The 72089-nt window shown below is 38.1% G+C and overlaps 2 pseudogenes across 3 annotated transcripts; one reads left to right on the forward strand and one right to left on the reverse strand.

Moving 5' to 3' along the window:
- The first annotated feature begins 30246 nt into the window (after positions 1–30246).
- LOC147616467 (EID1-like F-box protein 2 pseudogene) lies at positions 30247–32125 on the forward strand (annotated as a pseudogene). Its single transcript, XR_015262498.1, has one exon. The product of XR_015262498.1 is annotated as an EID1-like F-box protein 2 pseudogene (transcript).
- A 25021-nt stretch (positions 32126–57146) lies between these two features.
- LOC147616468 (UDP-glucuronate 4-epimerase 1 pseudogene) lies at positions 57147–60441 on the reverse strand (annotated as a pseudogene). 2 transcript variants are annotated; one of them, XR_015262500.1, is made up of 3 exons: positions 60285–60421; positions 60011–60034; positions 57147–59118 (listed from the first exon to the last, which is right to left on the reverse strand). The product of XR_015262500.1 is annotated as a UDP-glucuronate 4-epimerase 1 pseudogene, transcript variant X2 (transcript). The 2 variants fall into 2 exon arrangements; XR_015262499.1 differs by lacking the exon at positions 60011–60034 and having other exon boundaries at positions 60285–60441.
- Between the last annotated feature and the right edge of the window lie 11648 nt (positions 60442–72089).

Raw genomic sequence — 72089 nt, forward strand, 5'->3', positions numbered from 1 at the left:
ATCACCATGGACATTATAGTCTATTTCATAGCGATCAATCAAGCCCAGGTTTTCTTGAATAATCATGAGCGTAATATTTTCATCTAATTTATCTGAATCTAATCGTATAGTAATTTGGAAAACACCGTTCCAATTAACCGCAGAAACCGCCAGACCAACTTGGAACATGGAAATAACGATGTTCAAACTCAGCAACCAAATTCACCCTTTCCTCAAAGCAAAGAGTGCTTCTCATGTGCTCAAAAACAATGCTAATCACCTCTTCCATCTGTCAATCATACATACAATTATATAAGTAAGTAGAAGCATGAATACTATATACGTCGAGGTGTGTCAAATATACTAATGCGAATACATTGTGTGTGTAAATGGATGTTTGGACCTATACATTTGGGTGCTTAACATTTGTGTGTGTACATGTGTGTTTTACTCACACACACACAAATACATAAATATATATATGATTATTTATATATATATATAAGATATAAATATATCTATATATACACATGTGTGTGTGTACACATCGGCACATCATGTTTGGGTGTGTGTTTGTGTGTTTATGTGTGAGTACATGCACACACACCTACACACACACACACACAAACACATAGTTAATGCATGAAAAAGAATAGCTCATTTAAGATTATTAAAAAAAATTTGCACCATATGTGTCGGTGTGTGTGTAGGTGTGTGTGTGTGTGTGTGTGTGTGTGTGTGTGAGGGTGTTTGTGCCATGTGTGTGTAGGTGAGGGTGTTTGTGCCATGTGTGTGTAGGTGTGCGTTTGGGTGTTTATGCCATGTGTGTGTAGGTGTGTGTCTGTGTGTGTGTAGGTGTGTGTTTGGGTGTTTGTGCCATGTGTGTGTAGGTGTGTGTCTGTGTGTGTGTGTAGGTGTGTGTTTGTGTGTGTGTGTGTGTGTGTGTGTGTGTAGATGAGGGTGTTTGTGCCATGTGTGTGTAGGTCTTGAGTTCAAATCTTGTCGGATAGATCAATTTGGTCTCTTGGGATAGTTTCCTACGACGTTAAAAAGTTTTCTCTCTTCTCTTCTTCTTCTCATTTTATTTTTCATTAAAAACAACACATGGGTATATGTAAATAAATACACACACACACTCTCTCTCTCTCTCTCTCTCTCTCTCTCTCTCTCTCTCTCTCTCTCTCGCGCACACACACACAAACACACACACACATAGTTAATGCATGCCAAATAAAATAGCACATTTAATTAATATTATTAAAACATTTAAAAAGTTTCTCTCACGTGAAAAAAACACACAAATACTCTCTCTCTCTCTCTCTCTCTCTCTCTCTCTCTCTCTCTCTCTCTCACCACACACAAACTATTTCAAAAAGCCTCAAAAAATCTTTGCACGTAGGTGTGTGTGTGTGTGCGTAGGTGAGTGTGTAGGTGTGTGTGTGTGTGTGTAGGTGAGTGTGTAGGTGTGTGTGTGTGTGTAGGTGAGTGTGTGCACGTGTGTGTGACAAATTCTACTCTCTCTCTCTCATTTCATTTTTCATTAAAAACAACACATGGGTATATGTAAATAAATACACTCTCTCTCTCTCTCTCTCTCTCTCTCTCTCTCTCTCTCGCACACACACACATACACGCACACACAGTTAATGCATGCCAAATAAAATAGCACATTTAATATTATTAAAACATTTAAAAAGTCTCTCTCACGTGAAAAAAAAAACACACAAACACACTCTCTCTCTCTCTCTCTCACCACACACACACACACTATTTCAAAAAGCCTCAAAAAACCTTTGCGCATAGGGGGGGTGTGTGTAGGTGAGTGTGTAGGTGTGTGTGCATAGATGTGTGTGTGTGTGTGTGTGTGTGTAGGTGAGTGTGTGCACGTGTGTGTGACAAATTCTACTCTCTCTCTCTCTCATTTCATTTTTCATTAAAAACAACACATGGGTATATGTAAATAAATACTCTCTCTCTCTCTCTCTCACGCACACACACACAAACACACACACATAGTTAATGCATGCCAAATAAATAGCACATTTAATATTATTAAAACATTTAAAAAGTCTCTCTCACGTGAAAAAAAACACACAAACTCTCTCTCTCTCTCTCTCTCTCTCTCTCTCTCTCTCTCTCTCTCACACACACACACACACACACACACACACACACCACACACACACACTATTTCAAAAAGCCTCAAAAAGCCTTTGCGCGGGCGTAGGTGTGTGTGTGTGTGTGTATGTGTGTGTGTGTGTGTGTGTAGGTGTGTGTGCGTAGGTGTGTGTATGTGTATGTGAGTGTGTGCATGTGTGTGATAAATTCTACTCTCTCCCTCATTTCATATTTCATTAAAAACAACACATGGGTATATGTAAATAAATACACACACCCACACTCTCTCTCTCTCTCTCTCTCTCTCTCTCTCTCTCTCTCTCTCTCTCTCTCACACACACACACACACACACACTATTTCAAAAAGCCTTAAACACACACACACACACACACACACATACAAACAAATACACACACTATGTCAAAAAAACCCACACACCCCCCACAAAATACACTCTATTCACTAACTCAAAAACCCTCAAACACACACACACACACACATACACACACTTTTAAAATTTAAAAAGACTAAAAATTTTAACATTTTTAATATACTAAAAAATTTAACACTCAAATGTGGGCACACGTCACCTTGGGATAGGCAAGACCTTTGCATGCACTTGGAAGAGAGAGAGATAGGCGTTGGAAACGCAGGTGGCGGCCCACACTGCAAATCACAGCTCTTTGTCTACTCGCCAAGGAGATAGGCACGACCGAGGAGATAGGCATGACCTTTGCATACGCTTGGAAACACAGGTGGCAGCCCACGTTGCAAACCACAACAGAAAGAGAGATATGCTCGTCGAGGAGAGGTTGTGAAGTCTACATGCCAAAGAAAATGCCATCTGTGACACAATGAGAGAGAGAGGGAGGGAGGGAGGGAGGGAGGGAGAGGGAGGGAGGGAGAGAGATGCTCACCAGGGCACACAATTCATTGTGGGCACTCTCCGAGGAGAGGAGGAGAGGTCGTCAAGTCTGCCTACTGCGAGATCAAAAAATGCCATCCACGACACAGTGAGAGAGAGAGAGAGAGAGAGAGAGAGAGAGAGAGAGAGAGAGAGAGAGAGAGAGAGAGAGAGAGAGATGCTCACCAAGGCACACAGCGCAAGCCACTCTGAAGGTAGAAAAAAAATGTGAAGAGCTCGCCGAGGAGATAGGTAGGATAGATTTGCATGCACTTGGAGGGGAGCGGACGGCATTGAATGCTGGCCGCCGAAACAACGACACCTGCAACCTCCTCTGCAATCGGTCGCCCAGCATCGAGAATAGGGGCGGCGTGGACTAGTGGCAGTCTGGCAGAGGCGGCATGGGCATGGACATGCACCCAAGAAGTTGACACGTAGACGGCTGGCCACCCCCTTTTTTTTGTGACACGTGTCGTGAGAGAAAGAAGTCAGGTTAAATATAGTAGAGATGCAAGCTTGGGTAGCCACGTGGTCTTCTCTATACAAGTGGTTGACCCATCCCTGACGAGCAAGAGTTCTTATTTGTCGGTCACAAATCAGTGTAGTTGAGAGAGGTGTTGCTCTAGAGTCCCAAGATCACGAGTTCAAGCCCTCATTGTTGCGAAAGTGATGGTATGCATGGTGTGTTTTTTTTCTTACTTTCTAATTCCAAACAATTGGAAAAAAAAGAATCACTCATCTTTTGAAGGGTAAGTAGGGATAAGCCGTATATTTGAAGCCCATGATGGACCCCATGGTACCTAATTTGCCAACCTATATATAAACACACCATGCTTGCCATATATATACTCCTAAAGCACTTAATCTTATTAAATAAAGCACCAAACTTAGCGTAAATAAACAGCCAACATTTCAACACAAAATAATGTTGACAATCTAAACACACCTGAACAAAGCTTTAAAACAATCTTCGAACAACTAGATTATCTCTCCTTGGAAGCCTATACTCCGCGCCTCCATCTGGCAAAAAATTATAAGCTCCCATATTTTGATAAACATCCATAATACTTTCACTCTCTCTCTCTCTCTCTCTCTCTCTCTCTCTCACACACACACACACACACACACACACACACACACACACATGATACTCACACACACACTCTCTCTCTCTCTCTCTCTCTCTCTCTCTCTCACACACACACACACACGATACTTTCACTCTCTCTCTCACACACACACATACACATGATACTTTCACTCTCTCTCTCTCTCTCACTCTCTCACACACACATAATATGGCGTTAAAAAAACATTTTAATAAACTTCACTCTCTCTCTCTCTCTCTCTCTCTCTCTCTCTCTTTCTCTCTCTCTCTCTCTCTCTCTCTCTCTCTCTCTCTCACACACACACACACACATAATACTTCCAAACACTCTCTCTCTCTCTCTCTCTCTCTCTCTCTCTCTCTCTCTCTCTCTCTCTCACCTTGAATCCGAAGCACCTCACGACGATGCGAACAACCCTCAAGCCCTGCACACCTGCCAAAACCACTGCCAGTTATTGTTAGAGAGATAGAGAGAGCCTTCCTCTGATACCCCCCTTGCATCTTGGTAGGTGTAAGTGTATGGAGGAGGCTCACCAGAGCATGGAGGCACACGACTAATATTGGGCACAACAGACATAGGAGAGCGACACAGACACGACTAATATTGGGCACAACAGACATAGGAGAGCACACAGACACGGAGAACAATTTTAAAGATCGATTTGAAGAAAAGCAGTCTGCCAAGGTTAAAACAGTTGCCCAAATCTGTGAATGACTTCTTCTTCACCATCTCCCAGCACGCCACCATCATCAGCAGATGTAATGAAGTTATAAAGATGGGCGCTCTGCGAGGGCGAGAAGGGTGTCTTCTTGGAGGTCCGTGTAAGCTAAGCATACCATGGAGTCTGTCAAGGGCGGCAAGGGCGCGCGTGGCAAGGTGGCCAAGAAGAAGGGCATCTCCTAGTCTTCCAAGGCTGGCCTCCAATTTCCTATGAGAAGACTAGCTCACATCCTCAAGAAGGGCCACTACGCCAAGCGCACCCGAATAGGCGCTCCCATCTACCTGGCAACAGTGCTCGAGGGTAACACTGCTCGGGATAATAAGAAGAACCACATCATCCCCCGCCATATTCAGATGGCGATTCGGAATGACTCAAAAGCAACAGCATATGAAAGGAAAAACCAGACATAGTGTTAGAGGGGAGATTTACCAGCATGGAGGCTCCCAGCAGAGCAGCAGAAGTGAAGGAGAGACTATAAAGCGTAGACATGAAGGAGAGAAGACATGAAGGAGACTGTAGCGCTTCTAAGGCATTTCTTTGAATTCAAAGGAGCAGGGAGGAGGAGGGCGGCTTTGCATCATTCCATACTTGAGAGTGGGCGATGACTGCATATTCTGCATGTACTGCATTCAACACTGGAATATTCGTGATTCGTGAAGATGGCGCTGGCCCCTAGGGCCACCAGCGTTGCCTACATGCAAAAGGGCACTGCAACTGCATGCAACAAGGCGCTGGGGCCGACTGCATTCAACGTTGCAAAAATCGTGATCGTGAAGATGGCGCTGGGGCCAGTCAGCCACTACATGCAACAGGGCGCTACAGATTCATGCAACACTGCAGAGGGCATGGGGGCAAAGGTGCCTAAATTTTTGCCATGTGGCAAGTAGGCGCTTCTCCCTTTATATATAGATAGATGCTTGCTCTTGTAAAGGTAACTCGTACCACTGAATGAAGCATCAAATGCTCGTCAATCATTACTATATTACATATTGTGACTCACTCGGTTCTTTGCATCCTATGTTTTTTTTATTTTTTGACGAGCGGACTTGATCTAAGACGCGAATAGAGAAATGCTTTTGCATCCTATGCTCTCTCTCTCTCTCTCTCTCTCTCTCTCTCTCTCTCTCTCTCTCTCTCTCTCTCTCTCTCTCTCTCTCTCTCTCTCTCTCTCTCTCTCGCTCTCTCTCTCTCTCTCTCTCTCTCTCTCTCTCTCTCTCTCTCTCTCCCCCCCACACACACACACACATGCGCGCGCGCACACACACACACACAGAGCTATGGAAGAGTTCAACTTCATAACAGTTCTAACAAGTTGCAAGGGAATGCGCTTTTTTATACTATTTATAGCATATTTGTTCCAAAAGAAGTCCAACAAAAATAGTCCTATGGGCCAATCATCATCTCACACATGCTCTGGCATCAAGGCTGAAATTTGAGGGCTGACCCCAACCTTCAATTAGAAGTTGGCCTAAAATTTGGCCTTAGCTAGCCTTCAAATTCACATAAATATACATATATATATATATATATATATTATATATATAATTTATTAAAAAATTAGATTAATGGCCTTCTACGTGGAGCCCAATTTTAAGAGAGACCTTCTCTAAAAGGCTTAGAAGTTTTTTTTAACCCTATGAAGGCCTCAAATTTCAGCACTGCCTGGCATATGCATGTATTTGGGTCATGCCTCGTTAATTGGCACACCTACCCTACTAAAAATTGCATGTCGTGCAACTTTATCAAATCAAAATATGTCCATGTCTTTTCTATTAAGAAGATTTTCTCACATGGGTCCTAAAACCCAATGCTTCATGTAAGCTTTCCATCAACCATAAACTACACTAAATAAAGGGGATCTCGAAACCTTTTTATAAAAAACATTTTAAGCGTGTCCCAAAATAGAGCTCAAAATAAAAGATTATAAGTTTGCATTGCTAATAAAGGCCTATGGATCCCTAGCTAGATCTTGCAAGAGGGCCCTAGCTTTTGTTGATCAAGAAGGGGGTGGGTTTGAGGGAAAATAGTATATCTACTTAATCTTTGAGTTTTCATCCTTTAGACTCTATTGTTGATTTGAAAAAACGATCATGTAAAACTTTCTACACATATGTATAGAAATGCTTGGATATATATAAGAGAATGGACTTTGCTATAAAAAGACATTTGGTTACTTCTTAGATTGCACATTCTCTTAACCTTTTCTTTAGATCTACTTAATGGCTTTAATTTTTCATTTGATAGAATTATATTTGGTGAGAAATTTTTCATGAGTGTTGCTTTTAAGGAATTTGTTGAAGCAGATTCCAATAGTAGTTTTCAATGAGACCATTTTACACATCTCCCTCATTCTTTCCTCTCCCCCCTCTCTTACCTTGTCTTTCACTCTCTCTATTAATTAGTGAAGGGGAGGAAAGTTTTATGTTTATGGTGAGGTTGTTGTGTTAGTGCAACTTAGGTGGAAGGTGCTAGAGTGCACCTAAGGGACAAAATGGTGATTGACCTAACTAAAGGTGATAGAAAGAGAGAGAGGGAGAGAGAAAACATGGGAGCACTTTGTAATAAGCAAGCATACATATATTGCAAATTCTTCTCAAAGAGAACTACATTGCTTGCTTTCAGAGGAAAGGCTTATTTCATAAAAACCCATGCACTATTCAGATAATCATTTCCAAGGACAAACTTAGGGGAAAACTTTAGCCTGAAGGCTAATTTAAAAGGGTCTTCCAAAAGTCTTGGGCTATTTTAGACCAAAATAGGTAGCATTTTTTAGGTAAATTTTGAAGGGAAAATGCCAATTTTACACTAAAAGTGTGTGTATATCTTTAAAAAATTCAAACATTTACCCAAGTTTCCTATAAATCATACTTTCCATTAGAGTTCCATTATAAAAAGTTTTGCCAACCCATCTCTACTTTTGACCATATAATATGCTCCTTGTTTTTTACCCTATGAATCAAAGTCATTTCCAAAGCATACTTGAGGCTAGCAACAAGATACACCACCTCAATGTGCAAATCATACTCCTTTTTTCTTGATTATAATGTTGCAAGCCTTTTAGAGGCCAATGGTGGTAGAGGACTTAGCCTCAAACATGTCAACATATATGGTGTCGCAACCTTTGCATTCTTGATAGACTTGTAGAAGTAATGCACCTCCCTTGTTGTCATTAATACCTCAAGTATATTATTTGATTTTGGGACTTTCCTTTCTCATTTGTTGAAGGGAGACAATGGCCTTTGTAAGGAAGTTTTGGAAGGCTTTGAGAGAAAGGTAGGTACAGTGAGGTGAAGGGAGTAGAGGTATGTAGCCACTTAACTCAAGTGAAGGGAGTAGAGGGAGTAGAGGTATGTAGCCACTTAACTCAAGTGAATGTGTGACTTCTCTAAGCCTACAAAAGGATATGGGGTTCACAATTCTTACACTAAACCAAAACCTTTGTACCTTCTTTGTTCAATCCCTTTACTCTGTTCACTTCCCACCCCTCCCTTACTTAATAAAGACTAGAGTTGCATGCACCTACTTACTCAATGAAGATTGGAGCTACATGCACCTATTACTCCACTTTGATGGGGCTCTCGTGCACTCTAGATCACTCATATAAAGCTGCACTTGGCATGTACTTGCATGAACCATTAACATTTATTACCTTAACTTGCTAAAACTAGTATCCTTAGTGTATGTACTAAAACTTTCACCTTTCCCTTCATTGTACAATAATTTTTTTGGGATCCTTACAAAAGCACATTGAAAAACGCTATAGTATAATTTCATAAACCATTGCAAACATACATGTACTTTATTCAACACCTCTTTGAAGTGTCTATATATACTTTTGGAAAAAAGGACTAAAGGAGTCTTTTGGATGCTCACTATTCAAACATAGCTTTTGGCATAATGAAAAAAATCATACAAAAAAGTGAACTCTCTAGGGCCCCACAATTATAAGGTCAAAAGAATGTTGGCACTACGAACGTAGTGGAGCTTCACCATGACCTACATGCTAGAGAAAAGGATAAGTATGATGATGTGTAGGCCCTCAAATTGGTTAATTTATAACATTTTTCATTTTGGCTCAATCCTTAAATTTAAATGAAGACAAAGTATATATGCTTGCAAGATAGATATTGTTTTCACTTTGACTCTCACTCCAATAAATTAGATCATGTGTCGATGGTTTGGATTTCACATACACCTTGAACTTACCAATGTGTAACTCCCCTCCATGTGGTTCCACTTTGAACACTACATGTATTCTCTCCACCATGGTGCCCTCCTTTACAACCATTGCCACCATTGATAGTGCTCTTTTAATTTTCTTTGCTACCTCTTTGGTACAAGTTGTGTCAAATCTGTGTCAAATCCCATTGCATTTAAATGAGCTTGAAATTGATGAGCTATTGGAAATGCCTCCACCTTGTTCCTTGGTTTCATCCACCCCCATGCCTCTTTGTGTCTTGTCGAGAGTGTTTTCTTCTCTAAGTTCACCTTGATCTCCACTTTATAGCGACCATGGTGTGAAGCTACTCTTTCCTCCTATGTTACGTTCATCTCCCAAGCACCATGGGCCATAGGTTGGTAGGGGGTATCTTGGGTTTTAGGTCTATGTAGCCAATATAAACATGGTGAAGGAGTATGGTTTGGACAAAACCACATCCATTGACACATAAAGGGAGCTATATAGCCCACACATTGTGGTATATAGCTATTGTTAATGTCACATCTACATCACCATATGGGCAACCTGCTATATAACACACAAAAGCAAAAAAAAAAGTCATCATTTATTCCACTATTGCATCACTTATGTGGACAACAAAAATAAGTTTTGGTCCAATAAATATAACGTGATAAGGTTATGTGGATCAGTTCTTTGTATAGCCCAAAAGCAACGATTCAAGTCAAATTCAACAATAATGCCTTCTTGTGAATCTCTCCTTGCTATTGTTGCATGCTTTACCTTTCTCGCTGATTTACTGACATTGTCACATATTGAGACCTATGGCTATCATTTTCCAAGACCACACGACAATTGGACATGGCTGGCCTTTTTCTATCAACACTTTTTGTCTCCCGAAAACTGTTTTCCATCTATGGGCTTTCTAGACCGGCCTCCTCCATTGTTGAATGAGTCAAGTCATCCAATCTCCTGCTTGATGTGGTGTCCCCTTTGTTGACAAGAAATCTATCTTGTATGGCTTTGAAGTCCGGACCAGCTCCAAAATGTTTGCTAGCAAGGTAAGCATTATAGTTTACACTTTGAAGTACTGCCATGGACAAGTCTGCACTCATTGCCTCAAAGAGAGTAATATGTTTCTTGTATCCCGATATAGCTCGCATGCTAGAGTGCTTTGTTTTTGCTAGACTTGTATTAGGAACAAATGGACTGTCATTGTCCTATTTCAAGAACCAAACACCCCAAGGCATGATATCTCACCACCATTACTCTACCCAACACCTTGTTCTCTTCATGATACAGAGCTTGTATAAATTTATTTATATGCTTAATCATTCTCTTCTCCCAATGAAAAGCAAAAGATCGTTCCTTTTCAGGCATTGGCTTCCCTTTATTGTAGACCTTCCTAACTGCAAGAGCCAATTAGCACTAGCCTCATCCGCCATGTAACCACAGAACTCTGGCAACCCATGACCATTTTGCATAACATAATTAAGCATTATCCAAAACTCCATCTGTGCATAGTTTAACTTCACGTCGCTATGGTCAAAAGCTCTCTAATGAAAGGGTCATACCCAACTCTCCTTTTGGCCTCATCTTGTTCACCAAATCTAAACCATTGCCGAGTCCCAAAAGAGACATCTTAAACACATGAGGTTGATGCTTATCCTCCAGCTGCATAGGGAAAAGTATACCATGAGCAAATGGGTATTTCAATTTATTCTTTAGATCTAAATTGCATCTATACCTTTTGCACCATATTGTGGACATATCCATGCCTCCTCCATACATCTCTGGATTCTTCTTCTATCAGACAAGGGCATGAACTTTACATCTCCAAGTCTCCAATGTCAGTCACAGTTCTCTAATTCTTTAAGTAGCATGTCCATCACCATCTCTTGGGCCACCGACACCTCAACCTATTTAAGTGTTGCAAATAGTGTAGCTCTAGCATGAGACATTATCTTATCCTCCACCATTCTTTTGACCTCAGATGTTCCCTCTATTAATAGGGTGATCATGTCTCCCCAAATGGATGGCACATCTAGTATTAGAGTCGTGTTCTCATGGAATGCAATAATACATAACTACTGGGCATGGAGTCACACACTCTAGTATTTGTTTACAATGCATGCACAAAAGAGTTCCCATTTTAAAACCAATTACTCCTACAGGTGGTTGATTGCAATGCATGCACAAAAGAGTTCCCATTTTAAAACCAATTACTCCTATAGGTGGTTGATTCCTTAGTTTTTCAATCCATTTCTTCTCATTGACCAAGGATACACTACCAAAGTAAAGGCATTTAAGATTATAACATCTTTATTGTCCACCACAACTAGCAAGACGTACTATTCCTGGAAAGTAATCTCAGGAGCAAGTTACATAGTCTACCCATACATGGCCATCATTCTTGTGTGCTCCATTCCCGCCATTGTGGATTCTCCTTATACAAGGAGGAAGTTCGAGAGCAACATAACCATCATCTGCCTCACATGCGGCTCAACAACCTTTATTATGTGTTGAGCATTTGCTAGAGCTATGTGCAGACTACTGTGCAAGGCAAGGCTTTTAATAATGTTAATGACACTACACAAATTTCTCTTGCTATCTTCAATCTATTCTCTCACAACAAATGGACATGCACTGCTCCCTTCCTCAAAGCAAGCCTTGTAGAATGTGTTCATTGTGAGAATCCATTATGAAACCATAGTCCCCACTAGAGAGAATCTACACTTCAACATTCACTCACTTACACCCTAATGTTAGTGGATGAAAGACAATTCTCTATCCTTCTAAGCCAAAGTGGTAAAGAATATCTTACTTGGCAACCTTACAGTACCTTGAATCATGTGTGACTACCAGTTTTGTCCCCTTCACTGGCCCAAGCATGGTGAGACCCATAGTCATTTTGCCTGGAAATAGAGGAAAGAGTAGAAGAAAGAAAGGCACCCACATTAAAATGGGAGGAACACAATGCTTAAACAAGGTGAAGAATCAAAGAGTATTCCAATGTGTAACTCGGAAATCCCAAATTATTTAATTTTATTATTTTTAAAATAAATTAATAACGCATTGAATGTGGACCGATTTCATCATTATGCCACACATGAAATTCTAATTATGCCACACATTGAATGTGGACCGATTTCATCATTATGCCACACATGAAATTCTAATTAATGATTGGAAGAGGAATATTGTCATCTAGGAATAACCATTAATGGCTATATCTTTTAGAGCCTATCATATATGACAATTTGAAAACTACCATAATAAATAATGTCTCTTACTCCATGATGAGTTGTCAATATTCTTTTTCTCATATTATAAGCATAGTCATTTTCATCTAGTTTATCAACAAAACACACCAAAAGAATAATTTTAAAGGACATTCTTTAAAGTATTTACAGTACCTAAGAACATTCTTTAAAATCATTTATAGTACATTGAATTCTTAGGCCATTTAAATAATTACTATGAATAAAGGACACAAAGAAATCAAATATTTTTAAATAATCAGGCCATCTTAATAAATGTCTAGATCACTAGTGAATCTAGAATATTTGAAAAAGAATTTTTTTCCTCTGAGTATATATTCTAATAGATTTGAGAAATGCTTTGCATAATTTATGTCCCAACAATGAAATGTTTAAAAACATAGCATTCACTCATAGTCTAAAAGTATATCACTCTTTCTCTCCACCTCTTCTTCCTCGCACACTCTTCACCTCTTCTTCTTCACCTACTCCTTCTTAGAGAGAGATCAAAGTGTCACCGTCGACCCTCCTCCTGGTACACCGCTCCCATCACATGGACCCTCCTTCCCAGATCTACGGCATGGCTCCACCGAAAAACCCCAGGTATGTCACTTTGGCACAGGCTGCCCTTTTTTTTGGAGAAAAATCCACAAACTAAAGACAACACGGGCTACTAAACATTTTTTTAATGTATATGTAGTTCTGTGTTTTTTGTGTATGTGTGGTTTTACATTTTTTTTGGTATGTGTGGTTGTACGTTTTTTTTTGTTTATGTGCATATATGCATTTTTTTGTATGTGCAGTTCTATATTTTTTTCCTTTTTTATATGCGTTATGCATATGATTTTTTTTAATATGTAGAGCAATCCGCATTGACATACATGCATACACACACACACAAAAAAGAAAAAAAGCAAAAAAAACACAGAACTACACATACAAAAAAATATCATCGATGCGAGCTGCTTTGCATATTTTTTTTCTTTTTATATTGTTTATGCATGAAGGTGTGTGTATGTGTATGTTTGTATATGGTTTATACATGAAGATGTGTGTGTGTTTGATTATGTGTGTTTACATGTATGTGTGTTTGATTATATGTGTGTGTGTGTGTATTTATGTATGTGTGTGTGTGTGTGTGTGTGTGTGTGTGTGTGTGTGCATACGATATGTTTTTGGAAAAAATGTGCAGAGCAGTTGTGGGCTACTCTGTATATATTTTTTCTTTTTATATGGTTTATGTATGGTGTGTGTGTGTGTGTGTGTGTGTGTGTGTTTGCATGTGTGTGTGTGTTTGATTATGTGTGTGTGTGTGTGTGTATTTATGTGTGTGTGTGTGTGTGTGTGTGTGTGTGTGTGTGTGTGTGTGCATGTATGCATATATTTTTAAAAAATATATACTAAGTAGCCTACATATGTGGGGGCTACTCTGCATTTTTCTTTTTCTTTTTTATTTAGTGTTTGAATGAGGGTGTGTGTGTGTGTGTGTGTGTGTGTGTTTTTATATAATTTATGCATGAAGGTGTGTTTGTATATAGTTTATGCCATGAAGGTGTGTGTGTGTGTGTGTGTGTGTGTGTGTGTGTGTGTGTTTCCATGTATGTGTGTTTGATTATGTATGTGTGTGTATTTATGTATGTGTGTGTATGCATGTATGCATATTTATCTTCAAAACTACCTTTAGAACCCAAACTGGTCATTATGAATTTTTAGTTATGCCATTCTATTTGACTAATACTCTGGCTACTTTTAATAGAATGATGAATAGAATATTCTTAAAATATCAAAATTTTGTTATAGTATTTTTTGATGATATCTTAGTTTTTAGCAAGAACACGAATAACATTTAGAAAAAGTGTTCTCACTTCTTCAAGAGAATTAGCTCTATGTCAATTCTGAAAAGAGTAAATTCTTTCAAGATGAAATTAAATATCTAGGACACATTTTTTATGTTGATGGTATTCAAGTAGACCCCAAAAAAGATCGAAAGCATTCCTGATTGCCCTAGACCACGTGAAATTCATGAACTCTTATCTTTTCTTGGATTATGTAGCTACTATAGGAAGTTCGTTAGAAATTTTGCATATATTGCATATCCTTTTACTGAACTTCTTAAGAAAGCTAGACATTTTGATTAGACTACTAGGCAGAATCATTCCTTCTCTGAACTTAAGAAAGCATTTACCCATGCACCAGTTCTTACACTACCAAATTTTCAGCGACCATTATTTGTTGTAGTTACTCATGCAAGTGGATAAGGCTTTGGTACTATTCTTATGCAAGATGGACATCTCATTACTTATGAAAGTCATAAGCTTAAACCAATAGAAAGAAACTATGCTACATATGACAAAGAGTTACCTGTTGTTGTTCATGCTTTAAGACTTTGGAAACATTATTTAATAGGATCTAAATTCTTTATCAAGACAGACCAGCAAAGCATTCATCATTTATTGACCTAGCCATTGACATCTAATCAAAATATCAAATAGGCTTCATTTATCCAAAGTTTTCAACCCATGATTCAATATCAACCAAGCAAAGAAAATGTTATATCATATGCTTTAAGTAGACGTCCTAATGTTCACAACATTTTTGTCATTCAAAGTGAACCATTGAGAGTCCTATGAGAGAATCCTATCATATGGATCCAAATTTTATTAAAGTTTGGACTAAACTTAGAGATAATAATTGGAACCCTATTGGTGATTATTCATGCCATGATGGTTATCTTTTCTTCCAAAAAAGTTTGTGTATTACACAACCTTTCAAACAATTCATATTGGAGGAAATGCATCAACCACCATGTATGGGTCATCGAGGTGTTTCATCTACTATACAATTAGTCTCTAGAGAATTCTTTTGGCCTTATCTTAAACTAGATGTAGCAAAATTTATGGCTGAATGTTCTATTTATCAGAAAATTAAATGCTACAAAGATAATACCCAAGTACTTCTTACTCCTCTACCAATCCATAATGATACTTGGGAACAAATATCTATGGACTTCATTACAAGTTTGCCTACTACATCGAGTCGTAATGATATGATTTGGACTATAGTTGACCGTTTGAGTTAGCAAGCATATTTCTTACCTTGTAAGAAAACTTTGACTTCTTAGCAAGCCACAATTATGTTTATCAAACAAATCTTTGTATATCATGGATTGCCAAAAGTCATTGTTTCTAACAGAGACTCAAGATAATGTAGTAACTTTTGGATCAGCCTTTTCTCCAACTTAGGCACTAAGGTAGAATTTTCAACAACTTTCCATCCAAAAATGAATGGACAAACTGAGGTTACTAATATTCTATCTTGGATCTAATCAGAGCCTATGTTTCCCACCACAACAGCTTAATTCATGGGATAAATACATTTATCTTCTCTAGTTTGCTTACAATAATACTTCTCATTCAGCTACTGCTTGAGCACCTTCAGAAATTATATATAGAAAACCTTTGCCTATTTCAGCAACTAGACTTTCCCACAAAATCAAAGCTTCTAATAAATTCACTATCAATTTTACTAGCATTTTGAATGAAGTAAAACATTCTATTGCTCATGCCCAAGAACAATATGTTAAGAAAGCAAACCATAAATGTAAAGCGATATCTTTTGAAATTGGAGACTATGTACTTTTGAGAATAGAAAAATGTCGACTTAAGAGTGTTGAAAAATTTCTAACTGTTAAGCTTGCCCCAAGATTTTATGGACCTTTTAAGGTGATTCACAAAATTAACAATGTTGCGTATAAACTTGAATTATCTTCTCATTTTGGCAGATTCATAACTCATTTCATGTGAGTTTGTTAAAACCTTTCAAGGGATCACTTCCCACTCATCCTGCGTATAAAGAACCACCTCTTATTGACGATGAGGAAGAAGTTTTTCTTCCAAACACTATCATTGATCATCAAATTACGGAAATCAATACAGAAAATATTTAATGACTTTTCAAAATCATCATCGTGAAGATACAAGATGGATACCTAAGAAATATTTTCGTGCTCTCCCTGAGATCCTACATTCTTTTCAACAAACTCGCAATTGGGGACAATTGCAAACTCAAGCAAGAAGGAATGTTATGGGAATATATTTTAAGCCCTCTTAAAAATATTATTATACCCTCTTAGATAATTCAGGGATGCTTGGATTATCTTTGCGTCAAGCCAAATCATGTTAATATCATGGATGATGCTATTATACGTATTGATACGTTTGGTGGATATTGATGTATGTTTGGGGCCGCCAATGTTTGTTTCAGTTAGTTTGAATGGAAGGGTGATTCCTGGAAACCTTACTTATGCCTGGCAAACATGTGTGTGGTTATGGTTTGTATGCTTATCTAATATTTGTTCACCAATTTATTGTCGGTTATTTTATAAGTGAAGAGGATTCCAAAGATTGAGGAGAAATTGCACATATTTATTACTTGGCACACCATTTTTGTAAACAAGCTTTGTGTATACATGTGTTATCTTGTGTGCACATTTTGATTTATTTGGAAAGCCTTAGTTTATCAAGCATAGACTTGAACTTTAATATTTTTTAAGGCATGATTTGCTTTAAACCCTAGCTATAATTTATGGGCACTCTATTTTGAGCAAAAGAGAGTCTCATGCAAGAAAAACACCTTTTTGTATTTTTGGAGGCTATGGCCTAATTTGGAATAAAGTATCTCATAAATACTCATGTGTGGGGAGAGACCACACAAATGAGGGGGTATGATTGCACCCAATCTTAGAGTTGTGCTTTGTGAGCTAAGTACTTACGCCTGGCAAACATGTGTGTGGTTATGGTTTGTATGCTTATCTAATATTTGTTCACCAATTTATTGTCGGTTATTTTATAGTTGAAGAGGATTCCAAAGATTGAGGAGAAATTGCACATATTTATTACTTGGCACACCATTTTTGTAAACAAGCTTTGTGTATACATGTGTTATCTTGTGTGCACATTTTGATTTATTTGGAAAGCCTTAGTTTATCAAGCATAGACTTTTTTAAGGCATGATTTGCTTTAAACCCTAGCTGTAATTTATGGGCACTCTATTTTGAGCAAAAGAGAGTCTCATGCAAGAAAAACACCTTTTTGTATTTTTGGAGGCTATGGCCTAATTTGGAATAAAGTATCTCATAAATACTCATGTGTGGGGAGAGGCCACACAAATGAGGGGGGATGATTGCACCCAATCTTGGAGTTGTGCTTTGTGAGCTAAGTATTATTTGTTTTTCACTCAAATATTGAATATGTTGAACATGTGGTATTTAATGAGTTATTTGGTTTAATCATATTCTTGCAAGTTTCTTTTAATTCTATTTTCTTAGAAATTTAGATCTGTGACAACTTTGAGGAAATCAAAATCGAGGCCCATAGGTATCTATTTCCTAATATAGAGAGGCACTTTGAATCAAAGGCATGAGGGGTGGACTTGAAATCCATAAAGAAATGTGATTTGTGCAAATGGGAGCTCAGAGGATAGTTTATAGGTATGTATAAGAACCATGCACTATGATGAAAGTTTTGGTGTGAGTAGACTCATTGACAAACATGTGTGAGAACTCTTGTTTGCGTGTAGATTTATGATACTTATGAAGGGGTAAGGTCACTTGGCTTTAAAATATTTATAATTAGAGAAGCATATCAATGATCAAACCGTTGGATTTTAGCACTTTATAGTGAAATTATGTTCCACATTTTATCGGCATGAACTTTTGAACATTTCACACATACAAGGAGGTGTTAACACAAAATAATTCACATGTATATTACGCTTAAAAATATATTTAAATAAGATTTATTCAAAATATCTCAATGGAGTCACAGTCTCATAGTAGAAAATTTGAATGAAAATACTAAGCATGCAATATAATATAAGCCAATAATCCATCAAGAATTACCATGATTCTTGCTATAAGAAAAGAGAAACAAATTTATTTTAGGTGATGTCATCATCAATGGTTCAAACACTTCTAATTTTGTAAGTGATCATTGTCTACCATATTGAAAAATGAGATGTCTACTCAATAAACTTAAAATTCACATGTGAGAATTGGTTATTGTGTTTGAATTCGATATGTTAAACTCATCAAAGTGCATTATTTTAAATCCCAATTACAAGCATAAACTCAGAAGACCTTTGTCAAATTGGAAAAGTTTTATAGCATAAACCATTTACTGCATCTCATGTTTAACCCATCTATTATTCATTCCTAACATACGTTATCTATTATTTATTCTTAACATACATTATTAAAGCTAGATGTATCACCTTATGGATTTTGATTTTCTTTTATGATTATTTCATTAAACATTTCTATCACTTCATCATAGAGTGCATTTTTTTTAAATCCCAATTACAAGCATGAACTTAGACATCTCATGTTTAACCCATATATTATTCATTCTTAACATACATACCTTGTTCTTAGCATAGATGTATCACCTTATGTATTTTGATTTGCTTTTCCTTTCATGATTGTTTCATTAAACCTTTCTATCACTTCATCATAAAGTGCATTTTTAAAAATCCTTATTACAAGCATAAACTTAGAAGACCTTTGGAAAAGTTTTATAGCATGAGTTATTTAGTACACCTCATGTTTTTTTTAAATCCTAATTACAAGCATGAACTTAGAAGACCTTTGGAAACGTTTTATAGCATGAGTAATTTACTACACCTCATGTTGACCCATCTATTATTTATTCTTAACATACATTATTAAAGCTAGATGTATCACCTTATGGATTTTGCTTTTCTTTCATGATTGTTCCATTAAACCTTTCTATCACTTATAAAATAGATTGGCATCTAAATTGTGTCAACACAACACCTTTAATAAATGCACCCACTAAAACTATAGTAAATGTTTTTGAGTAATTTTATGGAAAAGAGTGTTGAATGAAGGTAACATATTTTGGATGGTATGATATCTAGATAAAGAATCATTTTAAAAAGGTTATTGTGGGTAAGTTATAAGACTTGCACTTTATGCGCTTGGACGTAAACCGTAAAACTGATTTTGTGTAACTCACATTGAGGCTTCAGAAAATTATTTTCAGAATAAACCTTGTAAGGCACTTAAGAAACATAAATAAGGAACTATTTGTACTATATGAGAATTACTGTTTAGATTTAAACAATAGTTTGATTGAAATAAGGGGCATTGAATTTCCCATAGTGATTTACTATTTGGGAAAAATTAGTAATTTAAGAGATAAAGGAATTTAATTTCCTAAACATAGTAAACTATTATTTCGAGAAAAATATAAATACCTAGCCATCTTTTTCAATTATAATTTTGACACATTCACTTAGCATTTACTTATTAGCTCTTTCATCGTTTTTAAGGATAAAGGTCATTGGATAATGGCATAGAGCATGACATGTAAAAATAAAATTTGAGTTATTGTGTGAGTAATTTATGTTATTAGAAGGGATTCTAAAATCATGTATAATTGAACCTTTTTATGGACCACAAATCGTATGATGAGACCTCTTTATGTCCCATTTTATTCCTCTTGCTCAACCCACGAGAAAAATTACAAGGTCCCTTTCATTATATGTGTGAGGGATATCAATACCTTTGAAGGAAGATGAGCAATTTTAGAAGTGCAAGAGTGCTTCTTTTAGACCTAACAATGTTCATGAAAAAATAATCATGCTCTTAGTAAAATAAAGAAAAGTATTTTTCATTTTATGTGAGACCTAAAATTAACATAGATTAAGCTCAAGAAAAAAAAGGAAAGGAAGTGTACAAGCATGACTTTTGAAAATTAAATGAACTATTTGGGAATCACAATGGCAATTGGGAAGAGTGATTTGAAAATTAAATCTATTAATTGGGAAACACAATGGATGATTAGAACTAACGTTCTATGGAGGACTTAAAAGTTTGTATGGTTTTAAAATTTCATAAATCTATTAAATGAACTATTTGGGAAGCAGATTGGTAATTGGGAAGAGTGATTTGAAAATTAAATCTATTAATTGGGAAACTTAATGGATAATTAGAGCTAATGTTATATGGAGGACTTAAAAGTTTTTATGGTTTTAAATTTTCATAAATCTATTAAGGCAGTAAGAAAAGTTTGTAAAAGGTTTAAATTTTCATAAATCTATTAAGGAAATAAGAAAATTCACTTTTTTGTTATCAAATTGTAATAAGGAAAATTATTTTATTTTGTTATAAAAAAGTAGCTAGGAGTACCCTTACAATGCATAAATGGCAAGACCGTGGACTCCTCCATTTTGATTATCTCACTACCATTGCAACATCATGAGAACTTTCTTTTGTCAAATTTCCATTGACACACGACTAGTGAAACCAGATAGAAACATCACCTTGAAGACAAAGATGTCATAGCTACCATCATCAAAATGAAATATTGTCACTATCACTCATAGGATACACCACTATAGGAGGATCCTTAGTCACTCCCCTCTTCCTTTTTTAAAGACACCACCACCCCTATACTTCCTGACCGAACCTTTCCTCTTCTACAATATGGTAACGTTTACCATTGTCCTCACCACCACGCCTCTACTTCCTAACCTAACCTTTCCTATTCTAAAATATGGGTGCCTAACTTTGACTCGCTGTCCTCACCCACTTTTATCTTCTAATTAGCCAACCTAAAAACACCTCCTCTCTCCTTTTGATTCATACGACCAATACATAGGTTAGCATGCATACAGACATGCATGTATGTGTGTACTCATATACACATGCATATTATTTACTTGACTAGGCTTAAGATTTCTAAGAATTCATCAATACATCTTATATAATAGTTATCTTATTATTATATACTTGATGGGGTTTGACCTAGCATTTGTCATAATTTTTTTTAATGATATATGTTGATAAAATAGACGCAAGCTTTTGTGGCACGTAGAGTTCAGTCTTTTAAGAGATGCATTGATAAGTACTACCAAATTAGCATTCACTTTGCTTGATTATAATAAAATGTGAACAAAATACATTGTATAAAAATTAGTTTTAAGCATACATCATTTAATTTTATGCCTTTCTTTTGGATGTACTATTGCTTTGGGTGCTATCAAAAAACTTTGATTAAATATAATGTGTATTTGTCGAGAGGCATTATAGAAGCCATTGATACTTGTCTATAAGAGAGAAAACACCATCACTTATTGAGAGAATATATGAAAGATCAATTTCTTGTGTAAGTGGAACAAATAATGATGCAAAAATTGTCAAAAATAATGCTTCAAGCTATAAGAGTGGTAATTATTAAACAAAAATATCTAAACCTTACATGGTACCACATGTAGCTCAACATTCAACTTGTTGCTTAAACACATTGGAAAAATGCCTTTTATTCAACAAACTTTAATGGATGCAAACTTCATCATCAAATTTATACACTACAAGTGAATGAAATGTGTAGCCACATAATTTAGAGAGAGAAGGGAGTGAGAGACATTTGTGGTAATAAAGTGATAATGCACATAGGTGAATCATGACCCAACCACGATTTAGTTGTATGTATAACCACAAAAATGAGATTGGATGCCATCACACATTGCACGTCTATACAAACACTCCCTTAACTCCGAGTACACCACATGAAGTCCCACCTTATTCCTTTCATGCAATGATTAATCTCTAATCAATCGCTAATGTCCTCTTTTCTTTCATGCAACGATTAATCTCTAATCAATCGCTAATGTCCTCTTTCCTTTGATTTAATCACTCTCATTCCTCTGTGGCCTCTTCCTTCCCCCCCAAGAAAGCACTCTTCCCTCTTCAATCTTTATCTTTCGTATCTAATCTCCCCTCACTCCCTCTTCTCTCTTCTTCTCTCCTATCTAATATCCCCTCACTAAATTAAGCAAAAAATCAAGGTAATATCCCCCCACTTAATCAAGAAAGCAATGAAGCTCCACCATGTAAACATGGCAAGAAAGGTCCATCAAACAAGCATAAGAGCAAGCAAGAAAGCATAAGAGCAAGGTAAGTGTATTTTTCAACCTAAATGGGTTTCTAGTATTAGGAGCAATCCTAGTATTATTAGGGGTTTTTTAAACAAAAATTAACAAGAAAATCTATTAGATGGCCCCACCTATTGGATGTTTGTAATTCTCCTCTTAATCCTACTCTTCTAGCTCACCTTCCCCTTACTTTTCCCTTATGCTCACATATGTTTTGTACATTTTGCTACATTTCTTATTCCTTCGGCTCTTAGCTAAAAGAGGTAGGCCCTTTTTCCCTCCTAATCATTTATGCAAGTACTTTTATTGGTGCAATCCAGATATTTTTCTATCCAAATCTCTAATTTTCATACTCTATTTATCTATGCTCTATGTATACATAAATAGAGCATACATAAATCTATTCATACCCTATCTATGCTCTATGCATGCTCTATGTATGCTCATTTATCTATGTATGCATAAATAGAGCATAAATAGCTCTTTTTTTTCCATATTTGTGCTCTAATGAGCATGTATAGCTCTATGCATGCTCGAATATACAAAGAGATGGATAGCTCTATGTATGCTCTAATGAGCAAACATAGCGCTATGCATAGCTCTATGTATTCTCTAATGACAAAACATAGAGGTATGCATGGTCTATGTATGCTCTGACGACAAAACATAGAGGTATGCATGCTCCATCTATGCACATAGAGCATACATGGCTCTATGTCTGCATACATAGAGTATGCATAGCTTTATGCATGCTCCATTTATGTATACATAGAGCATACATGGCTCTATCCATAAATACTTTGCCCACTTTTGTTAGCTTACTTAACAAAAGTGGGTGGAGTAGTGGAGTTCCGTACATACAAGTGTCAAGCAGTTCATCCCATCATTGGATAGATGGGTAGATAGAAAAAAGGTATCTTATGCACTATATATTTTAGACTCTATTCATAGCATTATACATAGACTCTATACATAGAGTCCACCAATAAGACTGCATAAGAGAGCATAAGTCTATAAAAAAGAGTATGCATAAAGTAGTCCACCAGTAAGATTATGCATAAGAGAGCATAAGTCTAGAAATAAGAGTATTCATAGGCTCTATGCATGGACTCTATGCATAAAGTAGTCCACCAGTAAGATTCTGCATAAGAGAGCATAAGTCTATGAATAAGAGTATGCATAGGCTCTATACATAGACTCTTATGCAATAAACTATGTAATATTGTAATGCGGTTACATTGTATTTGTATATACTAATATGGGGCCAAAGTCCATGGGATATGAATGATGGGCGTCGACATAGGGCTAAGGGTCAAGGCCACAAGGGTGAACATCAATAATGTAGTGTCTAATGGGGCTCATGTATAAAAGACAACTATGAGCCTAATGAGGTATTAATAACTTTACTATATTACTCATCTTCTTGCCGCTTGATGCAAACTTTAAAGGTGCCCTTATCTCACATGAGATTTCACATATGTGTACTCCATGATGTTAATGAGTGTAGTTTTCTTCTCTTGATAGATTCCTCCCTTGTATTGGTGTTAGAGCTTGGCCTTGGATGATCCAATTCGATCAACTTTTCTTAAATTCCTTTCTTTCTTCATCCAAACTTTAAATATGCATCTTTAAGGTGAAGTGGAGGAACTGTACCTCATCTTATTAAAAGTATCCTGAAAGGAATATGGAAAGCCCCAAAATGGTAGCGCAAATACATGGCTCTAATATATTCTCTCTCTCTCTCTCTCTCTCTCTCTCTCTCTCTCCAGCATGCTAGGCATGCAAGAAAGTAACATAGAAGAATCTTTAAGTCGCCATGTTGTTCCTTTTGTCTCACGATTTGATGAGCCAGAGTGTTGTAAGAGCGACAGAGGAGAGTACCAAAGGACCATGGCGATGTAGATGATCTGGTAGAGCCTTAAAGGACTCTAGAATAGTGAGAATTAGATATGCAGTGAGCGACAGAGTACCAACAAAGGACCATGACGATGTCGATCCGGTAAGGCCTCGAATGGCCAAATCTCTTTTAGTGTTGGTGCCTTTGTAATATTAGGGAATCAAGAAAATTATATCGAAGACATCTTCTACTACGCACACAATTTTCCTATGTAGTGATGTTTTTTTCAAGACTGTTTGTTGAGAGTCATGATAATACCTTTGAGCAACGCATTTCAACCACACAAATGGCATCAATGTTTGAGTAATCAAGGTGTTCTCCTTGTTAATCATCATTTTGTCAAGCATAGAACCAAGCACAATGCACGCATTCGAATCATGGTAAAGGTAAGTGGAATCTCTATTTAAAGAACCAAGTGATGACATGCTTTATGTGTTGATTTGCTTCATTGTTTGCAATCAATGAGATGAAGCCTTGGTAAGGGCATATTGTGTGTGGACAATTTGATGCTTTTGATGCCTTGGAGTTATGTGGAGCCATGAAACCATGCTTTTGGAGATGGAGTGAGCATGAGTACATGATAAAATTATGGGCATAATAATGAGTTCATGCATTCTAGTTTAAGTGGACGTTCACCTCAACTCACTTTATTACAATCTATTTCCATTTGTAGAATCAAGATTGTGGTGGAGGAGTACCCTTGGCTAGAGGAGAAGAGGAGCCAAGGGAGAGTGTTTGCTTGAATCTGTCTATGCATGAGTGCCTTGGAAAAGGGAATAGATGGAGGATTAACAACTGAAGTGAAGATGTTTGACTCAAACAAAAACGTGCAAACTAAATTGAAAGTGATCATATAGGTTGAAAGCATACTCCAGAATCTTCAAGTCAAGCTATCAAGTGTAAAAATCAAAGTCCGAATTCTTGACCAACTTGGTAATCTCCTACCACATGTGAATCTTTGACATCAGTGTACACACTTAAAATTTTCAATATTTAGGGTGTTGGTTGGATAGAGCTTCTCAACAGGCCAAAGAACACAAGAATGGGACATTGTTGAAAGGGTCAAGTACATAGTTAACTTTTTTTTATGAAGGTCAAAATAAATAGTACCTTTAATTGAAGCAAACTTACTATAGGCTTGTTAGTACTCCTCAAGAGCTTCACATTGAGCTATAGATCACTCCATTTGGATCACTTGTTGAGGATCTACGACCGTTTTTTCTATTTTCAGTTTGTGAAACATAATAGTCAAATAAAAGAATGGTTACCCTTGGACTAAAGTGAAGCAGCTTACATATTGGGAAAGTAGAGATCATAAGGTTTCCATCAAGCTAGAGAAATCCTAAATTTGACATTAATTTGGTGTTCAACCAACCAGAATAGGTTTTCATCTATACTAAGGGGAAGACCTAATAGGTTTTTGGAAGGGTTACAAGAAGACGCCAATGTAGAGCTTAACAATATGGATGCAATTAATGAAGAGAATGTTTCTCAAGTGTAATAGGGTGTCGGTAGTCATAATAATATGGATCAAATGCATGACATGGATGAGAATGTGGATACTCACATGGGGATGACTAGTACAAATCCTCCAATAAGCATGGGGATAACTAGTACAAGGGATTATTAGTACAAATCCTCCAATGAGCATGGTCATAACTAGTACAAATCCTCCACTGAGCATGGAGATGAAATCAATGATAATCACAGATTCAATGCGATCCCACATTGATTAAAGGACCAAAGGCCGACCATGGACGACAACAGCTCCTTATCGAATGATGATGCATTCTATGATGGAGGGCATGATGGATAGTTTTAATAATAAACAAGAAAATTTGATTGAAGGAATGATGAGCGTGAAATGTCTTCCCTTAGAAATGAGCTCAAAGGTGAAGGCATGCATCATGATGCCGAATCATGCAACTCATGGTGTAAATCTAATGCATAGTACACAAGGAGTGGGTTCTTCTTCTAGGGTGTATGAAGAAATGACACCACTATTAAGGCAACACATGGGCATTTCAATTGGCAATGCAAATGAGGGTGGTCGTGCTATAATAAGGAGAATCATCCGCCACCATCACGAACCATGGGAGGAAATCAGTACCAAATGCCTTCTTCATACAAAATCAAGATAAAAGGAAACATGTGAATTATGATTTCACATGCATGGATGACACTTGGAATGATAAAAGACCTTCTACTACCAAATGCCAAGATAAAGGGAAACATGTGACTTATGATTTCACATGCATGGATGGTATTTGGAATGATAGAAGACCTTCTACCAAATGCCAAGACAAAGGGACACATGTGAATTATGATTTCACATGCATGGATTGCACTTGGAATGATAGAAGACCTTCTACAAGGATGTATTTGGATAACACTAATGTAGAGAGGGATGAATTCAAAGGGGCCAAAGACAAAGTAGTTCTCACCAAATTCAAAGGAGAGAGAAATTCTAATGAGGAGTTTCAAGAATGGGTCAACAAAAGGAGAGAGAAATTCTAATGAGAGCAATTCTAATGAGGAGAGAGAAATTCTAATGAGTAGTTCAAAGGAGAGAGAAATTCTAATGATATCAATTCTAATGAGGAGAGAGCAATAATGAGGAGTTTGAAGAATGGGTCAACAAAATGGACATGTATTTTCAGCTCAATCCAAGGAGTGAAAGGTTCAAAGTATTTTTTGCCACTCTTCACCCTAAGGGACATGCCCTTCACTCGTTGATGGAGACACATTTCTTCTCTTGATTATGAGGTTACTACTTGGATAGATTTTAAAGAAGATATGTGGGAGACACTTACATCAGAATTGTACACACAACAATAAGGTCAATGGTATTTGGAATGATTTGGAACAAATGGGAACTAGTGTTAAGGAGTACTCACACCATTTTCTTAAGCTTGCTCTGCATGTAGTAAGGGGTGAGTGAAAAGTACCAAATGATCAAGTACATCAAAGTCTTGAAGCCTAGTATTGATGCAGATGTGAATGCTGAAAGACCTCTTTCTCTTAAGGAGGCTAACTAAAATTTATGCAGAGAAATATGCTCACATAATTGGCAATATAAAGGAAAGAGTGATTCGACTCCTACCTCTCATGTGAAGGCTCCATATGGTTCAACAATGGGACCTACTATTCTAAGATACCCTACGGATGCAAAACCAAATTTTAGATTCGAGTATGCTTCTTCTAAGGGTCCAAGTGGGGATGGAAAGCCTTCAAGTGGTTTTACTAAGAGTAATGTGATTAAGGAGGATCATATTAATGAGCTCAAGTGCAAAGGCGTGTGTTTCAAATGTGGGGAGAAATGAAGCAAGGATCACTATGAAGCATATAAGGGCAAAGAAGTTATCTTTGAGCATGATTCTCATGGAACAAGATGATTAAGGGCTTGAGGATGATGCTAAAAAATTTGTGGATTTCAATGAGCATGAGATCATGATCATGAGCTAGGGAGTTTCCTTTTGATTGAGATGAAATTCTTGATGGGGATTATGATGATGGATTACAAGTGTCGTGTTTGTTACGAATCCTCCATCAAGGCGTAATGTTGCCTTGTGTTCACTCTCTTGTAATGGATATGAAATAATGTGGATGTCATGCTCTGTAATGAATACACATGCAAAGTTGATTTACTAGTGTTGGACATGGGGCCAATAGATAATGTGTTGGGTTGCAATCGGATGTCCACACTTGGGACTTTCAACATGAATTTACAACAAGGTTTCATGAGATTTATGCATGAAGAAAGGTGTGTTACATTGAAGGGATCTTGGTTGTCTAAGAGAGCTCATGAAAACAGTGTGTGTCTATACATTATACCTTTGCAAAGATGAAGTTATACATGATGATAAAGAAGTAATGGATGAGGGTGTGGCTAAACTCTTAGATGAGTATAAAGATGTGTTCCAAATGCCCAAGAGTTTACCACCAAAGATTCTGGAAAAAGATGAAGTTGCAAAGGCAAACCAAAGAACTCTTACATATAGGATGGATTGAACCAAGTCAATCACCATTCGCTTCACCCATAATCTTGTTGAAAAGAAACATGGAACATTTCGTATGTGCATTGACTATTGTGATCTCAACAAGATCACCATCAAGAATAGATTTCCAATACCTCGCGTGAATGATCTTCTTGATGAACCTAAGGATTCCAAGTACATGATTTGAGGTGGAGGTACCATCAAATTAGAATGAAGGAAGGTGATGAGTAAAAAACAACTTTTAGAATAGGAAGAGGGCTGTTTCATTTCATGGTGATGCCATTTTGGGTTATGCAATGTGCTTGCTACTTTCCAAGCATTGATGAACAAAGTACTATAGCCCTTCCTCTACAAATTGTATTAGTTTTCTTTGATGATATCCTTATCTATAGCAAGAATAAGGATGAGCATTTGATGCATGTCAGAGAAGCGCTTGAGGTGTTGAGAACCTTATGCAAAGGAGAGAAAATGTACTTTTATGACTCAAGAAGTGGAGTATCTCGATCACGTTGTGAGCAAAGAGGGCATCAAAGTGGATCCCAAGAAGGTCGAATGTGTGAAGAAGTGACCTATACCTATTAATGTGACTCAACTAGATTTTTGGGCTTATCTTCTTTTTATAGAAAATTCATTGAGAGGTATGAAAAATTTATAGTCCCTCTTACTAACAAGCTTAAAAAGGAAGCCTTCTTTTTGGGATGTAATAGCAAACTTCAAGGGGTTCAAAAGGATGCTCACTTTAGCCCCTATATTGGTTTTTTCGAACTTCTCTAAGCCATTCACAATGAGGGCTGATGTATAGGACAAAAAAATTGGATAGTTTTATATCAAGGTCATGGTGTAAGATCATGGTGTGGTTGCTTATGAGAGTCGTGAGTTGAATGAGAAGAAAATGAAATGCATGTGTATGATCAATAAATGGCTTACATGCTATCAACAAGAAGTGGCATCATTGCCTTTATGGGAGTCACTTTTATGTGAGAAGTAATCATAGAGTGCTACAATATTTCCTTTCTCAAACAAATTTATCTCCTAAGCAAAGATGATTGGTACCACCACCTTTGCTATCTTACATGCTATCAAGAAGTGGCATCATTACCCAATTATGTATACACTCACATACAGTCCCCACCACTACTGTAGCTAATTAGGGGATAGATGTGATATAAATGATGTTCAAATGTGTACATTATTGCTGGTCTATATATCATACTAATAAGCTGAATAGTAATACATTTATTGAGGCAGTCCAGGCTCTACAGAGAAGGATTAGATGATACAAATATCAACCTGATGGGATATTTCCACATATTAGGAATTCCTAATAATGGATGGTTTGCTGTGCAGGTCTATACTTAGGGCCAAGAATCCCAAATTGGGCCCAAAACTCAGAGATGTTATCTGAAAGAGAAGTAGCCGGTGGACATCTTCATGGCATTAATTGAAAACCTTGTGGGAAGGTTAAGATTTGGACCAAGGGAGACTATTATGAGGAGCAAACTCCAAAGGGATTTACTTCAAAAATTATGTTGATCACATGTATGCTGTTGGGAGGATGAGAGGTGGGACTTGCTATGTGAGTTGCTAAACAGAGACTATAAATACTAGGATTATGAGATTGATGAAAGTGGTTTTGTTTGTAAAGGAAAGTTTTTTTATAAATATATATCATTGTTCCCCCCCAAAAAAAGAGAATGCTACTGGACTCTGCATAAATTTGAAGGGTACCGCCTTGAAATTTTAGGCACTTATTTCAAATAGGGTTCTCAACATGTATTCAGTTGCCACGCGGTATGGATTGCCCAAAAATAGCATAAGTGATGAGGGCTGTATCCACAAAGGTTACGGGTGTCACTTCTTAAACTGGGAAGGCAATTAACATGACGTGCTTCATCATTTAAAAAAGGCAAACCTGGGAATCTGCACGACACGTGGAACCGCGGTGGGAAGATATTTGCGCCGCCAGCAGACGAAAACGGCCGCAATGCCGCATCCTATCGCACACGTGGACGGGTAGGATGGAGGATAGCTGGCATCCAATAGGATGGCGACGCGATGAAAGGTCCTGGTAACGCGTGGGGCCCCCGCTGTTGGATCTTATTATAGACTGCGGTTTGCCGACCGGGCGGGCTGCTTTTGACACCTTGTGAAAAGCGTCGCATTTGTTCTGTTGGCTTCGCATTTGGTCGCCCACACTAGCCACTCTGACTGCTCTGCTTCTTCTTCTGCTGCTGCTGCTGCTGCTTCTGCTTCTGCTTCTCCTCCTTCATCATCATCATCCCCTTCTTCTTCTTCCTAGGCCTCTCTTGTGCTCTGAAAATTCTCTCCCACTTTTTGTTGTCAGAGAGGTAAGAAATAAGGACCTCCATATCCTCCTTTGTTGTATCGTACCTGGTCTCTCACCATCTCAAGAGCATTCATTGCCCTTAATTATTGAATTACTGGTTTTTACCCAGTGTCTCCCACATAGTCTCTTTTGTTATTGTTTTTTTTGTTATTGTTTTTTTTTTGGTCTACTTTGCGTCCATTTGCAAAAACTACTTGTTTTTTGAAAATTTGTGTGATTTGTGTATGAACTATGCTTGATCAGAGGCACTGTACTTGAAGAGGGCTTTTCTCTTCTTCTTTTTGGCTGTGGCAGACCCTTTGTTATAAATTGATGTTGTAAAAAGGGGGCGTTATGTTGAGGGTAGAGTGATTGTGAGTGTTTTGACAAGCAGGCGATCCAAATCATTCGATCTCAGAAGGTCGGAGTGCTGGAGAGAAGCTGGTGCCACTCGAATCCGCAGAAGGGGGTCAAATTTTCACAGTTTTCGCACTGTTGGTGCCAATTTTTTGGGCTTTCTGTAAGGACTAGGTTTACACACTGGTCTCTAAATTTGTACAAGTGGTGGCAAGGGGCATGCTTCGTGTGGCAACACAGATGCTGGAGAACATAGCTCCATCATCATCAACAGCAGCTACAACTGGGATGGGGTCAAGGAAGAGGCAGAGGGTAAGCAGCCCGGAGCCTTTAGTGAGCAAGGGCTGCAGAAGCAACAACACAACAGTAGAAACAGCAATATGTGGTAGAAGCTGCAACAATACGGACACCCCTGTGGTGTCCATTCCCCACAAGAAGTTAAAGCCAGCGTGCATTTGCACAGATCTATCAGACGAAAGAATTCTATTTCTGATTACCCATCACACCAATTGGAACCCTTTCCTGCTCTGCTTGCTATCATGTGTGTGCAAGAAGACGGCCGCTATCGCGGACAGAGTTCTCTGGCGCGAGTTTTGCCTCTCTCGGGCGCCCAAGATGGTTTCAGACCTGATGCTCGGGACTAAACACGGCCACATAGACGGCGGTTGGCAAGCTCTAGGCAAACTCTTCCTCTACTGTGCAGGCTGCTCCCGCTCTACTAAGGGTCCACACTTCCCAATGCGAACAGTCCCCGGCCACTTTGTGCCCAAGACCAGATTCTCCCGGAAGTCCGGCCGGTGCTTCCTCATCCCGCAGTGTAGAAAGGACACACTGTACGTGTCCGACCCGTGTGAGCATGCCAACGATCCAGAGGATGTGGGTCTGTTCCGAGGAGTGTTCAGGGGCTTTGACAAGTCGGAGACCAAAAGGCTTCTAACAATCAAGAGGGTGCAGTTGGAAGAGGAGGAGAAATGTCCGTTTTGCAAAGCAGGGGTGTGGAGCATGGACGCGGCCCAAATGATTCCAAAGAGTGCGAGTGCAAAGCTGGCTGCTTACAATGAGAACGTGGAGTACTTCATCTGTCTGAATGGCCATGTTCATGGCAAATGCTCTTTGCTGCCACTCTCGGATTCAGATGCCTCAGATGAAGATGAGTAGTGTTCTTCACATCCCATCCCCCCCCGTCTCTCTCTATATCATTACATGGTATAAAGAGAGAATAATCCTTTCACCTTATGATGGTTCTTTAGTATTAGTTGATCAATCAATCCATGGTATAAAGAAGCAATAAACTTCACATTGTGTGAAGGTTCGTTTTTTAGTGCTTGCCCTATTTGACTTTTATCATGTAATTGTTGTGGGTACCTCCTCTACTAAGCACATATACCTCTCATGCGCCTCTCACCTATTCACCACCGCTATTGAAGCCACTTAGAGCATCGGTGTATTAGGTGTCAACTTTGTGTATTAGGTTTTGGTTTTTTTGAATCCGTAAGAAATGTTGGTTTAAGTGTTTTTAGGTAAGATGTTGATAGGAGAATGTGTTTAAACTTAAGATGTTCATAGAAGCTTGTTTTTAAAGTTTAAACTTTGCCCCTCAAATGTGCGTAAGGTCAAAATCTTTGGTAAGGTGGTTGATATGGCAATGAAAAGACTGTTTGTAGGGAACTGAAGGGATTTGGATCTAACGAGTCTCTTGCCTCCATCCTTATGTCTGCATGCTTGTGCACATGCCACATATATGGTACCCAAACACACGCACGTGTGTTCAAAGCACCACACGTTCTTACCCCCCTGTTTGTATCTAGGGGGTACTTTTGCATAAGTCTTCTACATGCATAGACTAGATGCACGTATTATTGTACTCTCATTCATTCATTTTGTTATAGTGTACAAGCAAGCTTCGGTGTCACCTTACACGTCTCTCCAGATTCCGCACAATTGCCTCCATCCTTCCGATTGTGAAGTGTGTGCACGTGTACACGCCACACGAGCACCCACCCACTGGGGAGCCTGGCACGCGCGTGCACAGGCCACACAAGCACCCATACATGCATGTGTAGGTATGCCACACGTGCGTATATGTAAAAGTGCATCTCTAGTGCATTGTAAAAGTGCATCTGCAACGCACATGCCGTATGTAAAGGGGCCAATCGTTATGATAGATAACGAACTGCCGCGTGCCAGTTACCGTCCTTAGAGCAAACATTAGAGTGCTCGCGCATGTTATGAACATATGCCCATACACAGATATTCACTATTATTCACTAAATTAGTGAACACTATGTGACAACTCAAATAGCAGCCCAATATCCATAGCGTGAATTAGTGAACATATGTTCACCAAATTACACAAGTCCCATGTTGAAGACCCTCTTTTTTTTTTTTCATTACAACCCAATATTATAATGGTGATTACAACCCAATATTATAATGGTGACCAGCAAAAAAAAAGGGAGCAAGGGAGTGCCATGTGTTGGCACCATGATATATATCATAAACCATCATGTGGCACATAATTTATAACCTATGGAGTATGTTTTTTCACATCTTTGCCTATAACAATAAAGCTTGATTATGTGAAAAAAATTAATGCTTGATAAATATTTGAAGTAATTTTCTAAGCAAATAAACATGTAATTTAGGGACTAAGGGCATGACAAAGTCATAAAGCTTGCATTTGAATAGTATTCTGGCCAAGATGTTCACTATTATTCACTAAATTAGATTAGTGAACACTATGCGAACTCAAATATATGTTCACTAAATTACGCAAGTCCCATATTGAAGACCCTCTAATTTTTTTTTCATTATAACCTAATATTATAATGGTGACCAGCAAAAAAAAGGGAGCAGGGAGTGCCACGTGTGTTGGCACCATGATATATATCATAAACCGTCATGTGGCACATAATTTATAACCTATGGAATCTATGTTTTTTCATATCTTTGATGACCACCAAGCCTTGTTATATCTTATAAGTAAGCCCACAATACGAGAAAAATTACAAGATGTTTGCACAATAAAGCTTGATTATGTGAAAAAATTTAATGCTTGATAAATATTTGAAGTAATTTTCTAAGCAAATAAACATGTAATTTAGGGACTAAGGGCATGACAGTCATAAAGCTTGCATTTGAAAACTAGTATTATGTCCATTATCAGCATATCATATTTTGGCATGGTAGGGATGTGCTCGAATTATTTTTGAAAAATTGTTCTTCTGTTGGAGTAGGAATAGCTCCACCACATTGCCTACCTTCCATCTTTTCTAAATTTTAATCCTCAAGATTTTTAGAAGCTTGGTCCCTTGTTGGGTATTTAGTGGCTTTTGTTTTGATGCGATTTTGAAGATTTTATACTCTTGACGAGTTTGTGGTCCTGTTGTTGTTGTCTTTTTTAGTTTATGTAGTGTGGCCGTAGTTTTGATATGATTTTCAAGCCCTTTTTCTCTCGTGGTTTCTTGTTGTGGTCTTTTGCTCTGGTAATGTATAGTGGCCCTTCTTTTGATACAATTCTCAAGACTTTTAACTCATACAAGTTTGTGCGAGTTCTGTAATACGGCCCTTGCTTCTATAGCTATGGAGGCATGAGCACACTAATCTTCCAAGATAGTCATGATGTCTTATAGAGAATCTTCATCCCTTCCTCTCCAACCTAGGATGAGTCTTCTACGGTCATTGTGTGGTACATGTTTATTGGGTTAGTATGATCATTCAATGTCCATTGGCCAATAATAAGAGTCCCTCACTCTTGGTGCAAATTTGGAGTCCATTGAAAATCACATGGGAATTATGTCATTGTGTGGTACATGTTTATTGGGTTAGTATGATCATTCAATGTCCATTGGCCAATAATGAGAGTCCCTCACTCTTGGTGCAAATTTTGTGTCCATTAAAAATTACATGGGAATTACCTCACTCTTGGTGCAAATTTTGAGTCCATTGAAAATTACATGGGAATTACGTGGGTGCCTTTTTTGGTTGACTCATAATGAGATTCATGTAAGGTCCTTGTTGGAAATAAGGATCCACTAATATGATGATGAAGTAAGTAGATTAATCAATGAGGGTAGCATGTCAACAACATGACACACATAAGAATTTAGAGAGATCATGAGAATATGCACACATCATGTGTACCCTTTTGGCTATATCATAACCTTCTTGTAATACATTTGAAATATGGTTGAGCAAAGATGTAGTCTCATGTGTACTCCCCTCTTTAGGAGTAGGACTACTTAGTACTCTAGCTTGCTTAATCTCTTTTATTATGATCCTTTTCTAGTGTGTATCTCATCCATATTGTGTGCATATTCTCATGATCTCTCTACATTCTTATATGTGTCATGCTATAGCCATGCTATCATAATTGATTAATTTACTTGCCTAATTATCATATTAGTGGATCCTTAATTTGTAGCCATAGTTTGGTAGTGATGTGTGTGAACACACTAGGACCAGGGCACTTTTTCCCTCTTTAGGAGGTTTTTCCCGCCGTGCTAGTATACACCTATCTTGGAGTATACTTATTACCTTTGTACAGCACACATTCATTATCTATCTATTATCTCATTGTGTGCTCCTTTGAGTTTCTGTATTGTATGTGCGCGTGTACGTGCGTGCATTCTTGCAACCCTATTTCTAACAATCCTCACTCTTGGTTTAGCTTGTAAGCTTATTCAAAACCATATGGAAATTACCTAGATTCATGTTCAAGTCCCACAACCAAAGGACAATGTATTTTGGAGTATGCTCAAGCATATAGCCTATTTGGCAATGCACTGAATTTTTCTAAGTTGTTCATAGCATATTTACAAACCATTTAGCCACCATAGGTTATCATCTCACATCGATATATGAATATGTGTTAGAATTGCTTAGTATGGCTCTTCTCATAATGTAGAATAAAATGTATCTTTGGCAACATTTCAATCCTTATAAGCATATATCTATTTTTCCCCAACTTTTAGGAACAACTATGTCTTACTAGGAGGAGAAAAATGTTTCCTAAAGAAAGTGCCATGTAAGAACTCTTTACATAATCATATGATTTTGGTCAAATCATCCAAGACCTTATCAAGATTTCACTAAAAAAGTATGAGATAAAACTAGGATAAATTGGCTTGGTTTAAAAGCTTCTAAAGGATTCTAAAGATGAAGGTTTTGGGGACTCTCCATGGACTATCAATGTAATAGAAAAACATCCTTAACTAGATTTTGGTAAACCTAGCATGCTTTTTTGTGTAGCCTAGCACATTTTTTTGACTTATGTGCCAAAGCAAAATTTTCAAGATGAAAATACATTCGAATAAAATTTAATAAGAGCTATAGGAGGGTTGTTTTCTTGTGTTATAAAATGTCCTACATGATGGTCTTGATCATGCACCTCTTGTACGAAGGAGAGCCCCATCATAGAAAGATTCTAAGTTTTATGAATTGTGTGATTGAAATTAAGATCCTTCTTTTTCTTCATATGTTGCGATAAGAATGCTTTACAAACTTAAAAGAGACTTATACATTTTGTATAAGGGCATACAACATGCGGCGTGTATAGGAACCTCTTACGAGAAGTAGGATCTTACATAACACACAATTTAAACTCAAATAAAGATGGACAAAAATATGGTATTCATGATATGATACTCTTAAGTCATTGAATAATGCTTTAATTGAGTTAATGCCAACTTTTGATGACAACAAATAACAAGACACTACCAAGGAGCATAATTTTGGGAAGAATTCTTATACCACCTTTTATTAGGAGGAGGATATATTGCATTTCTAAATTTTAAATGGAAACCTGTCTTACATGGCATCCTTTAATTTTGTAAATATCATTAGAATGGATCTTAGGGTGGCACTAGGGTATGCCCAAGAATGTGTCTAAGCTAACATTTTTAACTTTTAAAGTTGGGAGAATAAGAATAGACTGAGTTACAAGTGAGTTATGGACTATGGAAAAGTGTTTAAAAAATAACTTATGGACATGTATATAAGTCATTTTCTCTAGACTCATTGGGCCTTTATGTGCCATTTTCAACTTGGGAACTCTTTTAAAAACTCTACATTGGCACTTCTTATTCTCATTCATGTATTGTGCTTTCTTGGACTTGTGACCATGACTCAACTTATGGACATTTATATAATTTGCTTAATGGACACTTACATGTCATTTTAAAATGTGGGAGCCTTAAACTCTACTTTCCCTTTTTTTTGTTCTTCTTATTCTCATTCTTGTGTTGTGTTTTCTTGGACTTGTTCCATGGCACTTATATTATGAATGACATTTGAGCTCTTGTGTATTAGTTTTGCATAAAGAGGGAAGTACCAAGCTAAATACTAAGGTTTACGTGAGTGAAGAAATCCCCCATGGGCTTCTCTTGAGTGGGTTGAACTTCCTTAAGGAGGCTGAATCTTTTCATTAGGGCTGAGTGGAACTTAGTGTGGAAAGTGAATGGGTCAAGGGAGATGAGAGAAGAAATGATGCACAAGAGAGGAGGAGGAGGAGTTTCCTAGATGAAGTGTGGACAAGGAAGTGATGCACAAGAGAGAAGGAGGAGGAGGTGCAGACAAGGGGAGTGGGATTGTAGGAAGGCTTGTAAGTGTGTAAGCATAGAGAAATCTTTTAATGTGCTTTTCCTTATGTTTCAAGGAGGTATTTAGCCTGAAAAAAGGTAGCAATTCTTCCTAGGATTAAATTCATGCATGAATTTAAGTTCTAGTGTAATAATTAGATCGTTTTAAAGTGCATAAGTAAAATTGAGTCTTGACTAACCTAGATCACTTTTGAATTAAATGTTTAGAGACCTCATTCTTGGGAGAAAGACTTTGGGGCACAACTAGAGCATTGGCTTTAACATCATCCTTGTTGGAGCACAGAAGAGGAAAAATTAAGCAATGAAATACTTCTCTCGTCTGGTATAAGGATTTGCTAGCACAAAGTAATGGGATAACATCTTGGGTTGAATACTTGCAACATTTTGAAACGAAATGCATATAGGTGGTGGATGGCTTCAACATTGTCCTCATTGGAGGAGAAAAGAGGAAAATCAAAAAACAAAATCTCCCATATTGCTTGGGACTGGTATGAGGATTTTCTAGTCACCACAAAGGAATGGGATAACCTCTCAAGGTCAGGGTGGAGGGGGGGTCTCTCTATTAAAACCCATATAGTTGGGACACTCAATGTAGTTAAAATACCCTTATTTTTAAAATCCTTAAAAATTTTAACACAATTATTCACGCCTCTTTTATATGTGTACGTGTTCTAATTATAAATTAAAAACCCCTCTCTAAAAATTTGCATAAATAAATTGCATTAAACAAGGACTTGTTTAATCCCTCTTTCATGTATATGGAATGTAAGTCCCCTAATTTTTTTTTAAAAACTTTGTACAATTCGCTATGTTACATTATATGTATAAACTGACCGCCTGAAGGATAACCTAAGACTAGCCTTTATCACCAGGGCCTCCAACTATTGGAATTTTAGAACTAGCTAGTTATTTGACTAAGAGAACTAGGACAAGGGGAGACACTACATTGCAAAGGTCCAAATTCTTATTGCCATAAATGCCTTGAGGACAAAAGGCCAAGTTGTCCTTTACATCAGATGAATGTAAAGAATATACTCTTGCATGGTGATGTGTAAGAAGTAGTTTACATGATGCAGCCACCTAGTTATGAGAACAATGCACATCCAAATTTTGTGTGTAGGTTACGCAAAGCCTTGTATGGCTTGAAGTAGGCACCCATAACATGGACAAATAAAATCAGGGAGGCCTCTTAATACCATTGGATTTCAGATATCCAATGTAAATTTTTCACTTTATGTGAAAAAGACAAATAGAGGGATCATGTTATTAGTCATTTATGTGGTTGACTTGATTATCATTGGTGATGGTGATGTTAACATACATTATGTTAGGATGATTTTGAAGCAAAACTTCAAGACAAAAGATTTGGGTGAGTTGCGGTATATTCTTGGTATAGAGGTGGTGAGATCACTTTCTGGCATTTTGTTGTTACAAAGATAGTATGGCTTAGCCTATTTAAGTGCCATTGGATCAGAACAAGCTTTCCATAAATACAAGTGAGCTTTTAGAGAACCCCACTATGTACATGCGCATAGTGGGTAGCTTAATCTACATGACCATTACTAAACCAGATTTGAGCTATGATGTTAGACTTGTGAGTGAGTTTATGTAGGCTCCTAGGAAGCTAGACTTGGACATGGCTAGATGAATTCCCGATTACGTAAAGTCCACTATTGCTTATGGACTTTTTTATGAGGCTGGTAGAGAGATACAGCTATATGGGTATGCAAATGTTGATTGTGTTGGCAAAGAGATACAGCAACATGGATATAAAGATGTTGATTATGGACTTTTCTATGAGGCTGGCAGAGAGATACACCTAAATGGGTATACATATGTTGATTAGGCTGGTAGCGTCTCCAATAGGAGATCTACTATTGGCTTTTATGGCTTATTTTGGGAGTACTACTGTAAGTTAGAGCATCAAGTAATAACAAACAGTTGTCGAGTATAGAGACAGAGTATAGGGGTGCTACTATGGCACAATATAGAGGCAGAGTACATGGGAGCTGCTATATGGGAACTTGTGAGACGTAGCTTTCTTTCAAAAGCTGTTTGGTGATGTGGGTGAGCCTGTGGATAGGGACATTGTCATTTAATGTGACAACATAACCGAGTCTATCATGATAGGACAAAGCACATTGAGGTGCATTATCATTTTGTGATGGAGAAGGTTCTAGTAGGTGATGTGGATCACAAAGAATCATGTGGCTGACATCTTCACATTATTGGGTATAGAGAAGCTTCACAAGTTTAGGAGATTACTTGGAGTACGGTGTGTGGACTTGAGTTCAAGGGGAAGTGTTGAGATGTCAAGCTCAACTAGTGTTGTGAACATTGTGATGACCCGCTTCTACACTTACACCACTGGCATGGGTGATATGCCACCAATTGTTTACAAGTTATGTGATAGAGCCACTTTGGTGTACTAGAGTTATGGCATACTTATAGCGCATGCTTATGCAGTTGGGTTCACACTATGGATCGACCTTTGTACGTTGTTATAGTGCCAACTCATGTAGTCGGCTTCACACTATGGTTTGACCTTTATATGTTATAGTAGGAGAGTACTCTCCCTTATAATATATAATCTTATCTCTTTATTTTATGGTTATAGACAAAAGAAGAAAATTCAACCATCCATCTCTCTAATGTGCTTGTCTACTCTTGTGTGTGTGTTTTTGCTTGTTGCAAGGAGCTCAAGGTCATCATCTCCCCTATATTCTTCTCAACCAACTACGTACAATGGGCCTAACCATAATAAATTGAAATGGTGCACACATGCACTTGGAAAAAAATAATCTAAACACCTAAGCAAGTGTTTATATCCAATTTACATTATCATCATCATCATCATCATTACTCATGTATTTCATTATGTTAGTTTACAGTTAAATTGGAATCACTCAACAAAATAATACTAACATGTGGTAGCAATTAATTGGACTCTCTCACAACCAACTACTATCTTGTGAATATGGAATTTTTTTGACTTACTTAACAAATCTCTCACACGTATGGTATAAGCATCGTGCACCACCACGAGCATATCCTCATCATATGTGGAATACTATAACTTAGCACCATGGAGCTTTTGGCTCTCATAAGCAACAGGGTGCCCATGCTATTGTGAGCAGCATCTCATCATACGTGGAATACCATAACTTAGCACCATGAAGCTTTCATCTCTCATCAGCAAAATGGTGCCCATGATGCTATTGTAACATTGCTCCAAGGGCTTCTCCATTGGAGTCATAGAAAACTATGACAGAAAATGTATCTTTGTGGGAGACCCTTGGAGTTGGTAGTAACGTGACTTGGCCCCACCTCTATCACTTGATCATGTTTAATACACAAGGATTGTGAGTCAAGGTATGCCCTTGCGTAGGATCCTCATAGTCCACCCACCATTGTAAATCCGTCACATATTAATACAAATCGGCAAGTTCCATTTCTCAATCGTCCCATGTACCGTTTTCATTGTTTCTTGTCAAGTTTGACGTTTGTAATGGCTCCATGACGTGTTTGGAAGTTTGAGGCATAACACTTGATCCAAAAACCACGACTAGAGAGAATAGGAGTAGATGGTATAATCAACTTGAGCTTCTCAAAGCATGCATGTTCAATTGGAGTTCAACAAAACACGTGATTCTCCTTTGTAGCATCTGTCTCAAAGGATTGGTCTCCCACACATAATGGTCTACAAAACATTGATAAAAGATTGTAAGGTTTAGAAATCCACGAATCTTGTGTATATTTTCTAGTATGGGCCACAAAACAATCGCCTTAATCTTCTCTGAATCCATTGAAATTCCATCCTTGGAGATACATGTCCCAAAAAAGAAATTCTTACCATGAAAAACTCTACCTTTCGAGGGTGAAGCCACAAATTATGGGCATTAATAAACCTCATGGCCATCTCCACATGCTTCTCATGCTCATCTTTAGTCTTGCTAAACAACTTTATCATACAAGCTAATCCAACAAGTCATCAATGTGGACAGTAAGCTAGTAGTCCACACACACACACACACACACACACACACACACACACACGTATACTTCTATTCTTCGTATTAACCCCACAAGGATTGGAGCTCCAAGAGCTTGTATAGACCAAGCCTTTGGCCAACATTTCCTCCAGCTCTACTTGAGCTTTGTTAGCTCTAGATGGCTTATTCGATGATTGAACAGGGCATGACACATGGACCATGCACCAAGAATGAGATAATGTGGTGGTCCTCAATCCGAGACAAAGGTAACTCCTCGTAAAAATTAGCACTTATGAACAAGTGGCCATGCTCATCTCAAAATGTGTTCTCTGCGTCGTCTGCTGCAAATCCTCCAAGTCGTCTTGCTAAATAGACTGGACAAATACCATATAGGTATGATCACTCTTGCATACCACCTGTTTCCATCTAAAGGGCAGCTCATCCGGTCTATCTTTACCGATTTCCAAAGAAACCCTTCTCCATAAAGTTTCAGCAACGATTCGTCCTCGGAATCGAATCATGCCCTTGTTGCTAAAAAGCACAAGCCTCGATAGAATCCGAATCCGAGGTGTACATTCCACTCTCTATAAACGAGAGAACACATTTGCCAATAGAGAGAGTCTTGTGCCTTCATGCTAGGAAGGAAATCACGATATATGAATAAGTGAACAGTAGCTTAAAACCGGTGGTAAAGAATGATGGTAAGCGTTGCAATGCTTTGCAGGGTGGGTGGGGCAGGAAAGAATCCCTACACCCAAAAATACGAAAAAGAACCCAACTAATGATTTTTCCCAAACCCGAACTTATGCACTCACGGAACCTAGGAACTCTACCCTAGCCAAGCAATAAAAGAAAAAAATTGCAAGATCCTTAGGCTCTCATACCAACTATAGAACACTTGTGGCTATGTGCTAGGGTTTCGAGAGATAGAAAAGAGTGTGGCAGAATCACACATATAGCACACACAAGAGTCCTAAACTATTGATAAACTATTTTTGGGCATTAAAAATCGACCAAGGATAGCATTTTTTAAAGTGATCTCACCCCTAGAAATGGCAATACGACAAAATAACCCCGCTAAAATGTATCCTAAATGGCAAAAATCACGTTGTTCTTTCTACATGAGAGACTCTTGGGATATCCATCCATACATTTGAAATAACCATCAACTGCTTCAGAACCAACTAACTCCATTATCTCAGCAATATTCACATGGACACCCGGTAATTGCCCATGCAATAGATCTCGTAGAGTAATAAGTGATGTGATACAATAGACTCCTTTGCTGAGACCGTTCAAGAAGAGAGAGAGAGATAGGGCCATCATAAGTTTCCTCGTGAGTTGGTAAATAGCTCCTGAGAGAGACGAGATGCTAATATGGGAGCCTAGCCCACCCTTTCAGAGGAAAGGAGGGCGACTGGTGCTACAAGATGCGTGCCTGTCCTATCTTAGGCCCTCAACAAATGCCTCGGTCCTCCATAAAGAAACTCATATAGTCAATCAAATCTAAAATATATCTATTCTTATCAACAATGCTTAGAACATCAATCTTCTCTGCAAAGATCTCAAATAATTATTCAACTCTATGACCAAAATCACTCCTACTAATTGAATCATCTCATAAACTTGGCATGCATCCATAGTAGGGAGTAGAGAAAGGCTAGCACTCAAGGTTATAGAGCTAAGAAGAGCTGAGGCTAAGCAAGTGAGTTAAATGAGAGAATAAGGCTAGGACTCGAGGTTACGGAGCTAAGACTAAGCAAGTGAGTGAAATGAGAGAATAACAATGACATCTGACTTAAATACTTAAACAAAATCTATTTTAGGTAATGTCCCATTTTGGTTTTTAATACCATGATAGTAATAATTTGAAATGACATTAAAATAACATGGGGAACAAATTTACCGTATAGACCAAAGATACAAAGAATAGTAAGTTCAAATTGAATTGAACTTTCTTCTAAATCCAATGAAAACCAACATCCTTTACGCTTCTTCTAGGATATATACTCCTAACCCATGTATAGGGTTTGTCGAGAGATGTGATATGACATTACTATTGACTCTGTACAAGCATTGCACTTGAGTACATCACCTTTATGCATCCCTTTAATGAAAGTCTTGAGATGGTTAGCAATCAAAGATGAGTTTTTATCACAAATTATGTTGCCCATAGGAGATCATTTTCTAAAGGAATACAGAATACTCATTGTATTACAGCTCCAAGCATCAAGATGTGTGATGTGTGATGCTCCAAGATAACTATGATGAATTAAGTTTAAGTGGAGGAGCTAGAAAATGATTAATAGAGCTTATAGACATCTTCCAAAGCATCACACATCAAACAAATTTTTTAAAAAAGTTTAAACACCCCTCCAATCTACACGAAGCGGCCAGAGCCATTCCCCAACAATAGTAGTTGTGGAAATGGCCCTAGCCCGCTTCATGTTGCAACACCCCTCCAACCAACACGAACCGGTTAGGGCCATTCTGGCACTAGCTATCAAAATGGCATGGCCGCTCCGTGTTGGTTGGAGGGGTGTTTAAACTTTTTTTTTAAATGTTTGATGTGTGATGCTCCAAAAGAGGTCTACTGACCTTATTCATTATCTTATAAATCCTCCACTTTAACTTAATTCATCATAGTTATCTTCTTGGAGGGGTTTTAAAACTTTTTTATTTATTTTGTTTGATGTATGCTCAAGAAGAGGACTACAGGCCGCCCTATTAACTTGTTTCTCTTCTCATGTAATGAGTTTGATAAATGTGTCTTCATCCATAAATTTTAACCTAAAACTATAATCTTCTTCTATCCTTTTCTATTTTGATAATTTACACAAACAAATGAACCTTTGTGCTAATATGAGGTCCATAGGCATCTCTCTCTCTCTCTCTCTCTCTCTCTCTCTCTCTCTCTCTCTCTCTCTCTCTCTCTCTCTCTCTCTCTCTCTCTCTAAGTCTAGAAGCATGTGTAAATTTATATAATAACACGGTGCTTCTCATAAATGCATATGGCACACACATATGATAAACTATATATGAAGACTTACTAGTTCACATAAATAGCAAAAAAAAAGAAATAAATATTTTTTTACTCAACCAAAGCCAAAGACTAGATTGGGATTTTTTAATGTTTAAAGCTGATTTTTTTTTTAGCGTGTACAAGAGTTGTAGAGTGACCCATGTCAAACCATTAAGAAAAAAGTGCAAACACACCCCCAACCACTACATGACCAGAGCCAATCCTTCAGTCCCCAGTTTAGTGCTAGTCATGCAGTGTAGTTGGTTGGGGGTTGTTAAGGCTCACCCTAACGCTCCTTGAAACACCTCCAAAAAGAGATTACCTGGTGAACCGAAACTGTCGTGAGGATCTTTCCAATGGCCAAGCTCGTAACCCTTGAGGTCTCCAAGCTCTACAACTCCTTGAGAAGCAATTCAACCATGCCTCCCACAAGCATTATCACACCGCCACGTTGCAATACGGGTACTCGTCCCTCCTCTCACCTCACTTCACTCACACACTCACTAGCATGCATTAGGGAGAGAGATTAGCAAGAGGATTAGCAAGAGCAAGACTCAATTGCACAATGGGAGAGTATCTTGTATTATGAGAGAAATTCACTTATATACATGGCCATAAGTGTTCACACTCACTTAAACTGTGTGGCGGGCCGGGCACTTAGGCTCATAAGAGGCCTAATGCTATTATAATGGCTACTCTCATAAAATATCCATGAAGTACATCACTTAGGACTTCATCCTTACTTGTAACACACGCTCTTGAAGCAGGAATGGCCATAAATACTTCATCACACCATTACGGGCGTTCGTCCAAGTTGTAGCTTTGGACACCATTACTTCATGTCTTGAATGTATGAACCCCCTTTGGTGTATCTACCATGACTCCTTGATGTAAGATAATGATAGTAGATCTTGTTAACCCTAGCATTGGGTTAACATGGGTGTGTTTGCACTTCTTTTTGTATAGTTTGATATGGGTGACTCTACAAACCTTGTTATTGTTATTATATAAATGAAATTAATAAAAATAATAAGTTATTCCCTACCCCACTAGCACAACCTTGGTCATGCGGGGTAGGCTAGGGATGTGGTAGCTTAAGTTGTTAGTCCCCCTCAAAGGGTGCGACCTTAAACTATTCTTCATATCAAATCAGATATATACAGATATAGATTTTTGAAAATCGATTACAATACTTTCATTAAAATCAAAGAGTTATAAAGTAAGTAAATGATGAAGTGATAAAGTGGGAGGTAGTTGATCCCATCCAGCTGTAAAGTAGAGGACCTTGTTCAGGACCATTGTGGCTCTTCGAAATGTGCTTTGTCCCCAGTCATAAGCTTCTCTTGAGCTATCATCCTTGCTATCGCTCTTGTTGTCTATTGTTAATGCATTGTGGCTCCTATAAATCTCTTCGGCGGATGGATCTTTGTGCGTTAACTCCTCCCTGCTCCTAAGAGGGTTCTCTAGATTCTAAATTATTCAAAGTTCTTTCCTCCAAGGGTGAACTATGTTTTACTAATCTCCCAAACTTCATGTACATGAAAGCAGTCTTGGCTTAGCTCCTCACTATAATCACACTATAAGAATTTAGGCACTACCCAATTCTATAAACATTTGATCTTTGTTACACATACGAATGTGCATTAAGAATGTGTGTTACATGATGTAGGAATGTGCCTAGGCAGTAGTCTAAGAATATACATTTCACAAACTACTAGAGTATATGCATGTTGAGGTTCGTGACGAGTGCATTAGAAGAATGTAAACCAAAAATTTCTTGCATCACAAAATTTTGTCTAAACACGTTAGATGTCCTAACAAAACATTCTACACACTTTCTACAACATGAATTTATGAAAAATATTTATACGAAACTATGAAGCATCACAATCTCCCCTTCTTTGAGAACTCTGTCCGGCAGAGTTTAAATGAAGGAAACTCTGAATGCAATGAATCTAAGTCTACCCACGAAGCGTCTTCTAAGGGATATACATCCCACTTAACCAAAACTTCAACTATAGTCCTATTTCTAAGTTGCCTTGTCCTTCTATCCAAAATGAACTAAGGTTCGACCCTCAAACTCCCATCTTACTGAATCCTAAATTTGTCCTGCAAAACATGAGAAGGATTAGCAACATAACTTTTCAATAAACTCATATGGAAAACATGATGCACTTTTATATGACTAGGCAATTCTAGTTCATAAGCCAATGTTCCCACCCTCTTTAAGATTTTAAAAGGACCAACAAAACGGGGTGAGAGTCTCCTATCCTCCCAAGAATCAAGTTACTCTTCTTAGGAATGACTTTCAAAAATACCATATCATCGACTTTGAACTCACTAGGTGCATTCTTCTGTCATAATGAGTTTTTGTCTATGTTGAGCCTTTTTTATACACTCCCTAATAGTCTTGACTTACTCATCCATCCTCTGCATCTCTTTGGAAACCTCCACTTGATTCTCAGGGTCTGAAAAGTTCATCGGTGTATAACAGTTTTGTCCATAAATGGCCTTGAAAGGTGTCATTTAGATGGAACTATGCCATGAACTATTGTAAAAAAACTTGGCTAAAGGTAAGAATTCAATCCAATTGGTTTTTTTTTCATTAACATACATACTAAGAATATCCTCTAACACCTGGTTTACTCTCTTAGTTTCCCCATCTGTTTGAGGATGAAATGCGGTGCTCGTCCTAAGCTTAGTACCAATGGCTCTGAATGTGGCTTGCCATCATGTGAACTTTGAATCCCTATCAGACACTATACTTTGAGGCATACCATGCGAATGAAAAATTTCTTTCACAAACAACTTAGGTACCTCAAGAGCACCATCTATCTTCTTCATAGGAAAGAAGTGAGCCATCTTCATCAAACGATCGACAACTACAAAGATAGTGTCATATCCTCCTTTAGCAGTGGAAAATTTAGTGATAAAGTCCATTGAAATTGATTCCCACTTCCTAGAAGTAATGTCTAAAGGTTGCATTTGACCTGGCATTCTATATTGTTCAATCTTCCCTTGATGACAATGCAAACATTCTCTAATATAGCGTTGGACACATCACTCTTCAAACTAGGTCAAAAGTAAACCTTTTGGACCTTACTGTACGTTTTATTATATCCAACGTGTCTAGAAAATAGTGCATCATGACAATCGTGAAGAATTTTGGCCTTGAAAGATGATTCACTAAAAGGACACAAAGTCTCTCATTATAGTACAAGTTCCCCTTGACCAAATGATATTTTCCCTCAACCCTCTCAGATGGAATATTGGCAATTCTTTCTAGGATGCTCACATAAAAGGGATCTCTCTCAATTTCAGCTCAAATGTTTTCCATTATGTCCGACCGAACGACAGTCAAGGGATTAATCAAGGGTCACCTACTCAAAGCATCAACAACCTTGTTCTCCTTACCCTCAATGTATTTGATCTCAAAATCATACTCGCATAGGAGGTCCATCCACCTCCTTTGCCTATTTTTTAACAAAGGTTGAGTGAATAATATTTTAAACTTTGATGATTAGTCTGAAGTTCAAACTTAACACCAAGTACGAAATGTCTCCAATGCTTAAGGGCATGCACAACTATGGCCAACTCAAGGTCATGGGTAAGATACTTCTCTTCATGGCTCCTAAGTTTCCTTGACTCATATTCTACTACTCATCCATCTTGAGAGAGAACACACCCAATTTGTGTTCCACTAACATCGTAAGTTAGTACAAAAGGTTTCCTCGTTTCTAGTATTTTCAAAATATAGTTCTCAGCAACCTTAGCTTTTAAAGTGTCAAAAGCTACTTGACACCTTTCATCCCACCTGAACTTTTTTTCTTGTTTGGTGAAATCGGTCAATGGAGAAGCTATCTTAGAAAAGTCTCTAATGTGTTTTCTCTCGAATTGTGCCAATCCTATGAAGCTCCTCACATTTGTCACACACCGGGGTCTAGGCCATTCCATAATCACTTTAATCTTGTGGGGATCTATGTGGATACGCTCCTTAGAAATGACACGGCCTAAATACACAATCTTGTCCTTACCAAAGAAACACTTGCTCATCTTTCCATACAACTTGTGATCCCGCAACTTTTGAAGTGTTTTCCTAAGATGAATTTCATGATCTTTTCCATTCTTTAAATACACAAAAATATCATCTAAGAATACAAGAATGAAATCATCCAAATATTCACGAAACACATTATACATCAAACACATGAAAGTAGCAGGTGCATTAGTCAATCCAAAAGGAAGAACAGTGAACTCATAATGCCCATACCGAGTCCTAAATGCAATCTTAGGAATGTCCGCTTCTCTGATGCAAATTTGGTGGTATCCAGATCGCAAGTCAATCTTGGTAAAGACAGTGGACCCACTCAGTTGACTCAACAACTCATCTATGTGAGGTAAAAGGTACTTATTCTTAATGGTCTGCCTATTCAACCCTCTATAGTGCAAAGTCTATAAGTCCCATCCTTTTTCCTTTGAAACAAAACCGGACCACCCCAAGGAGGAACGCTAGGTCTAATGCAACCCTTTTGCAGCATCCTAAGGTTGGGTTCTTGGTTCTACTTCTATGGCATGATCTAAGTCTCTAGGAGGAGGCATCCCAGATAGGTCATCCAAAAAAACATCACGATATCGAGGAGTTTCTTCACATACTCGGGATGGTCTTCCTTCTCTGTCTCTTCCTTAAGCTCATCGGCAAAGATTAAGAATGTCTCACACCCTTGCCTAATCCCTCTCAAAAGTTTCATGGTTGAAATTAGAAAGGTCTCACTATTCCTCTCTTCCCCCTGAATAACTTGGGTTTCTCCCTCCTCACTAGCAAAACTCACAATCCTATCCGTACAGTTAATGAGGAATTGTTCTCTTTCTGCCTCAAAAATCTGTGCAAATTCTATTTTCTTGAATTGTATTGTGATTATTGAACCGAAGCCTCACAAGTGGTATCAGAGCAGTCGCATCCTTGATCGTGCTTAGAAGATGGCTGATAATAACGCAATTCAGCAAAGGTTGGACGAGCAAGCTCAGCTTATTGAACGATTGACTGTCTCGCAGAATTAAACAAAGCTAAAGGAAAAACAGTAGTAGTCGGGCCTTCAAATCATAACGAGAACGATTCAGGTGCTGCGGGGATTTATGTAGAGATTCCTCTTGATGTTAATCGTGAACCAGAAATTCAAAAAAGAGATGAAGAACAGGAAGATGTGGTTGAATCTACCCTAAAAGCGATTTTTCAAGAATGAACAACTCTCAAAATTTGATGGGGTGAAAAGAAGACACGAGAAGATCTTGAGGCTTAGCTTGAAGAATTGGAGGATTTCTTTGCCCTTTGAGAATTCAATGAGGAGGGAAAGGCTAAAATTTCCTCACTGCAATTGCGCGGTGTTGTAAAATTATGTTGGAAGTCCCATGTACAGATTCGAGAGAAACCAAATGAACCAATTACCTGGGCTGAATTACAAGCTGCTACAGAAAAGGTATTGTTCTCCTCATTATACTATATGGAAAAGAAGGTTGCATTTTATAATTTCAAGCAAGTCCAAGAGGGAAAACACAATCTTTTTGTTGATGAGTACAAGGAGAAGTTCCTTCATTTGCACAAGTATGAACCTAAAGTCTTGGGTGAGGCTCTTACTCACAAATTCGTAGAGGGCTTGAAGGAGGACCTCCTCTACATGATGAAGGGAACATGATCACGGGATTTCTTAGAAGGTGTACCCAAAGCCGAGAATTTTGAAAGAATGGAAGCATACAATCAAAGAAAGGCTGCAAAATCAAGGTTAATTCCAATGGGCCATTGTCCTCAAGGTTTTCAAAACTCACGTATTCCACATAGATCTTAATTTTCTAATGATTCCAAGTTTTAAGGAGGGCGTAATATGTAGCAAAAAGATGGAAATTATGATAGTGGGAAAAACCAAGGATCTGTGCCCTATAATCAGCAGGGTAGGCAGAATCCAAATTTCTAAAATTTTGGAAATCAGAATCAGTCCAATAATCAAAACGCTCGGAATCAGAAAAACCAGAAACCAGCAACATGGCAGAATGATCCCCAGTTCATTTAGTGAGCAAGGAGGTTCGGGTTGTGCTTAAGATGTGGGGAGTAGGGACATCGCACATTTGAGTGCCCGAACAAAGCTAAATTCAATTTCGGGACTGGACCAAAGATGCAAACAAAGTGGACTGAGATGGATCTGACAATTGAGAAAGCAGGGGAACAAGGTGAGTTGCCTCATATAACCCTGTGATGTCCTAAAAGCATAAAGAAAACCTGTTAGGCTCAGCCAAGTATGTATGAAAGTCTCCCTAGAAGGAATAGGAATCAAACTATGCGTGCTTGCAAAGCCTGAATCATCTGCATCATCTCTTTCTTATTTAGTTTATTCACATAGTAAATAGACCAACACATGTATATACATTTATGCATCAGCTCTGTCACACTATGTCCCTAGATTGGTTAATTTTTGAAAGACTATACAGTTTCTGGTATTCTATATCTCCCATAGACAACAGAACCTGTTCACCATCTCCCTAAAATCCAATCCCCCATTGGCCTTGTATCCCTGTATTACAGCAAACCAATTTCCCAATTATGGTCCAAGTTCCTCTGATAGCAGGACACTCCCAAAAGGCATGTTTCCCATCTTCAAGAGCAGTCTTGCACCTAGGACAGCAACCACCACTGGTGAGATTTCTTTGAAGCATCTTGACCCCAATGGGTAGAGCCCACATGCATACTCTCCAAAGAAATACTTGAGATTTTGTAGGGATGCCAATCTCCCATATTGCTTTACATCTCCTTCTCTAGCTCTTTGGGCTCTAGTCTACCCTCCAAATTTTGTTGCAGTAATTTACATTATGCTCGCTTTTCCTCAATTCCTTATATAAGTCCTTTGTTGCCCCTCTATCCAGTTTTACACCATTGTACCAAGCCCAATCCTTTATCCTGTAGGATTCATCAAAGGCTGTAGATGTCCAAGCCTTTTGTACCTCCTCCAGCACCTGTCTAACTAACTACCCCTCCTTAGGTGATAATGCAAATTCCTCTTCTAGCTATTCAGGCTCTATCCACCCCACTAAAATCCCATCCCAACAATCAGATAGCCTCCTTAACCCATTACTGTTAAAGCTATTAGCCAATTTGGGATCCTAAAGGGCTAAAGGAGGGTTAAATTTGTGGGTCCATCATATCCCAAGGCTCAATAGATAATTTCCTGAAGCTCTACCTCATCCATCCCATCCCATCAACCCTAGAGCCTCTTTCCATTTGTTGCAAAGCATTCTACAAAAAAGGGAGAACCTGTGATTTTAAGGGGGGCATATGAGAACAGCTTGTCCTTCCATCCTAGACCTTGCCATCTACCCTTTGAGTAGATATGGGAGTCTTCCACAAGATCCTTTAACATCTTAGTCCAAATATCCTCTATTTTAGTCCAAATCTCCTTTTTCTAAAGACACTTAGGGAGAAGTAAGGCAATCTTTGCTATAGCCTGAGAAGGAAGATACAGAATACCAATACCTCCTTCAATCTTGGGTAAGCTTAATTTATCCCATGCAAGCTAGGCTCAGATTTTCTTGCTAGAGCTTCCATTCCTCCATAAGAAATCCCTTATGGGACTCACAATCTTTTGCCAGTGACACTTCCCAAACACTAGCACTTTTGGGCATAAAAACATGATGTAAGCATTCAGCACGGTATTGCATATAGCCACCCTATCATGGAATGGAATTCTGATGCCCTCCCATTTTTTAAGTTTCAAGCAAAATATCTCTAGGGCCCAGTCGGTCAATTGCCTGTTTGTAACTTCTACCCCAAAAGGAACCCCTAAATGTCTTACAATATGTCCTCTTTTAAAAACCTCGCATCCCCATCTCTCTAGATCAAAGTCATTATCCTCAGACGGACTTATTATTTTGGACTTATGTATATTTCACTTAGACCCAAAACCTTCTGCAAACTCTTGAATAATGGATAAATCCTATCTCACATTGTCATTATTAGCTTTCAAGAAGAGTTAAGAATCATAAGTATTGTATTACCAGTTGCTCACCTTCAATCCAGTTACCCTCCCTTTGGCATAAGCATCTTCCAAAGCCACTATCAAAGGATGAGAGGCAATAGCAAAAAGTAGGGGAGCAAGAGGACAACCCTGTCTCACATACCTATTCACTTCAAACCCTCCCACCACCCTCCCATTCAACATCAACTTAGAGCGTCCTCCCAAAGTAAGGGTATATATGCATGTAGCAATCCTAACACCAAACCCCGATTTTTCCATCACCCTAGGCACAAATGACCAATGCACCTTGACATAAGCCTTCTCAAGATCAAGTTGAAGTAATATGCATTTATGATATGTTCTCAAAGCCAGATCTCGCCAGATCTCTCCCCAACATAACAGCATATATTATCATAAATTAACCTGCCTTTTATGAAGCCATATGTCTCTTGGAGATGATTTCTTGGAGAATAGGGGTAATCCTTAGAGCAATAATTATGGCCAGGATCTTGTATATAACAGTCAACAAGGTAATGGGTCTCCAGTGATGATTGAATCTGTCACAAGCTGCCTGTTTAGGAATGACTTTCACCAACCCCTCCTTCAAGTCCTTTCCAAGTTGCTTGATGTGAAAGCCTCTCTACAAATTTTCCAAACTAAGTCCTTTAAAGATGGCCAAAAGGCAATGAAGAATTCTACTGACAACCCATCCCACCCAAGGATTTCTCTCTCCCGAGATTTTGAAGGGCTACCCAGAATTATTCAGCATCTATCTCTCTCTCAAGCCACTTGGCTTTATCAGGGTCCACTCTGTTGTTAATTAGTCCTAACAGTTTGTTCTCCGCTTGAAACATTATGCATGAGCAGTCTTCTTTCAGACTAAGAGTGGAACCCAAAAATTCTACCCACCTTTTAGCAATCAAGTCAATTCCCTCCAACCCTTGCCCATTTTCATCCTAGACCCTTCCCATTATTTCCTTACAATTTTTCTCCTCGGCCATTTTGAAAAGATACCTATCAGGTTTTCTCCTATTATTGAAGGTTTTCCATTTATATCTGCTTTCCTCTCTCTTGACACATTTTTCATCCTCACTTTTCAAGCCTGTTTGACACTTAAGATACAAAGCTGCTTCTTCATCTGTAAGTTTCCCTATTTATCTCTTTTTTTGTAGGGTTTCTAGAAGTTCACTCCATCTCTTCATTTCCTTTCTTTTTTCCTCAGCTCTCAGTTTCCCAACTCCCCTTATTATACCCTGCATCTCATTAGCAAAATGCCAACAGGAGCCCTATGAAATTCCTCTCTTTTTAAGTCTCCCAATTGCCTCCTCAATATATCTAACAAAGAGCTCATCCTTGAGAAGCAGGTTGTTCACTCTTAGTATCCTTGTTGTTGGGAACTTATTCAGATTGGCCTCCTCCCAATAAGTTATATGCCAACCCTATTTCAAGGCATGTGATCACACAAAGCAGTGATGGAGTCAACTATCACTTCTTCAGAGTGTAAGGAACAAATATAACTTGTTGGTTGAGAAAGACTTTGTCTATTCTAGATGATGAGCCAAAATAATGTAGGCTAAAATAAGTATGGCCAAGGGTCAGATCCCCATGGGTGATTGGGGATCTGACCTTTGCATACTTATTTTAGCCTACAAAATTCTATAGTTCTATCATACAATAGGCACAAAAATTGATTAACGGTTCCCAAAAGAGTTAGTCAAAGAACAATGCATTGTTATAGCTATGATGAGCTACCCTAAACTCATTTTCTATCATGTTTTGATGCATGTTTATACCTCGTGTTGATCTCAGCATACTTAAATTGATTTTGTATCATATGAAAATATGTATAGAGGAAAGAAAAGATAGCAGGCTTTAGGGGGGACAGGGAAGTGGGCAAGATAGAAGAAAGTAAGCAAGGAGGCTCCCTAACAAACACATCAAGAGAATGAACAGAGTGTCACACAAAACAAACACATGAGGAGAATGAACTAAGTGTCACACAAGGGGAAAAGAGATATAAATGGTGAGCAGACACCTCAAAAGTCTATTGGGTTGTATGAAGAGGGGGACCTTAGAGAACCTGAATTTCAAAGCAAGGTGAGAGAAAATAAGGGTAACAATGGGGTAGATGTTGATGACATAATTCTAGAATCTACTTATAGACCTCATTTAGTGAATAATATATTGGTTTTTTTTTCTCTTTTAAAGTTGAATAAAGTTCCCTAATGGTAAAACCAATTCAAAGGATTACTTATTCCACATAACTACTTTGGGTCATCTGATGCTCATTACTTTACTAAGGGGCAACAAAAAGCAAACTTGGGGTGTTATTAGTGGTTATTACAAAGCTTATACATGTTTTTTTTGTCTTATTCTTTTTTTTTTTTGTCTTGTGGATGTTGACACAGATGATGACAATTTCAACATTCAAATTCCATCAAATTTTTAAGCAAATATGTCTTGGCCCATTTAAAGTTGACAAACACAATCTAATTTATGTTACAATGCTTTGCCTTGTTATGCAAAAGAGATGGTGTCCTTTATGGAGAGTAACTCATACTATGAGTACATGCCAAAGGAGAGGAGCCAAAGCCGTGGTCAATTGCATTGTATTAATGATTTGAGATGAGAGGTATAGTGGCTACATTGTGAGTGTTGCATTCTTATGTCTTTTTGTTTGGGCAACATGCCTACCTTATTTTGATAGTTTTTATTGGACATGCCTACCTTACTTTGATAGTTTTGATTGGACAATTGTCCTATATTAGTGAGGGTACTATGCATTGTAGTTTTGGATTTTGTTTGAGCACTATGCACATATTTGCATCTCTTCCATACGACTTTTTGGACTTGATGTCGATGTTATTGCTTTTATATGACACATAGTATATGGAACCTTATATTTACCTTGTTTCTCTTGTTTTTTTTTAGTTGTATGCAATCCATGTTTATGCTCATAGCCTATTGTCTTTGGAATCAAATAATTCACAAGCTAAAAATAGTGGTCTAATGCTTACTAGTGTTATATGTGAACTTTATCTATGGGAGGTACTATTTTCACTCATACTTTCTCCTAGAGACACATAAACTCTACATAGCCTCCTCATTCTGATGAGGCCTTAAGATGATTGAATGTTGACATGCTTAATAGTGTTTCCAACTTGGTAAACATTACTTGCCAAAATTGTACAACAAATTGGGATCCAAATGATGACAATCTCCTCATGCAAACCATGAAGCTCTCACAGTTGCTCAAAAAGAGCCAAGCCAACTCATGGCCAACTTAATTGGCCGACTTAATTTTCAACAATCTCAAGTGGATGTAGCATACCACAATCTCCAAATTATCAATCTCACATCTAGTACACTTCCACACATAATTCTCTACAAAAGATTTCATGTGTGGCCAATAGAATAGCCGGCCACTCCAGGCTAAGGTTCCCTACATGCTCAGGCACACCTTACACCATGAACTAGGGTTGGTATGAAATAGACGCATGGGTGTGCAGGCCATGTGTCACGAGTTCTTACTCTTTAGGTTATGGAATACTTCTTGTGTACTAGATTATTCCTAAAGATTGGCTAGATACTGCCAAAAAAAATTTTGAAAGTGTGTGCATGTACACATGCACATGGATACATATATATTAAACATACATACTTCATACGGCTATGATCTAATCATTGTTTCAAGTCAACATCCATGAATTCAACCATGCACGAGACTTTGTACACGAAAAGCAGATCAAACCTTGCAATGACTATGACACAACACTAACAAGTCCACTATATTTCCCGTGCACAAGAATACACTCAAGCTGTGCATAGAGATGAAGATTAAACTAAATATTGTCCTGTATACTCATGCTCGAAACCTTGATTGATACAAAGAATCTGATCAATCACCTAGCAAGGTAGGTCATGATCACCTCATAAGTTTTTTAATGGTTCTGGAAAAAGTTCAGTTGGCAGGCATGCATTAATTTGGTAGATCCTGTTCATGTTTCTGTAAGTCTTTGCACTCAGAACATTAGTAACCATCTCAACCGCAAGAACAAAAGCAACTTTCATACACAACAAAACAACTAAAACAATAAACATAGGGAAAGTGAATCCAGCATTGGCACACTCGCTCTCCAAAGGAGTGTACTTGTCTGTCCGAAATCATCATAACACAGCCCAAATAGCTGAAGCTGCAGTGAGAGCACCAAGAGAGTACACAAATGGAGCTACTCAGAAAAGCTTATAGGAAATGGCCTGCCTCTTTGACGACTTAGCCCAGAAAACACAGTGAAACAGCTGCTTTATAAATATGAACATTGTTCCTATACTAGAGAAATCAAATAAAAAGTTCACATCTTAGGGATTGAGGCACATAATTAACCACTTCTCCACTCCCATAAAGACCTTCTACCACTTAAAGTGTCCTCCCTTTTGGGAACATGTCACAAGTATTCAGGCCAACCTTCATATAAGACAAACATCTTAGCTCTGATTGGACAAACAGACATGATATCCACCCATAAAAAGGGGAGATCTCACCCACCCATCCCTCACTGGCAGGGATCTCCTGCATCTAACATCAGCCCGTCCGATGGTGGTGAGCCGGGCATCTCGTCTATAAAGACCCTCAGCCTTAAGAAGCCCGCATTATATTGAAAATGCATGCTCTGATTAGAACTGGAGGCATATCATGTGTCATGCAGAACCATGGACTTAGATTATGACAATATTTTGGATGAAATCAAACCAAACTGAAAAAATGTCAGCCCCTTCTGTTACAGGAATCCAATAGCTTAAAAATCCATTGTACAAAGGGAAATCTCCCCCTTGAAGATATAAGAAGGCATTAACTTAAGAGCCTGCCCATCTTTACAAGAGAAGCAAGCGACTGAATTTCCTGAGGATCTGTCCCTTTAGCCTTCGGCTACACAAAGGCACAAAGCTCCCCCTAAAACAGCTACTTCGGCATCCATCAAACCTTACAACTACTTGTCCACAATGCCTGCCTTAATCCACGATGCAAAAGCTCAACCAGAAAATGAATAGCTTATCACCTACACCCTTGATCCCCTTTACCTGAAGGGAAAAGTATAATGGTGAATCCCCTGCCCTTTGCTGGATCTGTTTGAGCATGGACCCAAACGCAAACCTTCAGAACAGTAGTTGCCATTCCACACAGAAAGCTGCCTATAGATGGATGGCCCCATACTAACACAACTTCAACTATTGCACTGGTGAAGTGGCCACTTCAGCCCCTGCAAAGTGTGTGAAACGGTGCCCCCCAACCACCACCACCATATGGTATATTGGGATAGAAAACCAATAACAAGATGCAGAGAGTTCATCTTTCGGTTCACATCCAGACCATTATGACCTGTTCATGCCATCAGAACCAACACCATAGAAGCTCAAATACCACTTGACAAACTTCTTCAAACCACTCTGCAAGTCCGTGGTTGGCTTGTAACCTAGTTCCACATGTGCGAGGGTGATATTTGCATGCGTGAATGGGACATCTCCATTGCCTGGCATCGCTACTACGTTCTTCCTCGCCTTGACTTTCAACAGCTTCTCCAATATGCTTACAAGATTTGGAACAGTCACAGGAGAGGTGTTGCCCAGGTTGAAGATTCTGAACTGTGCTGGCCCCTTCTTCTTGCCCCCGCTCCCAGTGCTCCTCTTAGCAGTGTCAAGAGAGGCCACACATCCTCTCACGATATCATCGATGTATGTGAAGTCCCGAGCCAGATCCATCTGCTTGGGTCCTTGGTACACAGTGATCGCCTTGCCCTGCAATATGTCCCGTGTGAAAGAGAAATATGCCATGTCAGGTCGACCCCAAGGACCGTACACAGTAAAGAACCTCAAGCCAGTTATTGAAAGACCATGGATGTGATTATATGTGTGGGTTATCTCCTCGCCAGCCTTCTTTGTAGCTGCATACAAACTGGCTGGTCTATCTGTTCTGTCAAGTTCAGAAAAAGGAACCTTTGTGTTTAGGCCATAGACGGAGCTTGATGATGCCCAGATAACGGCTGGCTGAGGTTGGGCAGATTTGCAGGCTTCTAACAAAGTCACCAGCCCTGCAATATTGCTGTGGACATATGAAGAGGGATTCTCCATGGCATATCGGACCCCAGCCTGGGCGGCTAGATGCATGACATGCGTGAAGGGAACCATCTCGAAGAGCTTTTTCAGAAGTGCAGAATCATTGATATCTCCCTCCACAATGAAGATGCCATGATTCTCAACAACATCCCGCCTGGCTCTCTTGAGGGAGGGGTCATAATAACTATTGAAGTTATCAAGACCAAGAACCCCATCACCTCTTTTCTTCAAAGCGAGTGATACATGCATTCCCACAAATCCGGCTGCCCCTGTTACCAACACCACTTTGCCATCACTTCTTTTTGCATGAGAGGAATGCCTGACCTGCTTTTCCCACTGTAGTCCTCCCCAGGCAGAGGTACCGTCGTGTACAGCCTTGTAGCCATCTAGAGAATTCAATACAAGCACCAGAATAACAGCAAGGCTAACAAGTCCAAATAGCCAAAGGAATGGGTTGACTACAGAGGACTGCCAACGGTATGACATCCGCAAAAAGTAGTTGCTCCTCTCAACTTTCACTTTCCCTGGGGTGGACGGAAAGTTGTCTAGCACCAACGGAGGCATGGTTAAGCAGTTGCCAACAGCAAAGAGGCCTGCACCAAGAAGGTGAATGATTTTTTAGGCTGCTCAGTGTACTGTTTTCAAAACTCCCAACCTTTTCACCCGAAAGATTTGCAAAAATTTAACAATGCACATGAACCCAATGATGAGTTATCAAGACAAAATTATCATCAGAACAAAGCTTGTGAAATCACACCCAAAACTCAAACACAAGCAAGAGACCATCCCACACAATGTGCAGACTCTGCTCCACCTGACAGCGCATCCTCTTTGACCTAGCCTTCGCTTGACAGCCCTACCTTTCTCTGCTCTCCCATTTATAAGCTATACTGGACATTGTATCTTGGTGGTCTGGTAAGGCATTCTGGTTGAGGACTTGGATTACATATTATCCACAAGATGTGTCTGAGAACTAGTGCAGATGTACAATCTTGGCTCTAGCCAGCTGGAAAACAGAGCAGTACAGTTTTGGAGCAGACACAAAGCAAGCAAATGGCCACCGGCTTTGCCTAGACTGGATGCATGAGACGGTGTTCTACTACTTCATCATAGACGGTTGGCTACATGCACTACATTTCCACTTCATTTGAATTCACTGAATCAGTTTCTTGGCGGAGCTTGAGGCATGTCCAGTTGTGGTACTCTTTTTGACATGATACTTTATGGGCTTCGAGAAGGCCCTCTAGCATCCATCCATCCAGCCATCAATATTCTCATTTCGGAGTGACAACTCTCTCCCATTCCCATCTATACATCCATCCATCATCCGTGAATCCATCCATTCAACCACCCATCCATCCATGTGTCAAACCCTTTGACCAAGCGCCAGTCCCTTAGAAAATGTCAACTTAATCACCTTCCAAAGCATGTAAAATCCAATAGGAAAACTACCCATAATACATACATGTACTTGAATAAAGATACCTGCTGCCTTACAATGATCTGACGCTGCACCATCGTAACAAATGGGGAGACACAGCCATCATTGAGGATAACAGGGCAAAGACATGAAAAAAAAAAAAAAAGATTCAGGCCATAGCAAAAGCGATCGATTGAGGCATGCAGGGCTCCAAGGTTACACGGAAAATCAAGCCAGGAAAGGATTAATTATGCGGAAAAAGGGAAAGTCTCTCTCTCTCTCTCTCTCTCTCTCTCTCTCTGAGAATGGCAAGAGATAACAGGATAGCAAGACGATTACCTGCGCAGTAGGGCTTGCTGTGCTTTCCTGCAAGCGATGGCTATGGCGATCGCGAGCTTCCGGGGCTGCTTGAGTGTTGATTGGACAGCAGAGAAAAAAGAGAGGGAGATGCTTTAGTTCCTGAAAGAAGTAAAGGGTGTGTAGAAAATGGGGGAGGGACTCCTCCTCACATCATGCCGCGCACGTACGTCTCCGCGTCCGGCACACGTGTCAGTCAGCCACCGACACGCCGGCTCATACGCAGCAATTCAAAGTTTCCACACGACGGCTTGCGGTTCGGACGCGCAGACATCCCCCGCCCAAGGAATTCATCCCTCTAAATTAGACGTTAAAACACAAGCCAATATTCTGAGTTCCCCATACAAAATCATGTTATAACACTTGGTTACTCGCTTGCTTACACCCCCACCTTGTCTTTGACAAAAAGTGTGTCATCCTACATAGTCTCCATTGTCCATTCTTTTCCTTCCTCGCGCCGCTTATAAAGCACCCTAGGTAGGGTTCACAAGTTTTCGTGAAGGAATTTGCCCTCGCGATCAAAGCAAAAAGAAGCACTTCGAGAAAGTTTTATGAATGAGGAGTGCAAGAATCAAACCCACGACATTGGCTATGCACCATTCATTGTCTACTGTATGGTAGCTTTTTTTCGTATTTTGTATCTAAACTGACTACTACTGATGCTCAATATTTCTCATAAATCATCAAGAGCCATGCATAGCTATGGATGTTCTCTTAAGTTCTTTTGTGAAGCCTATGCAATAATCTCTCTTTGCCCATTAGTGTGTAGCATAGTGGTAGCACTTTGAAGTCCCAAGGGGAGGTCTTGGTTTCGAATCAAGAGATCGGCTAAGGCCGTTATCTCTTGTAATGGGGTGGGGGGAGGGTCCATGTGTGTGTGCATGAATATAGCTGTAGAAAATATCTCCAAAAAAAACACCCTTGGGGTTACCAATAGTTCTTGCATTTGTCATAATAATACGTTCAATAGCATTTATGTTTATCATTTGGCTTGTACTACTCTTCCACTTGAGCAATAGCGTTATGAAAGTGAATCTTACACTTTAAGTAAAAATTCTTGCCCAAGAATATTTACCGTACATCTTTTTCCACATGTTGTGTATGTCACAAAACTCAATTATTTTCATTAGGCCCAAAGTATGTAGATTGATAGCTTTGTAGCTTGAGTATTCAGCATATGATTCCCTTGAATGGTAGATTTATGACACAAATAGCTTGCCTATGTTTGCCAATTCATTATTATTTTTGACAAGGCATAGATTAAATTTTAGATGTATCGTCTAGCTTTGAATTTTGGAAGTAACATGCAATAATTATTGATTTCATAAAGATAAATCACCCAAGGTAACATGCCTGAAATTATTTGCCTCCAAGCATGTAAAACTAGAAATAAAGTTTTGAGTACTTTCACGATGATTGATTACTCATGAGATGAGTCTAAAGTGCACACACCTTATAAGTGTGAATTGAAACATCTTCATCATTTAGGACCATTCAACACTTTGGAAGTGGATACTTTTTAAATCACTCAAACCTAGCGTAAGTTCAAATTGGTTAGTCATTCAAAATTGTTATTAGATTAATGAATTTCAAGGCTAACAAATAGTTCACCTTTTGTTAAGGAGTTTTCTGTTCATCATTTGTTTAAGGTATATTGCATGACAATTGCATGTTAAGTTTGTGTAACTAAACAAGCTAGAAAGGATTCATCTTATTTTTAATATTGAGAAGCCATGTTTTCTAATGTGTCTTAAGAGAACCATATATATGTTGAGCTTTGGAAACTATCATTTATATAAAATTACACTTCTCAGACACAATAATTTGCCTTTGAAATTATTACGTAAAATGGAGGAAGCTCAAAGTACCAACTCTAAGATCTCATCGCATATACTAAAAACTCAAGTATGGACATTAAAGAAAACAAGGATAACTCTCAAACTTATTTATATTAGTTACATAGCTTAGAGTATAGTTTCTAAATATCCTTGTAAGACATTCCAAGCTTAAATATGCAACATGCACCCAATTTCCTATATACAAAGGAAAACAAAACAAAAGTAACATTGGTTGTAGCCATTTTTATTAAGGTTCAGGGAAAATTATTCATGATCAACCCATAGCTTATGGGTAACTTAATAAGGTTTAGGGGAAATTCTCTGTATGGGTAGCTTCATCAACCCATAGTTTATGTATTTCTTAATGGAATTTGACAAACTAGACTAATCTGCACATTCGAAGTTTTAATTTTAGATTTACAAAATTATCCATGCTAATTCATCAATGAAGCAATGCAACTCATCATAAACATTCAAAGGCACACTCCATAACTTAAGATTAGTTGGCTGATGGTTGTCACTTACAAAGAGATTGCATCGTGCACACGTGCGCACGCGAGAGAGAGAGAGAGAGAGAGAGAGAGAGAGAGAGAGAGAGAGAGAGAGAGAGAGAGAGAGAGAGATCACAACTATGCACTAGAGGTGAGCATAATACTAACATCATAATAGAGATTACATCATGAGAGAGAGAGAGAGAGAGATCACAACTATGCAAAAGAGGTGAGCATAATACTAACATCATGTGAAGCAGCTCGCAGAGTAGGTAGCTTACTCGTTAGGAATTAACCGTATAATTGGATCAGCAATAAGCTAAGCTTGATAGCTTGTAGTGTCACCCACTATGCTACTCTAGTTATTACTAGCCCGTTCATTACAATTGACAAGCCAGTACTTAAAATGGGAAGTCGCCAAGTTGAATATCGTGAAAGCCAACCAGTTGGCCAAGACAATTGGCTAGCTAGTTAGCGGTAGAAAGCTAACTAGTTTACTCATGGGTTTTCTTGATGCTTATTGTGTTAACCATAAGGATGGTCTTGTTAAAACAAAGTGATTAATGATTAAAATGATGTCCAGAAAACCAACTTGCTAACAATCCACTAGCTAGTTAGTTTACAAGTTTGATAGAACTAGCTAGATAGTTGGGAGACCAGCTCTGCCACCCACAAGGCTCATTTGTTAGGAGCTACCTAGTGGTAATCTGGCACAAATTGAACCAACAACATCACTAATAACCGAGTAATAACCCCATACCTAGTGGGGTAGATCTTAATAGTGAGAGAGCCTGGTTGTCTTAACTAGATTTCACCAAAATGCCTTGATTGTTTTTTTCCCAAAGAGAAACAAGTATATAGAAAGTATGATTTAAAAGACTTTACATGAAAGTATGATATTTTACCCTATGGCTGGGACATGAGGCAAGGCTACACTATTTTATTCTTAGAATTTTCAAGAAAGCGTTGAGCACAGGTTAAGGTGAGAATGTGATGATAGAGATCATCGTTCTCCCTAGAGTGGAGAAAAGTATAGCATACTATAATTCATGTAGCTGCAATTTGCCTTTGTTGTGGCCTTCAACCAATATCACATTGCTTGGTAAATTTATCTCCTCCAAAGCAACTTGCTTCCAGTGGGTGAGCAAGTCATTTCCAGAGTTAGATGTCCATAGGTAGTGCCTCCTAAAGGATATCTTGGTGGTACACCAGAAATCCGGACCACATTATTTGTAAGCAAATAGGAAGCAGTAACAAAATCTTATGTGCAATCCTTATGAAGAATATTGAGGCTAGTCATAATGGTTTGAAACATAAGCTTACGGCGGTTGTGCTTTGTTCCTATCGCACATCTTAAAAGTTACAATGGGATATACACCATTTTGGTTTGATAGATGGAGTAGATGTAGTGATGCCCATGGAATACTTAGTGCCAAGCTTGAGAATTACAATTAGTGAACAAATGACTGAGAATGCGGATGGATTAAAGATTGATAGATCTTGAAAAACTGGAAGAAGAAGTAAGACTAATAGCCTCACATGGGTTCATGGTGGTCATCAAAAAAAGTGGTTTGACCAGAATGTGAAGAAAAAGGAACTTAAGGAGATTTAGTCCTCATGTTTGAGGGTGGGTTACAAAAAAAAAAAAAACTAAGGAAGGAGATTTAGCCCTCGTGTTTGAGGGTGGGTTATAAAAAAAAAAGCTAAAGTATCGAGGGACCATTTAGAGTCATGAAGATCACTCCATAGGGCTCGATAATAATTAAAACCCTTGAGATGGAAGGATATATCAATGGATGGACAGGGAAAAACAACAAAAACAAGAAAAAAGAGAACATAAAAAAACAAGCCAGATATGAATTTAAAGCCCATGAGACTAAATCCAAATAGAGGTTTCAAAATAAAATATTGCATGTAAACATGGTTGCACTTATGTACATAGAAGATGAGGATTTGAACATTGAATCCAGTTAGGCTGAAGGTTGGAATATCTAAATATGGTTGCACTTACTTATCTTGAAGATGAGGATTCGGACATTGAATCCAGTTAGGCTAAAGGTTGGTATATCTAAATATGGCTACACTCACTTATCTAGAAGATGAGGATTTGGACATTGAATCTAGTTAGCTGAAGGTTGGTATATGTAAACATGGTTGCACTTACTTATCTAGAAGATAAGGATTTGGACATTGAATCCAGTATATCTACCTCTGGTAACCATGCTTCTCTCTCTCTCTCTCTCTCTCTCTCTCTCTCTCTCTCTCTCTCTCTCTCTCTCTCTCTCTCTCTCTCTCTCTCTCTCTTGTTACGTCATCATCTGTTGCAATGCACCACTACCACTGTCACCATCATCATCGTCCAAACAAGAGCTTATTTTCATCTACTTCATCATCATCTAGGGTTCGCCACCCTTCCTAGTCATGTAGGAGAAAAAACATGCTTGCCCTTTTGTCTCTTTGCATGTTCCTTCGTTATTGCCAACATGGTTTTCCAAAAGCCTCTAAAATTGCCCCATATTGTTTAAGTGTTTCTTTGCCTAAGCCGAACCGACATATACCACATAAAATCTATTGACAAAAACATTATTTTCATGATTATTTTCCCTTTTTGTGTGCATGATTTATAACCATTTTTCTTCTCTAAAAGCTAATAAATTCCGAATTGTTATAAATGGACCAATTCCAAATAGGCATAAATGGCTTGCAAGAGTCCCTTGAGGCAATGTCTTAAGATGGGTAGCAAAACCATTTTTAGAAATAGGAGTGACGAAGCTAATGACAAAAGCATTTCTATGTTTGAGACTACAAGTAGTATCCTAAATCCATGTTAGACCCTAAATCAAAAACCAAAAAACATATATCAATTAATAGAACCCTTAACATCATCATGAAAAACTAACACCTTAGTTAACCCTAACCCCTAACACCTTACCATGAAAACTAACATTGGTTTTTCATGTCAACTAACACCTAAGTATAGTACCCAAAAACTCTATTTTCTTACCTCTCATGGTTTATATGTTACAGGACCATGGTATATGGAGATTAAATTCCACAAATTCAATAATAAAAGAAATTAAACCATAACATCATAGCATAAATCAAGAACATGAATCAAAAGCATGAAAGATCAAGAACACAAGACTGGGTACAATATCCCCCCCCCCCTCCCAACATGAGTGGCTTCTTCTCGCGTGGGTATTTGTGATATATTCCAAAAGTAGGCTTTGAGCCAAAAATAGAGTACACATCCATATTTGGACTTTGCCATTAAATTAGCCTTTGTCCTCAAGCCTTCTAAGGTTTGCACAATTTTCTAATACAATAATCTAACTTGTGCACATATGCACATTACAAAATAAATCAACTAATGCTCGCATGCACACTGTACAATAAATTGATGCGTGCGTACACACACATCACAATGATGTCAAAATAATATCGAATGCCATCATACGGACACAAAATATTGTGAATATAATAATGAGATCTGTTTGCATGCCACGGCTCAATCCACCATCTGTGCGACACGTAAATCGGTACTCTCGCACCGTGCAACACCTAAGTCCGTACCCTTGCACACCTCATCACCTAAACTCATAAACATAAACCACGTCAGTAACAATCAATTGACATCGCATCAATCAATCCTAGCGTGTTCATGAGAAATAGGCATCATCATAAAAAAAATATAAATCAAATACCAAAATGTCACCAAATACACGTGGGATTCCACCCACACATGGAAATCCATCCATTACTGACTAGTACAAATACTCGGGCATCGCCGTCAAATAATAATAATAATAATAAATGAGCATGACTATCGTTCATCAAATAACATGGATCATAATAGTCCCCCCTGTTGGGAAGCAACTGTCCTCAGTTGCACAATCAATGAGTTGATGGCTTCATGGCACAAGTGGAGGACAAGATCATCACATCAAACAATTTTTGAAATAAAACCAAACAAGTGAACGCATGTGAAACGGATCTAAGTGTCCCATTTCACAGAGGTACCTTCCACATACAAACACTAGCTGGTGAAAGATAGAAGACATAGATGTGTCTGGTGTAGCCATGTGAAACCAATCTAATGTCCCATACCATAGATTAATTCCACATGACACTACCTTAAGAACATAAGTTTGAGACAGAGTAGCTAATTCCCTCTGAAACTTTCATTCCGACACAACTTTTCTCTATCCTCAAATCTAGATTACAAGTCTTATTCCAAAAATGAATCAGGTCGAAATGGAAATTCTTATCAACTTAAGATTGAAAAATAATCACTTACATTACTATGAATAACTTGATGAATTCTGGGGATTTGTTCTTGATCTTAATCTTGTAATTGTCTAACTAAATTTAAAAATTATAATTTTCGAATAGGTTTATAATTCTTGAATTTGTGAATCTTACTTGTAAACACTGAAATCTAGAGGGGATTTTGATCTTAAGCTTGATCTTAAACTTGAAGTCAAAACTTGAAGAAAGATGGACATCTTGCGCCCTAGTTGATAGCAAGAACTTGATATACTAGTAATGAATCTTGGCTTGGATTAGAATACTTGAATGGACGAAAATTAAGAGATTAGTCTTAAATCATAATTACAATTCTTGAATAAATCTTGTTCTTAAGGGGTTAAAATCTTGTGGTTGAATATATCTTTGACTTAGAGAAATTCTTGGTCTAGAAAGAATCTTGTACTCAGATAGATCTTGAACTAGAACACTTGAAAATTTAGACAAAACTTCACGTGAATTGGTATAAACTTCCTAATTGTGATTGGCATACACTTGGTTTCTAGTCACTTGAAAGCTAAATTATTCTTTACTTTTCTCATCACTAGTTGATGGTTAAGCAATTGATAACTCGAATCAAGGATTGGAAAAACTTGCTTGGATCTTGAATGTTTAAATTGGTTTTGACCTTCTATGAAATGTTTAGTAATCATTTTTACTTGAATTTGGGCAACTAGATCTTGAAGATAACTTTTGCTAATCTTGTCTTGATCTAGTTAGGTCGGGGTGTCTAAATTCTTTTCAGGAGCTAAAGTTTTTCTAAAATTTTCTAACTAGGTCTAGAAGGAAAGAATATTCAAAAGACAGATACAAAAGCAAACAAGAAATTGTATACAATAAATAATTTTTAACACATGCCTCCACCTTTGGTTAGTGTGTCGACTGCGTTAACCTCTTTAGTGTCAAGCGTGTCCTTTGGTGCAATTTGGTTCTTCTTTTAGTCGGGCAAGATTTAGCATAATGTCCCATCATCTTACACCTGAAACACCTAACAATAGATAGTTTGGATACGATGTCATTGGTCGGGCTATGCATGTCAGATATTTCCACAGTTTTAACTTTCTTCTTAATATCTTTGTTCATTCTAGATAGACGTCGTTCAATCTTTCTTTGAAAGCTGTCCCGATGCTCTCGTTCAAAAGAATATGGAGAGATCAAGCTGTTCCTGAATAGTAGGACGGTGCGGATATTCACCCATTTCTTGACAATTAAAAAGGAATAGGAAAAATTAAAACAAGAGAAAAGATAGGGTTTCTTATCTCATATGGAATGTCGAGCTAGATGTGAGTCCTACCAGGTTAGCTCAAAACTCAAGTGCATAATTTTTTAAAAAATAATCCATGTACCCTTTAAAATAAGCTTTAATAATTAAAGCTTCAATCACTTGTGCAAAATTAAAGCAACTTCACTAAATCATCATTGCTAGTTCATCCAAGTCCTGATAGTAAATAATCTAATATGTATTTTCTTTCGTGTATAGAAAGTACATATTTAATCATTGAACTATCTTGACCTATATATTAGAATTTAACTATAAAATTAAATAATACATAAGTATGAGTTTTAGACTTACCTGGATTATCATAAATGTTGAGAATTACCCTCTCGATTGAAAGACAAGTTGTCGTCCTCATGGTGGTGGTCGACTTGTGAAAAAGCTTACATAAAGATTATATTACACAAAGATTATTAAAAAAAACTTAACAAAGCTTAACAAATATAAAGCTTTTAATATTAAACTTATTAAGCTTATTAAAAATCTTATGAAAGCTTTTGTGTGTGCAGAGGCTTGTCGCTTTTATTAATTGAAAGAAAAATAAGAAAAATTCATAAACTCCACCCTTGATTATGGAATTTAGATGCTCTTACTGGTTTAGCAATCCGATTGTAGGTTCAATTGCTCCTCCTCTTGCTGATTTCATCCGTATGGAAAGGATTTGAGTTGAGAAAGTTAGATTAGGGAAAGGATTTGAGTTGAGAAAGGTGGTTTTGGGAGAAGAAGGGTGGTTTTGGGAAAAGAAGAGTGGTTTTTCTCGAAAAGGTGGCTTTCTTACTAGCCCTTGATCCAAATTATAATGGCTCACAAAATTCACATAAACATAGCTTCATTTGCCCAAAGGTTTTCCATACCTTCTCTTCTTTACCTCTTGGATTTTAGGATGAATTGTATCCTTGTCCAAAGCCTTGTACTCTTGCTACAAATTCTACTCTTCCCATTGCAAGTATATTTGAATTTGTTGAAAAGCCTTCAAATTGCTCCAAGCCAATAACCTTTGAGTAAAAATCAATTTCTTGGTTTTTTTTCAACTCTCCATGACCCAAATTCAAATCTTGAATTTGGCATGCTCTGTACCACTGTTTACAGGACCATGGTACGTGGAGATTAAATTATTCCACAAATTCAATAATAATAAAAATTAAACCATAACATCATAGCATAAATCAAGAACATGAATCAAAAGCATGAAAGATCAAGAACACAAGACTGGGTACAATCTCCCCCCCCCCCAACATGAGTGGCTTCTTCTCGCATGGGTATTTGTGATATATTCAAAAAGTAGGCTTTGAGCCAAAAATAGAGTACACATCCATATTTGGACTTTGCCATTAAATTAGTCTTTGTCCTCAAGCCTTCTAAGGTTTTCACAATTTTCTAATACAATAATCTAACTTGTGCACATATGCACATTACAAAATAAATCAACTAGTGCTCGCATGCACACTATACAATAAATTGACGCGTGCGTACACACACATCACAATGATGTCAAAATAATATCAAACACCATCATACGGCCATAAAATATTATGAATATAATAATGAGATCTGTCCGCACGCCACGGCTCAATCCACCATCCGTGCGACACGTAAATCGGTACCCTTGCACTGTGCAACACCTAAGTCGATACCCTTGCACACCTCATCACCTAAACTCATAAACATAAACACGTCAGTAACAATCAATTGGCATCGCATCAATCAATCCTAACGCGTTCATGAGAAATATGCATCATCATAAAAAATATAAATCAAATACTAAAATGTCACCAAATACACGTGGGAGTCCACCCACACATGGAAATCCATCCATTACTGACTAGTAAAAATACTCAGGTGTCCCCGTCAAATAATAAATGAGCACGACTATCGTCCATCAAATAACATGGATCATAACATTATACTAGCCACTAGATCATGACAAAAGCCAAAAACACATTTTCATCATGAAAAACTTTGTTTTTCATACCATGAAAAAAGATACTTATTTTTCATGCTAGTAATAATAACAAGTCTAGCATTCTAGCATTGACCTCTCACATTTATTAAAGCCAACTAACCTTTTTCCATGCTTCAAACAACTAAAAATCCATGAAAAACTTAGTTTTCCACACCATGAAAAACTAACACTAGTGTTTAACGCTAACAAATATTGTTTAGATAAGTGTCACAATGCAGAGTGTTCCACTCTTCATTATTGAGCTCAAAAACATAAAAAAACTTATACCTAGTCAACATGAAAATCTTATTTTTCATGCTATGAAAACCTAAACTTGGTTTTTCATGCTATTTTTTTAAAAAAGCATAGAAGTTCATTAAGAAAAAAAGCATAGAAGATCAAGAAAGCATTTAGTCACCATTGTTCAATTTAAGACTTTTAAAAAATGGTTAAACTAATTTCTTTGCACACCATCATGAAAAACTTCTTGTTTTTCATATCATTAATAATAGAGAACCTTCAAATTGTGGAAAAGTCATTTACAACTAAATTTGTCATTCCTAAGCCATCAACAATGGTGTTCGTAGGGCCTTAAAGCCATACTTCTATAATACTAAGCATGGACACTATGAATAACTAATGATTCTAACTCCTTTGCTTTTTCATGCTGTAAATAATTGAGAACCTTCACATTGTGGAAAAGTCATTTACAACCAACTAATGATTCTAAGGCTTGTGACCCTTGACTTAGCCACTTAGAAAGTCATTTTAGCTTCTAACACCAAAACTTATGAAGGATGAATTGATTATGTACCTTAAACCCTCACTTAAGAAAGTGAAGGGTGAATTGTTTATGTACCTTAGACCCTCACTTAAGAAAATGAAGGGTGAATTGTTTATGTACCTTAAACCCTCACTTAAGAAAATGAAGCCACCAGAAAAAGCCTCGTCTCACTAAATAGATCCAAGAAAAAGCAAGTATGGCTTGGCTACCTACCAACCTCTTGTTCATAAGGCAAACTTATTGATTTACTTTTATAATAGGATGGGTCTGAAAAAAGGCAGAAGACAGTGACTCTGAACATGAGTCCCTAGGTCTATTCACTTTGGAAGAAGAAGTGTATCGAGCAAGCCAAAGTGGAGAAGAAAGAGGAAGGCCACACTAAAAGCTCAAAAGAAGATATACTTAGATCCATAGATTGACTAAATGATAGTTTTCATAGTGCAAAATGAAGTGTCACTTGCTCCATGGATTGACCAAGTGATAGGCTACATAGTGCATAAGACGTAGACCAAGTGACAAGCTACATAGTGCAAATAAAGTGGACACACCCAAAGACAAGGTCTAATGAAGTGGAGCAAGTGGCAAGTTGCGTAGTACAGAATAAGGTGAACCAAGTGATAGACTACATAGTGTATACTGAAGTGGACACACCCAAAGGCAAGGTCTAATTCCCAAGAACGCGTTTGATTTTTCTAGAGGACCTAGATGTCAAATTCAAGTTGCAAGCAAGATTGGTGATGTCACCAAAAAATTGATGACAATTAAGTCAAGGTAATGATCCGAGAAAAGGATGCCTGAGAACCTATGCATACTCCCCCCACCAACTAGGACACATAGGATCGAGAAGAAAGATCACCCTTTGCTTTTATGGTGAATTAAGGAAAAGAAATACCTACACTAACAGCACTGTGTATGAGAACATCAAGGATCCTACCTGCAGAAAAAGCTTGCAACAAGGTATTGTCACTAAAACTATGCAGGTAAAGCCCTGTGGATAAATAACATAGCAAATTTACATAAAGTGCATTTGGAGAACAAGGTGATTAGGCCTACTACACCCATAAAGGATATGAATAACTACCTCCACACCTATCAAAAAGTAAGGTTGTCAACCCATATGCTTACAAAGCTAATCAACTATGCTAGTGGAA

The sequence above is a fragment of the Cibotium barometz genome, chromosome 38 (assembly GCF_041138505.1).
Source record: "Cibotium barometz isolate CiBa-2024 chromosome 38, ASM4113850v1, whole genome shotgun sequence".
Taxonomy (NCBI): Eukaryota; Viridiplantae; Streptophyta; class Polypodiopsida; order Cyatheales; family Cibotiaceae; genus Cibotium; species Cibotium barometz.